Source organism: Esox lucius, chromosome 11 (assembly GCF_011004845.1).
Source record: "Esox lucius isolate fEsoLuc1 chromosome 11, fEsoLuc1.pri, whole genome shotgun sequence".
Lineage (NCBI taxonomy): Eukaryota > Metazoa > Chordata > Actinopteri > Esociformes > Esocidae > Esox > Esox lucius.
Window position 1 is genome coordinate 9,391,729 of NC_047579.1, and position 72,089 is coordinate 9,463,817.

Here is a 72,089-nt window from a genome sequence, read left to right on the forward strand (position 1 = left end):
TGTCTGGGCAACCTACATTCTATGATTTTCTGTCTCCTGGAGCTATTTGTGCAACCTTGCATTTTAAACTACAACGTAGTGGCTACTATACCTTGTATGTACATCTGCAAATGCTACTTCCGTTATCTGTACTGTTAGAGGAGGATATAAGCTTGAAACTTGAAATGCTTTTTAATCAGAACGATCTGTCATGATACTACTTTGCTAGTCTCTGTACTGTTTCTCTGTCAGTATTGTGACGGTTGTTCTCGTGATGTTGTGAAGGGGTTTTACTTTTCCATGAAAGGATCCTACAATCATCCACCACTGTTGTCTCCTGTGGACATCCAGGCCTTTTTGTCTTGCAGAGCTCACCAGTGTGTTCCATTTTTCTCATAATGTAACTGTTGATTTGGCCACTCCTAATCTTCCTGCTATCTCTCTGACGGATGTTATTGTATACAGCCTTTTACACTTGCATTGTATATGGCCTGTTACACTTGCATTGAGAGCTCCTTTGATCACATGTTGTGGGATCACAGTAACAGAAATAATGAAGGAATAGCCCACACCTGACCATTAAACAGCTTTTGAGTCAATTGTCCAATTATGTTTGGTCACTTGAAAAAGACGGGGCTACATATTAAAAAGTTGGATTTCCTAAATCCTTCCTCCAATTTGGATATGAATATCCTCAAATTAAAGCTGAAAACTGCACTTTAAACTCAAATTCATTATTTAACTGTACCTTTAATATATTTTGATAAACAACCAAATTAACAGAACCTATTAGTCAAATTATTTCCTAACCTAACTGTAAATTGTGAACACACACCAGCTGTAAATGTATAATAAATCACTTACATTTTTGGGGTCCTGATTTCAACCTCCACTCTCCACCATGATCCATACTGTGGAAGAAGCAGAGGAGCAGACTGTCATTCAGTGACACACAAATAAAAACACACAACCACACACCTTATAGACCTGCAACCCAAACACACACTTTATACCCCCCCCCCTTCCCATCACACACACCATACACCAAACACAACCCCATATCAACTCCCATCCCATCCCATTCCACATGATACATTACACACGCCACACACAAACCTCCCCCCACACACAAACACACACAACACCACTCACCCAACACACACACACACTACATTAGGGTTGGACAGTAGTTAATGTAGGGTATAATGTGTCAGAATGATGATTTATGGCCCTGGGGGGGCGGGACTTCCATATTGATGTGAAAGGTGGGCGGGACATCCGGTTTGTAGGGTGGGACTTCCGTTATTACATATGTTAGGGTGGGACTTCCTGTATGACGTATGTAAGGGTGGGACTTCCTGTATGACGTGTGTTAGGGCGGGACTTCAGGAGTGACGTATGCATGTCCGGTGACTTTGTAATTTATGATTACATTGATGTGTCCATGTTTGATGTTTTACAATGCCTGATGAGCAAAACAGACTAGTGTTATAACAGGTGGGTTATGATTGATGATTAACAAATGGGGCTTAGGGTTCTGGAATGTTAAATTCCCAGGCAATAAATAAGTGTTGTGTCTGCGGTAAGATGATTGGTGTTCAACAAATGGTGTTCGGCAAATCTAAAACCCAGGTGTTTTACCTTCTGACAAGTTGTGCAACAGCTGGCATACAACCGGTGGTTGTTAACCATTCATGTTTTATGGGGTGATTGGTGTGTTCTGTGTATTTAAATCAGGCAGACATCGGTGATGGTCATTCAGTCTTGCCTGAGCGAACGTACCTACACATTACAAAACATGGAGGATTTTGCAGCGATCAATGTTTTGGGTGAAACACCGGTGAAAGCTAACAGCTTAAACGCAGCTCAGCGATTTGGTAAGAAATTGAAAATGGACAGCAGAGATGCAATCAACATGCCAGCCCCGAAGAAACCGATGCAGAGTTTAACCCGAATACATCAACTACACCAGGATATGTTGACACAGGAGTGGAAATTGGACGATGGTCGGATCGGGGGATACATCTTCAACCCAGAACAACCGGAGGTTGCATTTTATGAATTACCCGAAGGCCAAGTGTTTAAGGCGGGTGTGACTGATCAAATGGTTTTTAATGCCAGTTTATGGGTCACCTTTCGAAAAGTGTTTTATTTGGGGCCAAAACAAGGCCCACATAATACAGTAGATGTATTGTTTAAAGTTGTAGAGGGGCTGAAAGAGTATGACTCTGTTAGATTGGAGTTATTTCTGGAAAATGTCAGCGGGTTAGATCTTGACTGCGGACGGATCGACTGACCTAAGACCCTGAAGCCCCGCCTTAAGCTAACACCGTCCTCAGCACTGCATAAAAACCGACGTAGCCAGTGTTTATATGTAAGCAGATGAGTTTATCGTTAATATATACAATTATATAACGTGATGTCACAGCTGAGACTCGAAAATTAACGAGAATGGCGGTTCTACCAGACAGGATGTATCAATATATTTGGTTGCCAAACGGCAACAATAATCAGAACTAAATAGTTATGTTTTATCCTGAATTTTTATCATTGCAGCCTGTATAGTTCTAACACAATTTGAATCTAACATGAAGAACGATGACATGTAACCAATGACAAAGTTAAGAGGCGTGACTTGCTGGAGGCGCCCCGGCTGCAATGTGAAGACAGTAATTAAACCCCGCAGCATCCACAAAAGTCAGCTGTTGTTTCAAGCATGGAGTATATCGTTTCTGTTTTAAGTACAAGTTATTTTATTTGAAGTAATTCATTTGAATTGTGATGCAAATACAAACGAGACATTTGAGCTTTTTAAGAATGTGTAAATCAATTTTACCATTCCGCAATCCATTCATTTTTAGCTGTCTTTCATATTGCCTGTTTAAATCTCCGGTTTAGGTTGAGCGGAATTAAACACAGACCGTGTTTGGTAAACACATTTTTGGACCTTCAAATCTTGGTAAGTAGACTTTTGACATTATTGTTAATCAGCTTTAATTACCTGTATACACTTGTTAATCCTATTTGGATTTAGTTCAAGTGACCAGCATCTGCGTCAGTTGGACTGGGCGGTCAGACTGATCTTACACAACCTGAGCAGATACTTTTTAGTGTAAGTTTAATTATTTACAGACATTTTTAGTCTTGCTTTAAAGTGTTATTAACAATTATGACTATGCATACTGACCCTTGGTACAACATTCTATATTCCAACAGATTGAGGACAGCCGGGTGATGATACAAAGTACATTACCACAATGGGTTCAGTTACGGACACCCTTCCTTGTGGCTGCACAGCGTGAGGGGATTTTTGTTTTGTTTTCTTTCAGGCTTGAAAGCTGAAGGTAATACAGCCAACTCTTCAAAACTGAGCTGTATGTAAATGTATGTTTGAGTTAGAATATTTAAACCTGAAAATTGGATTGTTATTTACACCTTACACCAGAGAAATGGTGAAAGATAATGCTAACAACAGACCAGACACGGAACAGCCAACAACCTCTGCACATAATCAATCGACCACACCCCAAAATACAAATGAACCAACCATTACTTTGTTACACAGCGATGCGCACAATAATCCTCAGATACAAGGCTTGTTAACCGAGCTTAGTAGCCCCCATTTTTCACACAATCTAGTTGACACTTCTTCGAGCTCTCTGATGCAAACTCAGTGCAGCGATGGCGAGTTATACAACATAATGCGTTTGACAATGTTGAATTACGACAGTTGATAAATTTACAAAATGCTGGTGAAGTTGGTGATTTTGGCACATTCTACGCAAGTATTATGGCAGGCTTGGTTACTTTGATTGTTAGAGCTTCAGACTTTGTACACGGGCCTGGTGATCGTCTGCAGATTGAGTTGATTGGTGAAACTCTGATAGACCCCGTACATGTGACCATGAGAGCGGATGAATATAATGAACGCACGTTTGGTAATTTACTTGAAAGTGTTATGCAGAGTAATGCCGAGATTATGATTGATGAATCACTAGAACTGGTGGTACGAATTGTCAAAAACCGTGAGGGTGGTGCCCCGCGACGTAAAGCTTAAACATTGTTGATAGATCAGATTATCAATAAAAAAAGAATACATTTATATGTGGCTGTGAATAATGATTCTACGTATTTTTCTGTTTGTTTGATGGGTATGTTGAACCCGCAGTACACATATCCTGAGGCCCTGGTTAGTGATCGTGAGCTACATACGGGAGCTGGTTTAGCTTTAGATGATTGTGTGGAATTCACAGATATTGTTCGGTTTGAAGAAATGACAGGGTGTAAAATTGTTGTCTTTCACCGAACACGGGATGGTCACTTTACCAAGTTTCAAAACAGCGAGGACACCCACCCTAGAACTGTCTTTATGTACTTACACGATAACCACTTCTATGGCATCATGAATCTGAAGGGTTTTCTGGGTTGGTCTTATGTCTGTGACTGGTGCTATACCGGTTTCAACACACGTGGTGATCATGGTTGTAAACATAGCTGTAGTGTCTGTCTTCATGAAGATTGTCATACCCAACCCCGTAACACAAAGCAGTGCCCTGACTGTAAACGGATATGTTATTCTGATTTTTGTTATAGCCAGCATAAACGTTTGAAGCACCACAAAAGTGTGGATCGTTGGGTTAGCAGGTGTGACCAGAAGAAATACTGTGTCGATTGCGGTTGTTATTACAATGTTAGTATTACCAACTATAAAGCGCACAGGTGCATGGCTAACATATGTCACAATTGTAACGTGGATCTGGCGGTTGAAATGAATCATCAGTGTTTTATAAAACCCTCCAGACCCGAGGACCCCAGTGAGCGCTACATATTTTATGATTTTGAGACAATTGCCAATCCGGTGAATGGTGTACACACTGCAAATTTTGTGTGTGCAATAAGCTTTGATAACAAGATGTGGTGTTCAGCCGGAGATGGTTGTGTCACTGCTTTTTTCCAAAAGTTTAGGCAACCGAAATATAATGACTACGCATTTATAGCACACAACTCTAAAGGTTTCGATGGTTACATCTTGATGCAGTACCTTGCGAACAATGGTATTGGCACGACACTTATTGCTAATGGTAGCAAGCTCATGATTTTTACAGACAGCACATTCAATCAGAGATACATTGATAGTCATTGCTTTCTACCTATGAAGCTGTCAGCTTTGCCACGTGCTATGGGTTTTAAGGATTCGAAAAAAGGCTACTTTCCTTACAAGTTTAACATCAAGGAGAATGAGAACTATGTTGGCCCCCATCCGGAACCGCATTACTATGGTGTGAATACCATGATGGCTAAAGAAAAAGATGAGTTTTTGCAATGGTATGCAACTGTTTCCGCAGACCCCTTTGTCATGCAGGATGAAATAAAGGCTTACTGCGTGAATAATGTGGTCATCTTGAGAGAGGGTTGTATGCGCTACAGACTCGAGTTCCTGGAGTGTGGTGGTGTTGACCCATTCCGGTCAATTACGATTGCTTCGGCTTGCATGAAAGTCTTTTGCAACAGATTCCTCACCAAGGACACCATTGCAATGGATCCCCTCAGACAACTACAACTGTTGTCAGAAGACATTCTCAAACAGCTCAATCCAGTAGCTTGAATATGTGGCCTCCGATGAGAATATATCAATACAGCACGCCCTGAACAGGGGTGAAGTGAAAGATCGGCGCCTACTACGTTGATGGATATGCTGAACGCGATGGGTTTAGCACGGTCTATGAATTTCTATGTTGTTTCTGGCACGGTCACCCAAAGTGTCATTGTTCAACAAGCATCAATCCAATGACAAAGATTCAGTATGGGTTGATGCACCAGCAATGGTTGACAAAGCTAGAGGCTTTAAAAGAACAACACAACATACATGTTCAATACATATGGGAGTGTGAGTGGAATCAGCTTAAAAACACATCTACAGATGTCAAAGCTTTCTTGAAGACCTTTGGTGCTCCAGAGAGCCTTGACCCTCGGGATGCTCTTTTTGGCGGTCGTACTAATGCGATTCATCTGAGGTTTACGGCTCGAGAAGGGGAGACTATTCAGTATAACGATGTCTGTAGTCTTTACCCATTCTGCAACAAGACAAAGACTTATCCGATTGGGCATCCAGACATAATCTTTCGAGATTTCAAACCACTAGACACCTACTTTGGTTGTTTTAAGGCTACAGTGTGTCCACCGAAAGGCCTTTATCACCCTGTTTTAGCACACAGGGTTGGCGGTAAGCTGTTCTTTCCATTGTGTAGATTATGTGCAGAGTCTGAAAACCAGGTAACTGATTGTTCACATTCTGATTCAGAAAGATCTTTAACCGTTACCTGGGTTTCTATTGAGCTGGTTAAGGCTGTTGAGAAAGGTTATCGCATTGTGGAAGTATTTGAAGTCTGGGATTTCACCAGGACATCAGATGATCTTTTTGCAGATTACATGAGAACATTCCTGAAGCACAAGCAGGAAGCTAGTGGCGTCCCACCATCTGTGGTTGACGATGTGGCTAAAGACCGGTATATCCGTGAATATCATGAAAAGGAGGGTATGCAGCTTGACAAGGAAAACATTGTTGTAAACAGTGCTAGGCGATCTTTAGCTAAATTGGCAATGAATAGTCTTTGGGGTAAGATGGGTGAGCGGACTAACCTTATGAACACAATGTTAATTACAGATCCGGAGGAGTTTAGCCACTACCTTTTTTCCAGTGAAATAGATGTTGGTTATTTCTCGTTCATCTCAGACACTGTTGCGATGGTACAGTGGCGTTACACAAAACAGACACCAATCAAACCACGTAACGGCAACATTTTTATTGCTGCGTTCACAACCGCTTATGCTAGACTCGAGTTGTATTCACTCTTGGAGAAGTTAGATAGACGTGTACTCTACACAGACACTGATTCCGTGATCTTTGTCACATGCCATGGGGATTGGGTGCCCCCACTGGGCCCGTTCTTGGGTGACTTGACCAATGAGTTACCGAATGGTGACAGCGTAGCTCAATTTGTTAGTGGTGGGCCAAAGACATACGGTTATAAAACCGTTTAAAGGTCTGACCTGTCTCAAAGCAAAAGGCATTACGCTCAACAGCTACAACACAACCATTGTTAATTTGGAGACGCTGACACGGCTGGTTGATAACTTTGTACGGGGTGAGGGCAGTAATGATGATCATGTCCTTGCTAATGCAGACAATTGCTAGAGATAAAAGAACATTCACGTTGAAAAAACGGTTAGTGTCTAAGCGTTTAAGAGTTGTGTACAACAAGCGGGTACTGCTCCCTGATTACAGCACAAGACCTTACGGGTACTAAACCACAGTCTAGGATGGATAGCGGTTTTGACCCGCGACTACAACACCCATTCAGCTGTGTCTCTGGTAAAACAGATTTTGTGAAGATGTTTTTGGATAATGCTGAGGTTGTTTTCTCCAAAGAAATTCTAAATATCGTCTGGGTTTATTCATGTTGTCAACCGCTGTATGACAAAATGTTGAAGGTAAGGGAGATACATTTTATCGAAGGTCTACCAACATCGCTGTGTAATGACAATCTGCTACCGATTCAGAAAAACAACCTTTTAATTATTGACGATTTAATGAAAAGTGCATCAGAGAGTTTGGAGATGGAGAGAGTTTTCACACAATATTTACACCACCGTAACCTGAGTGCAATTTACCTTGTCCAAAACATGTTTGTTAAAGGCAAATCTAGTAGAACTATTAACTTGAACACAAACTACCTCATCTTGTTTAAAAACCCCCGCGACAATCAGCAGATTAGCATTTTAGGCAAACAGATATACCCCGGTCTTTCTCGATTCTTCATGGAGAGTTTTAAAGATGCAACACATCTGCCTTTTGGTTATTTACTTATTGACTTTAAAGCTACACCAGAAGACTACCGTCTGAGAACAGGGTTATTTTAAGGGGATTGGCCTGTCGTGTACGTTCCTAAGAAAGATTGATCATGTCTAAACGCATTCGTAGAAATTTACCACTTTTGAAGATGATATTTAAGGCACCGGCAAGTCATAGAACATTTATTTTAGAATCAGCATCCACCGACCTCATTCTATCACTCTGTGAAATAGCGGAAATATACCCTTAACCGAGTCGCAGCTCCGAAAAGTAAAGAGACAAAAAGCCAAAATTATATACATGTCTAGAAAGAACACTTCAGTCGCAAGGAAAAGAAAAACCATCAACCAATCTGGAGGTTTTCTACTGCCGTTACTAAGCGTTGCAGTTCCATTCTTAACCAGTCTAATTGCATCGACATGGAGCATGCTCAGAAAAATTTTATGGTGCCACAACATCCGTTAGAAAAACTGCGAGAATCCAAAATGACTAGCACCGATGTAAGACAATCTGTTGAAAATGATTTGGACTCATCGAAAATGATTTGGACTCATCGCAATATACTGTTTAAGCCTGATATGGATTTACATGAGAAAGCTAAAAGATACTCTGCCATTTTACAGAGATTTTTGGCTGTTGTGCGACAGGGGGAGCTTAATACAAACACACTGACTTTAAGTCTACCCGGGTCTGAGACAGGGTCTGATGTAGTAAACGTGACTGAGACTAAGCAAACTGTTGACCGAAATGTTGACCTTGTTGATGAAATTTTGGATAATGTGCCTGCGAGGCGTAGAAAGAATGTTGAATATATTCTTAATAGAATGCACAGGTCTAAAGATTTGACTTCATGGAATTCAAATGGTGAATTCGTTTTCAAAGGAGAGCTAATCAAGGGCTCGCACCTGTTGGATCTTGTTAAAAGTGTGACAGCAACCAATAAAATTGCTGACGATAGAAGACCGTTGGGGTGGGGGGTGTTTTTAGAGGCCATGGCATGTCTCAACATGCCTTTTACAACTATTCCAAATGTGCATGTAAGACGTAAAATCAATTTGTATAAACAAACGTCTGGTGACACAATGGATGATTTAGCCACACCACCAGCAACTGGTTTTTAACTAACCAAAGCTTTCTTTGAACCCCCAACCACAGACCCCACAAAATGGCTTCCATTTAAATGTGTTTTTAATTCATGCTTTTTTAACCTTTTCACGCGTGAGTTTCAAATATTCCTTACCGACCCCCCAGCGTGAGTTTTTTTGCACGTGACTTCAGTACTCGGCAGCATTTGAACTCATGCCAGCATTTGAACAGTCACCTTGCTAGGTAAGGAACACTACATGCATTGCATTGCAAGCTTCTCTCGTTGACTCGAATTCTAAGAGCTGCAAAAGTTGGTTGATTTATTACTGTAGCTAGCTAGAAAACGTCAGCTAACCGCTAGCAAACGTCAGCTGCCTGCTAGCTAACAAATCGTGACCAGTTATTCAGTGCAGTGAAAATGAATAAACTATATAAAATGCATACAACGGGGAACGTAACTTCTAGAAAGTTTTTGCAATGGTTTTGATCGGTAGTAGTCGCTAATATAATTCGTTTTTGTGCATTAGTGTTGGCTGTCTGTTGGTACGTAACTAACACTTCTTGTCCCGATTTGAATGCTTTCTACCTGGTTAATATCATAGTATGGTCTTGAAACAATTACAATCAGGAAATAAAGTTATAAACACTGTTTGAGCTAAATGTGAGTAAATAATAGCGCGGTTTTACCAGCCATTGTTACGTTACTTGTAGCTAGGTATGCTAATGGTGCGTTCTAAACATAACGTTCTAATCACACCGGTGTGATCGTACGCTCCAGGGACCACTCTAGATTGATCACACCAGTGTGATCGTACGCGCCAAAGGGTTAATAATTTGTGATTCATTGTATTTTTGTTTTACCTTGAATAAATGTTGTATGAAAAATACTATGTAAACATGAATGTGGTTTTACAAATGTTTTTATTTTTGAATAATAAAGTTGATATACGTGATTGGCTTTTCTATTTCTTCAACAACCATGGCACAAATTAAACGTTGATCACAAGATTGAGCATGTTGTATGCAATTAAACATTTGCTTATCACGCTTAGCTACAAACTTTGAGACTAGGGCATCATTTTCTCGTAAATCATCAACATAAAAAGACATAAAATCTTATAACTCAGTCCTTTTGTCATTAGAAAGAGAAAGAACACACAATGCTGTCCACACATGGTTGAAAACAGGTCCTGTACTTGTTTTGAACTGTATTCCACGTTCTCACAGATTTTCAGAAAGGCACTGATTGACTTGGGAAAATATGTAAAATCTGGGGGGTTTCCAAAACTGTCATAAAACCTTCCAATGCCATCATCCGTTATGTAAATAGCCAGCCAGTGCTCCCCAGGGTGATGGCTTGGGTGTGTATTAACAATCATCATTGATGCAACATCTCGGACAGGCACCCTAGGTAGTTGGTCGCTTGCCAGCACACCACAGAAATGGGTCCTAGATGAAAATTGGTTCACCACACTGGTCAACTCTGCTGTATTCATTTCCACACAGTTTTCCTAATAATTATCAACCATGACTTGTCGCCGGTTTGACACTTCGATAATGGAGTCAAAGATTGAATAAACAACTAAATTAATTGTGTGGGGTAGTGGTTGTCTGAACCTCATCTAAAGTTGTACATTCCCTGACTTGATCAAGGATAGGTGCTGACCACATTCCTCGTCTGGCGCGCAGTTGAATGCATAAAGGGCATAGCAGTGTAAGAAGTCCGACCTGTCAATAGCCAAGGCTTGGTCCTTTAGGTGTTTTCCTGAAGCTAAAGCCAATTGGTAAAATTCACGCACTGCTGACCCTGTTGTGTAATTCGGTTGGAATGGTTTGCTAGGAAATTGCTGACGATCTACATACATAGCCATGAACTCCAAATTATAATGTTTGAAATTAAATTGATTTTTTGTGTAACTTCCAGTAAAACTGTCATTGTCCACAAATCCGATTACAATTGGCCTTATTCACCGCGCCTCCATCTTGAAGTCCAAAACGAGGCTGGGGGGTACACTCTAAACCGGAAGTTCATTGACAGAGCGCAGCAGCGGGCGTCTGTCATCATGGCGATACCTGTGTGGACATCAAATATTTCATGTCTTCCTGAAATAACAATGGACTATGTCGAAAAAATGGGCCAATAAGGACTGCATGATTCCCCGGGCTGTTTTTCTGAAAGGATACAGCAACATATCGAGGGATATGTGCACGACGTGGAAGGTAATGCACGGACGATCACTTCTTTCTGAAATCAACATCAGTTACGTTACTTTTAAAGTTTAAGGTTCAAAACCCCCTTAATGATGCGTAAGATTTTGAGTACCGTGACGTCGCCCGGTATGGCGCAGCCGGGGCCCCACCCTGGAGCCAGGCCCGGGGTTGGGGCTCGTATGCGAGCGCCTGGTGGCCGGGCCTTCCCCCATGGGGCCCGGCCGGGCTCAGCCAGAACGGGAGACGTGGGGCCGCCTTCCCGTGGGCTCACCACCCACGGGAGAGACCATAAGGGGCCGGTGCGAAGAGGATCGGGCGGCAGTCGAAGGCAGGGGCCTAGACAACCCGATCTCTGGACACGGAAACTAGCTCTAGGGATGTGGAATGTCACCTCGCTGGCGGGGAAGGAGCCTGAGATCGTGCATGAGGTTCCGATTAGAGGTAGTCGGGAACACCTCTACGCATGGCTTGGGTTCTGGAACCACACTCCTTGAGAGAGGATGGACTCTTCACCACTCTGGAGTTGCCCATGGTGAGAGGCGGCGGGCTGGTGTGGGTTTGCTTATAGCTCCCCAGCTCTGCCGCCATGTGTTGGAGTTTACCCCGGTGAACGAGAGGGTCGTTTCCCTGTGCCTACGGGTCGGGGATAGGTCTCTCACTGTTGTTTGTGCCTATGGGCCGAACGGCAGTGCAGAGTACCCAACCTTCTTGGAGTCTCTGGGAGGGGTGCTGGAAAGTGCTCCGACTGGGGACTCTATCGTTCTACTGGGGGACTTCAACGCCCACGTGGGCAACGACAGTGACACCTGGAGGGGCGTGATTGGGAGGAACGGCCCCCCTGATCTGAACCCGAGTGGTGTTCAGTTATTGGACTTCTGTGCTAGTCACAGTTTGTCCATAACGAACACCATGTTCATGCATAAGGGTGTCCATCAGTGCACGTGGCACCAGGACACCCTAGGCCGATGATCGACTTTGTTGTCGTCTCATCTGACCTGCGACCGTATGTCTTGGACACTCGGGTGAAGAGAGGGGCGGAGCTGTCAACTGATCACCACCTGGTGGTGAGTTGGATCCGATGGCAGGGGAGGAAGCTGGACAGACTCGGCATGCCCAAGCGTACTGTAAGGGTCTGCTGGGAACATCTGGCCGAGTCTCCTGTCAGAGAGATCTTTAACTCCCACCTCCGGCAAAGCTTCGACTGGATCCCGAGGGAGGCTGGAGATATTGAGTCCGAGTGGACCATGTTCTCCACCGCCATTGTCGAAGCGGCCGCTCGGAGCTGTGGCCGTAAGGTCTCCGGTGCCTGTCGAGATGGCAATCCCCGAACCCGGTGGTGGACACCGGAAGTAAGGGATGCCGTCAAGCTGAAGAAGGAGTCCTATCAGGCCTGGTTGGCTTGTGGGACTCCTGAAGCAGATGAGGGGTACCGACAGGCCAAGTGGGCTGCAGCCCGGGTGGTTGTGGAGGCAAAAACTTGGGCCTGGGAGGAGTTCAGTGAGGCCATGGAGAAGGACTATCGGCTGGCCTCGAAGAGATTCTGGCAAACCATCCGGCGCCTCAGGAGAGGGAAACAGTGCCCTACCAACGCTGTTTACAGTAGAGGTGGGCAGCTGTTGACCTCAACTGAGGATGTCGTCGGGCGGTGGAAGGAGTACTTCGAGGATCTTCTCAATCCCGCTGTCACGTCTTCCATTGAGGAAGCAGAGGATGAGGGCTCAGAGGTGGACTCGTCCATCACCCGGCTGAAGTCAAAGAGGTGGTCAAGAAACTCCTCGTGGCAAGGCACCGGGGGTGGATGAGATCCGCCCTGAGTACCTCAAGTCTCTGGATGTTGTGGGGCTGTCTTGGTTGACACGCCTGTGCAACATCGCGTGGTGGTCGGGGACAGTGCCTCTGGGATGGCAGACCGGGGTGGTGGTCCCTCTTTTTAAGAAGGGGGACCGGAGGGTGTGTTCCAACTATAGGGGGATCACACTTCTCAGCCTCCCCGGGAAAGTCTATGCCAGGGTTCTGGAGAGGAGAATACGGCCGATAGTAGAACCTTGGATTCAGGAGGAACAATGTGGTTTTTGTCCGGGCCGTGGAACACTGGACCAGCTCTATACCCTCTACGGGGTGTTGGAGGGTTCATGGGAGTTTGCCCAACCAATCCACATGTGTTTTGTGGATGTGGAGAAGGCATTCGACTGTGTCCCTCGCGGCATCTTCTGGAGGGTGCTTCGGGAATATGGGGTCCTGGGACCTTTGCTAAGGGCTGTCAGGTCCCTGTACGACCGAAGCAGGAGCTTGGTCTGCATTGCCGGCAGTCAAAGTCAGACTTGTTCCCAGTGCATGTTGGACTCCGGCAGGGCTGCCCTTTGTCGCCGGTTCTGTTCGTAATTTTTATGGACAGAATTTCTAGGCGCAGCCAGGTGCCGGAGGGTGTCAGGTTTGGGGACCACACAATTTCGTCTCTGCTCTTTGCAGATGATGTTGTCGTGTTGGCCCCTTCTAACCAGGACTTTCAGCATGCACTGGGACGGTTTGCAGCCGAGTGTGAAGCGGTGGGGATGAGAATCAGTACCTCCAAATCCGAGGCCATGGTCCTCAGTCGGAAAAGGGTGGCTTGCCCACTTCAGGTTGGTGGAGAGTGCCTGCCTCAAGTGGAGGAGTTTAAGTATCTAGGGGTCTTGTTCACGAGTGAGGGAAGGATGGAACGGGAGATTGACAGACGGATCGGTGCAGCTTCTGCAGTAATGCAGTTGATGTATCGGTCTGTCGTGGTGAAGAAAGAGCTGAGCCGCAAGGCGAAGCTCTCGATTTACCAGTCAATCTACGTTCCTACTCTCACCTATGGTCAAGAGTTTTAGGTATGACCGAAAGGACAAGATCCCGGATACAGGCGGCCGAAATGAGCTTTCTCCGCAGGGTGGCCGGGCGATTCCTTAGAGATAGGGTGAGAAGCTTGGAGGAGACCCCGGGGAAGACCTGGCTGGCCTGGGAACGCCTCGGTGCCCCCCCGGAAGCGCTGGAGTAAGTGTCTGGGGAGAGGGAAGTCTGGGCATCCCTGCTTAGACTGCTGCCCCCGCGACCCGGCCCCGGATAAGCGGAAGATGATGGATGGACACTTCAGACCAGTCAAACAATCTTTTAGAGTTTAAGATGCAGCCGCAGAAGCTCTATGATGATCCTCGAAGGTATGTTGAATACTACACAACACAGGCCGGTAACGGTTTACCGGGGTATCATGGTAGCTCAGCAATGCATGGGTCCGGTCTAGGGGGCCTTTTCCGAGGGCTTTTCCGGATGGCAATACCTTTGTTGAAGCGCGGGTTCTCCATAGCAAAACCACATCTGAAAAGTGCAGCTAGCACAGGATGTTAGAGACTTGAGGTACTCAGGGCGGATCTGTATAGCTACAGGACTGTGTAGCGTGTATGTATTCTGGGCGAGCAGCCAGTCATCGGCCTCACCATTTTTGAGGATCTCCCCGGTTTTTTCCAAGTATGCTCTTTTCAAACCCTCTCTAGCCACATAAGCACCAGGGTTTGCCGGGTCATAGTAAATACTTTTCATAACCTGTTCAGACATCGTAGAGTGTTCGAGCAATAATGAGAATTGATACATGTTTAACATTGTTTTATTTGAGTTTTCGAAATTACACAACCAAGATATTCAGAAAAGTTACACAAACATTCAGATTTCTCATAGTCTTTGTTTATATACATGTTAACATGAGAACTGAAGCTACCCAGGCCTTAGACAACAGACTCTTTGCTTTCAGGCTCCTTCCCCGCCAGCGAGGTGACATTCCACGTCCCTAGAGCTAGTTTCCGTGTCCAGGGATCGGGTTGTCTAGGCCCCCGCCTTCGACTGCCGCCAGATCCTCTCCGCACCAGCCCCTTATGGTCCCTCCTGTGGGTGGTGAGCCCACGGGAAGCCGGCCCCATGTCGCTCGTTCTGGCAATTGTTAATCATCAAACATAACCCACCTGTTATAACACTAGTCTGTTTTTCTCATCAGGCGTTGTAAAACATCAAACACTGACACATCAATGTAATCATAAATTACAAAGTCACCGGACATGCATACATCACTCCTGAAGTCCCACCCTAACACACGTCATACAGGAAGTCCCACCCTAACATACGTCAAACAGGAAGTCCCACCCTAACATACGTCAAACAGGAAGTCCCACCCTAACATACGTCATAACGGAATTCCCACCCTAACATACGTCTTACAGGAAGTCCCACCCTACAAACCAGATGTCCCGCCCACCTGTCACTTCAATATGGAAGTCCCGCCCCCCCCAGGGCCATAAATCACCATTCTGACACATTATACCCTACACTAACTACTTTGGACAATTAATCAAATTATGATCTACAGTGGAGAGAACAAGTATTTGATACACTGCCGATTTTGCAGGTTTTCCTACTTACAAAGCATGCAGAGGTCTGTAATTTTTATCATAGGTACACTTCAAATGTGAGAGACGGAATCTAAAACAAAAATCCAGAAAATCACATTGTATGATTTTTAAATTATGAATTTGCATTTTATTCCATGACATAAGTAATTGATCACCTACCAACCAGTAAGAATTCTGTCTCTCACAGACCTGTTCGTTTTTCTTTAAGAAGCCCTCCTGTTCTCCACTCATTACCAGAGAGCTGGGTAAGGACATCAGGGATACAATTGTAGACCTGCACAAGGCTGGGATGGGCTACAGGCAAGCAGCTTGGGGAGAAGGCAACAACTGTTGGCGCAATTATTAGAAAATGGAAGAAGTTCAAGATGACGGTCAATCTCCCTCCGTCTGGGGCTCCATCCAAGATCTCACCTCGTGGGGCATCAATGATGATGAGGAAGGTGAGGGATCAGCCCAGAACTACACGGCAGGACCTGGTCAATGACCTGAAGAGAGCTGGGACCACAGTCTCACAGAAAACCATTAGTTACACACTACGCCGTCATGGATTAAAATCCTGCAGCGCACGCAAGGTCCCCCAGCTCAAGCCAGCTCATGTCCAAGCCCATCTAAAGTTTGCTAATGACCATCTGGATGATCCAGAGGAGGAATGGGAGAAGGTCATGTGGTCTGATGAGACAAAAATTGAGATTTATGGTCTAAACTCCACTCGCCGTGTTTGGAGGAAGAAGAGTACAACCCCAAGAACACCATCCTAACCGTGAAGCATAATTCTTTGGGGATGCTTTTCTGCAAAGGGGACAGGACGTCTGCACCGTATTGAGGGGAGGATGGATGGGGCCATGTATCGCGAGATCTTGGCCAACAACCTCCTTCCCTCAGTAAGAGCATTGAAGATGGGTCGTGGCTGGGTCTTCCAGCATGACAAAGACCCGAAACACACAGCCAGGGCAACTAAGGAGTGGCTCCGTAAGAAGCATCTCAAGGTCCTGGAGTGGCTTAGCCAGTCTCCAGACCTGAACCCAATAGAAAATCTCAAACCCAATAGACAGCTCCGAAACCTGAAGAATCTGGAGAAGGTCTGTACGGAGGAGTGGGCCAAAATCCCTGCTGCAGTGTGTGCAAACCTGGTCAAGAACTACAGGAAACGTATGATCTCTATAATTGCAAACAAAGGTTTCTGAACCAAATATTAAGTTCTGCTTTTCTGATGTTCAAATACTTATGTCATGCAATAAAATGCAAATTAATTACTTAAAAATCATACAATGTGATTTTCTGGATTTTTGTTTCAGATTCTGTCACTCACTGTTGAGGAGTACCTATGATCAAATTACAGACTTCCACATGCTTTGTAAGTCGGAAAACCTCTGCCTCTGGGAACATTGTCACAAGAAAGAGAGTCAGCCTGACCCCTAAGTATGATAACATGCTTACCTTTTTCTCTCCTGTAATCTTGCACTGCTGTAATTGTTGGGTTACATTGAGATATTGGAGAAACCCTGTTTTGCACTGATGTTTCTTTAGTTATTATCTGTGTCAGTGATTTTAAATACCATTGAGCCTAGATAATGTTTATCGATCATTCAATCTTTTTTACAGTGTTTATTTCACCTACCTGGTGATATTTTAGCTATGAGCTTTTTGTGCAATTTAAGCACTCCTGGGTTGTGTAATTTATGCTGAGTAATGTCTGGTGTGGAATTATGATCATGAAAAGCAATGAGATTTATCTGACACAATGCGTGGTAGTGAGAGGTAACATCTGGACCCAATTCCAGATCACTATACAAATGACTACCACACTAAACTAACTAACCCACACTGAGCTAACTAACCCACACTGAACTAACTAACAATTATCCAGCTTGATAGCACATACGTGAAATTCAAACTTGAAAGTGTGTTTATGCTACGCAAAATGAGTACAGGTAGACAGGTCTGTATTTGACACAGGTCTGTATTTGCAAAAAATACCACATTACTGATTACTGACAGAGAAACAATCTACAGGACATACTTGAGTTTCTCCAGTGTGAATCCTCCAGTCCAGCAGAGAGCAGTCTGACTCCTGAGTCTCCTGGGTGATTGTAGCTCAGATCCAGTTCTTTCAGATGTGAGGGGTTTGACAACCACATTGCTGTTGGGTGACTTCATGCCACTCCTGGCACAAACATTCACTAAGCTCGGCTTTCTTTGACGGCTTGTGACCATCCATCTTCCTCTTGATCAAATTCCAGAGGTTTTCAATGGGGTTCAGGTCAGGAGATTGGGCTGGCCATGACAGGGCCTTGATCTGGTGGTCCTCCATCCACCACTTGATTGACCTGGATGTGTGGCATGGATCATTGTCCTGCTGGAAAAAACTATTCTCAGAGTTGGGGATCATTGTCAGAGCAGAAGGAAGCAGGTGTTCCTCCAGGGTGCCCTTGTACTTGGCTTGATTTATGAGTCTTTCACAAAGACAAATCTGCCTGATTCCAGCCTTGCTGAAGCCTCCCCAGATCATCACCGATCCTCAACCAAATTTCACAGTGGGTGCGAGACACTGTGGCTTGTAGGCCCCACCAGGTCTCTGTCTATCCATTAGACGACCAGGTGTTGGGCAAAGCTGAAAATTTGACTCGTCAGAGAAGATGACCACACTCCATTCCTCTACAGTCCAATCCTTATGATTTTTTGCAAACTTCAGCATGGCTCTTCTTTGCTTCTCATTGATGAAGGGCTTTTTTCTAGCTTTGCACAACTTCAGCCCTGCCCCTAGGAGCCTGGTTCAAACCATCCTCGCCGTGCACTTCACCCCAGCTGCTGTTTGCCATTCTTTTTGTAGGTCACTGGACCTATATACTGGACCTATACGGTAGTGTTTGAATTTATACCTTTTTGTAGCCTATTCACTAGGCGAAAATGTTTTTTATTTTTCCAAAACTCATCTTGGTGTTAGGCCTTGTGGATCCTTTGTTTATCAGTTCATCTGGTTGCCTTTTCACTATTTTATTTGTACAGTTATGGTGACAGACTCTCTCCACCTCCATACACTCGTATTCTCAGTGTAATTCATTTGCCAAAAAAGAGAAAAAAAAAACATTAAACTAAGGTGAAGATTAATTTGACTGACAGCACCCCCCCCCCCCCCAACTTTTTTATAGATACCGATAATATCGTTACTGTGAATCAGTGATGGAGCTTAGCTTTCTCTCCTTAGCCGCGGAGGCTCCCCCCACCCTTACTTGATTTCCCAACTAAAAGATAATAGATAATATAAATATTTTATACTATTCTCCCAAATAAGTACACACGTTTCACGTACCATGATGAACAGAAGCTTGTTATCAGGCTACAACAAAACGTACCTGCAGTTACAAAACTTCGCTGCTAGCTGCTTTCGGACCTGGATCATAACTATAATCCCCTTTTGCTATAAACTGTGATGCAGATCCTGTCATTTTAAAGTCAGATCTATCCATTTTCTCTTGCTTCTGCTGCTCAACAACTTGACTAAAGACGTTTCTCAAGAGCACATATCATTATATAACATTTTTATAATATATTGGTTTTCTTTCCTATGAGTGGCAGACATATCTACATTCCATTTTTATGTTTTGTTACTTAATTTTCAACTGTTCAGATCCTTAGCAAACGAGCTGACAAAATCTGACATTATACCTAGGGTTGCCAGATTCACTGACAATACAGGCCCAATCACTTGCGAACTCCTCATAAGAACCACACACAGTCATTAAAAATAGCAGGAAACTGTCATTCAATGCATTATGGAATCATAAAAAATAAAGATGTTTATCACTTCCATGTCAACTAAATAACATGTAGCAAATTAATCATAATATAATTGTATTATGCTTGCTATAATTTATTCAAACATAAGATGAACTTCTGTGATTTGCTGCCAGTCGTGCCACGCACACATCGCACCCATTAACCTAAGTGGTCGGCCGGATTTCGGCCGGATTACACTATTTGGACATTTTGGGTCCTAGATTCATTTCTGTAACAGATACAATCTATAATGATGTATCCTGGTAATCACAAACCCCTTGGCTACAATAAAAACACATAAAAACAGACCTCTGGGTCACCATTTTAAAAACTCATCTATTGGAATGGCAAAAAAATATGCCATTCAGCATATTTTCTTTTTTTTGAAAGCATTATAAAGTTTTGTGTCAACGGTATTCCCTCATTGTTTCATGCCTTTACTATCAAATTACACTGTATTGGGTTGAAAATAATGAAGAAATAAAATAATAGAAGATAAAAAATATAGACACCTCCAAAAAATGTGGTTCTTCTACCTAGAAATAAAACACAATATAATGAGAAATAATTTTTTTATATCACTTCTTTTGGGGTGAAATGACGCAAAACGGCCACCAAAAGGCAGCACTAGATCGCCAGTTACGTTTGGACTTATATAATTTATAAACTCAGAAAAATGACCAACTTCTTCCCAAAAACTCAAGAACACAACCATACTATGTTGACTAAATATATATTTTTATATCATATTTATAATACAAACAATGTATTATGGTTCAAAACATCATATATAGTGATGTACACCCTTGTAATCCCTATTCTTGTCTACACATTAGCCTTTCTAAGATGCATGGTCAATGTCGTTGCCTGGTGAAAAGTTCCCATAGCAACCCAAACTATACACAGACAAATTATACACGGAACGCTTCACGAAAGTGGCTACAAATAATATACCATTGAAATCGGACGATTATGGCGATTCTATTTTTATAAATATTTATGCAAATGAGTACTGTCTGCGGATCTGCGGATGTCGACCAGACATTAAAGCTCCGCCTCTGTCAAGAATTATTTTGGCCATGATAATTGTGTAGTGAAAATCTGATATTGTGACAGCCCTAATTGATGGTCATTGGGTAAAATCTCTATGGAATGAAATAATGTGAAGGAGGGATGAAAGCGAGATGAATTCTAAACACTCCAGATTACTGCTATCACACATTTTAGAACTCTAGGGACCAAATAAATCACTGAGACATTGTCACCCCAAGTGAGCCTGGCGGACCAAGTATGAGGTTCTGGACTAGTGTATCAAATACAAACTAATAGACTACTCACCTCAGATTCTCCAGTCTACATTGTGGATCCTTCAGCATAGCAGAGAGATGCTTGAATCCTGAACCCTTCAGATCGTTGTTACCCAGATCCAGTTCTTTCAGGTGTGAGGGGTTTGACTTCAGAGCTGTGACCAGAGAAGCACAGCCTTCCTCTGTGATTCTACAACCTGACAGTCTGGAGAGAGATTATAAACAGGCTGCAGTCACACCCCAGTTCTCATCAATGGCACTGAGGTGGAGCGTGTGTCCAGCTTCAAATTCCTCTGTGTCCACATCTCAGAGGAAATCTCCTGGTCCATTAACACCTCAGCCCTGGTCAAAAATGCCCAGCAGTGCCTATACATTTTGAGGAGGCTGAAGAAGGCCTGCCTGTTCTCCAATATACTTGTGAACTTTTACCGCTGAACAATCGAGAGCATTCAGACTAATGCTCGGCGGATGCTCCGTGGCTGACCGGAAGGCCCTGCAACGGTTGGTGAAAACCATCCAGCACATCACTGGTGCCCAGCTCCCAACCATCGTAGACCTCCAGCGCAAGCAGTGTCTGCTAAGGACGCATGGCATTGTCAGGGACCCTTCACATCCATGCCAAAAACTGCCCTCCTATCATCAGGCAGGCGGTACAGGTCTCTTTGTTCCTGCACCAGCAGGCTCAGGAACAGTTTCTGCTGTACTACTGTAACCCTGCTGAACTCTGTCCCCAACACTAACCACACCCACCCGCCCACCGCTTAGTACTGCCTCTCAGGGCCTTGTTGCACTACTCTCCTTGTACTACTGGACTCTGACAACGCTTTACAAAGACTGGTGAGTTACATGCAAAAATCTACCTCAGGAAACCCATTTCTGATATCACTGCTGTTAGAAATCGGCCGTTTCGTATAGTGGTTGTAATAATTATCCAATACCCGTTTGTCAAGGGAGAGAGAAATTACATTATTTATGGCAGCATTAGAAAGTCTTATGAGGTTACGGACCTGGTCTTCCTTACACAACCTCAATCTCATCTCACTGTAATGTTGGTTACAAGCTGATATATACATTGAAGGGTGTGTCTACCTAGCAAAGATCAGGTTTCCAAGACAGTAACCCCCATGCCAAATGGTCAATGAAAAAACATTCCTGGGGTTAGTAGAGCGCAACCTACAGAGAGATAATCTAAACAGAGAGGTTTCTGTTGTTCTCATTATCTAGGCATATTGACCTACAATGAAACGTACATTCATATTGTAATTGTTAATGCTCAGATTCCACACTGCATTTCAGTTGGACATGCACCTTGAATTTGCCTTTATTGAGTATTTACATACATTATACTTAATACGTAAATATTCTGTCTTCTATTTGTACTTCTGGTTAGATGCTAACTGCATTTCATTGTACTGTACTTGTACTGTTCAATGACAGCAAAGTGAATCTAATCCCATGGAAGGTTTGCCCCTCTGGCAGCCTACATGCATTTATGCATTTATTAATTGTTACAACGTGTACTCTTAAAATGTTCACCCGGCATAGCCAGAAGGAGACTGGTCACACCTGAGCCTGGTATCTCAATAGGCTTTTTCCAAAATGTCTACCTTCTTAGGGAGTATTTCCTAGCCACTGAAATTCAACACTGTTGTTTTTTGCTCCTTGGGGTTTCAGGCTGGGTGTTTTGTTACAACTGCTGATGTAAAAAGGGTATTATAAATACATTTGATTGATTTGCATCTCAAAAATGTGCAACCCTAGCAGTGAACACTTACATTGTACCAGTGAACAGTGTACCAGGGGGCTGGAGACATTGTCCTGCTGGGAGCTCAGGGCTGGTGGAGATTCAACCATTGAAAACAGCAGCAGTATTAATCCCCTGAAGTTGTGTAACACCTCAGTTGTATTGTTGTCATGTTCATTATCACTATGTTGTAATATGAATAAAAAAGAAACTACTATTTCTCACCTCAGAGTCTCCAGTCTACATTGAGGATCCTTCAGCACAGCAGAAAGGTCCTTCACTCCTGAATCCTCTGGCTGATTGTAGCCAAGATCCAATTCTTTCAGGTGTGAGGGGTTGGACTTCAGAGCTGAGACCAGAGAAGCACAGCCTTTCTTTGTGATTCCACAACCTGACAGTCTGGAGAGAGAATATCATGATGTCACAAACAGAACAATAGTTCACAATAACATTAGAATAGCAGAGGTGTCAAATTGGTTCCATGGAGGGCCGAGTGTCTGCAGGTTTTCACTCTCACTGCTTGATTGGTTCATTAGGTCACTAATTAGTTAAGATCTTTCTTCAGGTGGTTCTATTTGGTCTCAGTTGGGCACCAAAAAAATAAAAAACCGTTCTGACACCACTGCTCTATAGCTTACATCATTGTCATATCAACTTTACTTCATGGCATACTTTTAAAACTGACATTGCCAAAACATGACATTATAATGTAACTTCCTTTAATGTAACTTCCATGTAACTTCCTGTTCATAAACTGCAACTGTCTGAGGAGGAGAGTTGCAGGAATGACAATAAACAAATTGTAATACTAATAAAAAGTTAAACTAAAAGCATTTTCTAACGGGTCTGCCAAGTCAACAGCTTCTGTCATAAAACAGGTACTTGGTCAATAGAATTCCAAAACCAGGTTTCGAAAAACAGACAACTGCAATCGCGTTGCTAGAGCTTCGAAACGTTCAGGCAAAATATAGCCATTTCATTGCAATGGTCGAAAAAGAAAACGCTGCCCCATCTTGTATAAAACAACTGTCCATGGATTACATTTGCAAGCAAAGGGCAGCCATGGCATCCATGACAGAGACAGTGAAAGATGCACAGATTCTTTGAACACCTTGAGTGTGAACCAGGAGCAAGGCCATTTGACCCTCAGTGTCACAAAAATTTTTAGGGAACGAAGTCCCACATGCCAGGGCACAAAGGCCTTTGAGTCACAAATAAGAAAATAAACATGCATGACATAAAAATATACATTACTCACTTTTTTGACATCATGATTGGAATAACAACTGATATGGTTTTTCTACATAAAAAGTTAAATGATCATGTTATAATCCTTTAAATTACATATTGTCCATATTAAGACTAGCTAGCCAGAAAGTATCTAACATTATCTCAGTTACCCAAAAGTAAACCGCAAAGTATCTGTCACGGTAAAGTGAGCAGCAGCGCCACCGTCCCGTGCACCTTCAGTTTCCCATCACTTACCAACACATCCCGGACTTGTTTTATCACGTCTCAATCATGCACACCAGGTCCCTATCTGCTAATTTGTAAGTGTTTAAATGTTTCCCCTCTGCTCCCCACAGTGTGGATCATTGTATTTGTGTGTTGCCGTTTTAGGTAAGTACTGTATATCCGTTGCTTGCATTCGTTTTGCTGCTTTAGTCAGACCTTTTCTTTCGTGTTTTGTTGTACTCTGTGTTACTTTTGTTTAAATTAAAAGAATCAAGACCGACTACTCCTGCCTGCACCTGGTTCCTTGCTCCCGCAACACTGCACCAATCATTACAGTATCTTTTAACATCACAAAAACCTGCGCTAATGAGTATGACACATTAGTCATCAACAACTGCACCAACGATTTCACCACCCATGAACTAATAAAGACTTTCCCCAACCAGAAACCATGGATAAACAGAAAGGTCTGACAACTGCTAAAGGCACGTGACGCTGCGTTCAGATCCAGCGATGCGGAGGCCTACAGCTCATCCAGGGCCAACCTGAAAAGGGGCATCAAAATGACCACAAACTGCTGATTGAGGAGCACTTCAATAACAACACTGTTCCTTGACGGATGTGGCATGGGGCATCCAAGCCATCACTGACTATCGGTCAAATAACACCAGCCAGTGACGTTTCCATCACAGACGAGTTAAACAGGTTCTACGCCCACTTTGACAGGGACAACAAAGAGCCATCAAAGCTGAACTCCCAATGGTCTCCCCACTCAGTCTATCCACTGCAGATGGGCTGATTGCACTGAGCAGGGTGAATGCATGCAAGGCTGCTGGTCCTGATGGAGTCCCTGAATGTGCTGGTCAGCTGGCATTTTCATCCTGTCACTGGCCCTGGTGGTGGTCCCCACGTGCTTCACGACTGCAACCATTGTGCCAGTGCCGAAGCAGTCTTCTGCATTCGACCTGTCGCACTCACCCCCACGATCATGAAGTGCTTCGAATGACTAGTTCTGGCCCACCTCAAGTCCTGCCTCCCCCCTACCAGTTTGCCTACCGGTCAAACAGGTCTACAGAGGATACCATCTCCACAGCTTTACACTCTGCCCTGACCCACCTGGACAAAACCAACACCTATGTGAGAATGCAGCATTCAACACAGTCATCCCCTTTTGGCTGCTCAACAAACTCCATGACCTTGGGATCAGCCATTCTCTTTTTAACTGGACTTTGGACTTCCTAACCAACAGACCCCATTCTGTCAGGTTAGACAACTTCACCTCCTCCACCCTGGTCCTGAACACTGGTGTTCCACAAGCCTGCGTGCTGAGCCCCCTCCTGTACTCCCTCTTCACCCATGACTGTGTTCCTGTACACTCCAACATCATCATCAAGATGTTGACCACCTCAGGCCTGGTCAAAAAGGCACGGCAGCAGCTGTACTTCTCAGGGAAGCTGAAGAAGGCCAGTCTGCCAAGATCCTTCCAAACTTCTACTGCTGCACAATCGAGAGCATTCTGACCAACTGTGCCACAGTGTGGTTCGGTGGTTGCTCTGTGGCCGGAAGACCCTGGAACAGGTGGTAAAAACTTCCCAGCACATCACGGGTACCCAGCTCCCAGCCACTGAAGACCTACAGCACAAGCAGTGTCTGCGTAGGGCATGCAGCATCACCAGGGACCCTGAACTCTGTGACTTCTGTTGTGGAAATTTCTTTATACAATGTATTCTCACTGATTAAAGGACTGAGTCCCACTGTTTAGATAGGTAGAGGAATGTGGGGGATCTGGTATTTGCTTAGGGGGCATCATTGACTGGTATCAGCTGATGAAAGGGTTACTCTTTATCTCCTTATCTGTATAAACTCACCAGGGCATCAATTGTCTGTTGGGGTTCGGTTGGAACCCTTAGAGTTGAAGAAGGTATTTATGGCAGGAAGGAGAGCTGTCCTTTGTGTGATGTTTAGGTTATAATGGAACAAAGGGAATGTGTTTGATTGACATGAGACAGATGGCAGCATCTTACCACACCCCTTTTTCCTATGTGATATATACAGTTGAATGAGCTATATTGAGTTAGAGACTATTCACTGTTACTTTGTAACCTGCGTATTCTCTCCTTGCAAGTTTATTAAAACCGTTTATTGCGCAATTGATTTCTCCTGTCTTACCTACCATTTTCACAGAACTGTTTTGCACTTTAGAAATTGCCATCACACTTCCCATCACTAACTATGCCCACCCTCTGCACTACTGAACTAGTTTGATAAGATTTCAGTTCACGTGTCATTGCTGTTATTCCTGTATTTCATTTGCACATGCTTTCTACTCCCTCAATTTGCCTCAACTGCAAACTCAGAATGCCACATCTATTTATCTCACTTGTACATAAATTATACTTAATACCTGCACATTTTCTGTACATTTGTGAATTTTCCACTGCACATTTAGAATTGCCATATGTAATGCATTTGCATGAATTGCACACTTATTCTTTCCACTTGTACTGTTCAATGATAATAAAGTTAAATCTTAACAATCATCCCATCCTCAGCTACAGTAGTGTTTATTTTCCTTTATTGTACTGGCCCCATCAACGACATCTATATGCCACACATTTTGAGAAGTTTGTTGTAATTCTCTATTGTAGTATTCTCTATTGGAGTTTAAGTAAATGTTCTTACTACTCCAATAATGCGTGTCCTCTATACTTATATTCTGCATCTCTCAATAGATTCAATGGTTGGAGTTGGGTTAATACTCACTGACAAATTATGTCGCTACATTTAAAATGAAAATATATTGATAATTTAATAATTGTTGATAGTGCTAAAATGTTTGTTTTCAACTTCCAAATAGGTGTCCAATTGCTAAATAATTGATTGCTAAATGATTGTACCCTAATTGAAGTAGCTGTTTTGTTGGATCATGATATTGCATACCATTGCATGAATGACTGCCTGACACATAATTTATTATTATATTTGATTAATAATCAAATTATTAATTACTTAGATACTAGTTGATATGAATAAAGGTGCCATCAGTTGTCTTCTTATGAATGACTTGTTTGTCATTGAGTTGGTGTTGCTGATGCAAAGTAGGCCCTTCATTACCAAACACCAAGTAACTAAATTAGGATACAGTTATGAGTCATTAGCAAACTGGTAGTTAAACATTAAACTGTTGGTTACTTTAAAACTAACCTTAATCTGGGTGATCACAGGGATGTGAATATTTGATCCGTTATATACAAAAACACAGTAGTTCATTTTTGATACATTGTGTGGCTACTGTATTTTGTAGTTTATATTGATACCATCATTTTAAATGTATCTTATTTTAAGATACATTTCGATGTATCTTTGACGATCTCTGCCTACATATATACGGGTAATTCTAACGTTTGCTAGCTAGACATTTCAGAAATGCCAGTACATTTTTCTAAATTTGCTGCCCCATTGTTATCCATTGGAAAAAGGTTAGATGTACAGACCTGCCTGTGTAATTCAGACCATATCTCAAAATGTATATATATATAATTTCTTTCAAATCACAGACCTTTATAATCATGACAATCTCTGCTTTATAACTAAATACAGCTCTGGAAAAAATTAAGAGACCACTCATAATTTTTCTTAAATCAGCATCTCTACAGGTGCTGGTCATATAATTAGAATATCATCAAAGGTTGATTTATTTCAGTAATTTCATTCAAAAAGTGAAACTTGTATATTATATTAATTCATTACACATAGACTGATATATTTCAAATGTTTATTTCTTTTAATTGTGATGATTATAACAGACAACTAATGAAAATCCCAAATTCAGTATCTCTGAAAATTTGAATATTGTGAAAAGGTTCAATATTGAAGACACCTGGGGCCACACTCTAATCTACTTAAGACCAATACAAAAAAATTATTTTTAGAAATGTTGGCCAACTGAAAGGTATGAACATGAAAAGTATGAGCATGTACAGCACTCAGTACTTAGTTGGGGCTCCTTTTGCCTGAATTACTGCAGAGTTGATCAGTCTGTGGCACTGCTCAGGTGTTATGAGAGCCCAGGTTGCTCTGATAGTGGCCTTCAGCTCTTCTGCATTGTTGGGTCTGGCGTATCGCATCTTCCTCTTCACAATACCCCATAGATTTTCTATAGGGTTAGGGTCAGGCGAGTTTGCTGGCCAGTTAAGAACAGGGATACCATGGTCCTTAAACCAGGTACTGGTAGCTTTGGCACTGTGTGGAGGTGCCAAGTCCTGTTGGAAAATGAAATCTGCATCTCCATGAAGTTGGTCAGCAGCAGAAAGCATGAAGTGCTCTAAAACTTCCTGGTAGACAGCTGTGTTGACCTTGGACCTCAGAAAACACAGTGGACCAACACCGGAAGATGACATGGCACCATCACTGACTGTGGAAACTTCACACTGGACTTCAAGCAATGTGGATTCTGTGCCTCTCCTCTCTTCCTCCAGACTCTGGGACCTTGATTTCCAAAGGAAATGCAAAATGTACTTTCATCAGAGAACATAACTTTGGACCACTCAGCAGCAGTCCAGTCCTTTTTGTCTTTAGATCAGGCGAGACGCTTCTGACACTGTGTCTTGTTCAAGAGTGGCTTGACACAAGGAATGCGACAGCTGAAACCCATGTCTTGCGTGGTGGTTCATGAAGCACTGACTCCAGCTGCAGTCCACTCTTTGTGAATCTCCCCCACATTTTTGAGTGGGTTTTGTTTTACAATTCTCTCCAGGATGCGGTTATCCCTATTGCTTGTACAATTCTTTCTACCACATCTTTTCCTTCCCTTCGCCTCTCTATAAATTTGCTTGGATACAGAGCTCTGTGAACAGCCAGCCTCTTTAGCTATGACCTTTTGTGTCTTGCACTCCTTGTGCAAGGTGTCAATGGTCGTCTTTTGGACAGCTGTCAAGTCAGCAGTCTTCCCCATGATTGTGTAGCCTACAGAACTAGACTGAGAGACCATTTAAAGGCCTTTGCAGGTGTTTTGAGTTAATTAACTGACTAGAGTGTGGCACCAGGTGTCTTCAATATATAACCTTTTCACAATATTCAAATCTTCTGAGATACTGAATTTGGGGTTTTCATTAGTTGTCAGTTATAATCATCAAAATTAAAAGAAATAAACACTTGAAATATATGTTTCAATAAGTTTAACTTTTTGAATGGAATTACTGAAGTAAATCAACTTTTTGATGATATTCTAATTATATGACCAGCACCTGTAGGTACTGCCATTACTGTTAACGTGAGCTAGCCTGGTAATGGTAACTAACAAGCTACAGTAGATAACATTTCCTGAATTCTAGTTTGGTGGTTGGGTTGTTAGCTTTACCTGATGATTAGCTATAACGTTAGTTAATAATAATGTAACATTTCTTGTGTGACGTCTTTTTATTTTATTTGGTTTGATATAGTGTGTGTCTATTAGAGACCAACCTGACCAGTTTAGCATAAGGTCATAGTTTCACCATTTTAATACTTAAAGAGCTGGGTGAGGTTAAGGCCTAAGAAGGTGTGAACTATGCTGAATGTGGGTAAACAAAGACCAGCTCTCTGGGAAGTGTGAAAATCATTTAAGAACCAGAAAAGGAACAAGGTTAGCCTAGTTCAGCTGGCCTGCAATTTAAAGTAATAAATGATTTTGCCCTTTTACCGCATTCTAACCCCAGGTCTCCCACGTGAGAAGCTGTGTCTTTAACCACTATGCCACTGCGCTATATGATTGCCCAGTCGCTAGACACCATTAAGCATTGTGTTAAACTGACTAACGTTTCTTATTAAGTTTACCTCCACCACAAATAGCATCGATGAACTGTGTGGCTTTTGCCACTGGCAGTTTTAACAGCTTATTAGCCAGTAATAGGCTTACTAGTATCTATTAACTTAATACTTGGAATAGTCATAAGAATTGAGTAATTGCTAGCGAGACTGAAGACGAACTGTTTGACTGTTTCTGGTAGATTTTCGAAGTACGCATCCGTGCACGCTTTTTGGGTTAGGATAGACAAAAACTTAGCTGGCTACTACATTCAGTATCTACGTTATAGCCTAAACAACGGTTTACGGTTATACAGTTATACATCAATTTCATTTACGAATGAAAGAAAACAAATTATTTTGTGCTATGAAATGAAATACCTTTGGCAGGGAAAAGTTCATCTTCAGTCTCTCTAGCAATTACTCAATTCTTATGACTATTCCTAGGAAGTTAGTAGATACTAGTAAGCCTATTACTGGCTAATAAGCTGTTAAAACGGACTGTAGCAAAAGCCATAGTTTATAGGAGCTATTTGTGATGGAGGTAAACTTAATAAGAAATCTTAGTCAGTTTAACACATGCTGTCTAGCGACCAGTAAATCGTGTAGTGCCTTGGCGTAGTGGTTAAATACAGTTCCTCTCACGTGGGAGACCTGACTTTAAATCCAGTGAGGAGGGTGACATTTAATCATTTTAATTACAGGGTGCAATAAAACGGTTTACGGTTATAGTGCAACGATTTCATATGGATTTTCCAGATACGCATCCGGGCATTCTTTTTGTGTCAGGATAATCTCTGGATATGGTATGTTCAAAGAAGGCATGAGAAGAGCTTGTTGGGACCACACTGCTGCATAGTTTCCTAATGTAATTAAGTAACATGCTCACTTTTGTGAAGAGAATATAAACATGATACAATAGCTAGGCATAATCATTAAAAAAATGTGGGTGAAATTTTGTTCATTGCATTTGTCATGGATGCCAGTATATTAATTTGACATTGTATCCAAGCTACGTGTTGTAGTTTTAGAGAAATCTGGGAAAGACAGGCCTTATTTTACGTGTTTTTTCACCCTGGCTCTTCCTTTCAATTGTACTGAGCCCTGTGGCACCAACTTGTCTTCATAAAAAAAAAGACCACTACTGTACTGCTATGCATACAGCCCTACTAGTATAAGGAGGACAAAGAAGTCATACAATAAATACAATATCGTTACTGAACTTCTATTTACACTTTTCATTTAAATTAATTGTCATCTACAGTCAGTCACTGACATTTCAGAAATGCCAATATATTTTTCTAAATTTGCTGCCCCATTGTTATCCATTGGAAAAAGCCTAGATGTGCAGACCTGCCTGTGTAATTCAGACCATATCTCAAAATGTATATATATTTTCTTTCAAATCACAGACCATTTTAATCAGGACAATCTCAGCTTCATAACTAAATACAGCTCTAGAAAAAATTAAGAGATCACTCCTAATTTTTCTTAAATCAGCATCTCTACATGTATGGCAGCCATTCCATTCCAGTGTTTGTTAAATTCCAACACAGGCACACCTCATTTTACTTTATGAGGTACTGATGAAGTTGTGCAAAGCTAGAAAAAAGCCCTTCCTCAATGAGAAGCAAAGAAGAGCCAGGCTGACATTTGCAAAAGACCATAAGGATTGGACTTGTTGTGGAAATTCTTGAACTGATGTATACTTGGTCCTTTACATGTATATATGGGTTACTAGTTAAAGGACTGAGTCCCCATGTTTGGATAAGAAAATAAACGTGTTAGAGAGGGATCTGGTATTTGCCTATGGGGCATCCTTGACTGGCACCAGCTGATAAGAGGGTTACTTGTAAATCAGTAAATCTGTATAACCCTTTAGTGTCTATCTGTTGTTTGTCCAGACATTGTGACTCCTCAGGAGTTGAGAAGGTTACCCATGTGAGGGAGGACAGCCTGTCCCTTGTGTGAAGTCCAGGATATGTGATGGAACAAGGGGAATGTGTTTTATTGACAAGACAGATGGGCAGCAACTTACCACACCCCTTTTTAACTCTAATAAATACGGACTGTTCATGTATTAAGTTAGAAACTCCTCAGACGATTATGTTGGTAAGCGTTTGACGAGTCTCTCCTATTTGCAAATAATAATAAAACTGTTAAATTGTGCCAAGAGAATTTTGTCTTTGTTTCTTACTACTTTAAGAGGGTCGATCGATGGAATTACCATCACAGACTATAGGGGAATGGAATTAGGTCATCTTCTCTGATGAGTCAAATTTTCAGCTTTGCCCAACACCTGGTCATCTAATGGTTAGACAGAGACCTGGTGAGGCCTACAAGCCACAGTGTCTTACACACACTGAAATTTGGTGGAGGATCGGTGATGATATGGGGATGCTTCAGCAAGGCTGGAATCGGGAAGATTTGTCTTTGTGAAGGATGCATGAATCAAGCCAAGTACAAGTTTATCCTGGAAGAACCCCTGCTTCCTTCTGCTCTGGCAATGTTCCCCAACTCTGAGAATAGTTTTTTCCAGCAGGACAATGCTCCATGCCACACAGCCAGGTCAATCAAGGTGTGGACGGAGGACCACCAGATCAAGACCCTGTCATGGCCAGTTCAATCTCCAGACCTGAACCCCATTGAAAACCTCTGGAATTTGATCAAGAGGAAGATGGATTGTCATAAGCAATGTGACAGACTGGTAGAGAGCATGCCAAGACGCATGAAAGCTGTGATAAAAAATCAGGGTTACTCCACCAAATATAGATTTCTGAACTCTTCCTGAGTTAAAACATTAGTATTTTGTTGTTGAAAAATTAATAAGAATTTGTTTTCTTTGCATTATTTGAGGTCTGAAAACAATGCATCTTTTTTGGTTATTTTGACCAGTTGTCATTTTCTACAAATAAATACTCTAAATGACAATATTCTTATTTGGAATTTGGGAGTAATGTTGTCAGTAGTTTATAGAATAAAACAAAACCGTTCATTTGATTCCAACACATACCTATGAATAGTAAAACCAGAGAAACTGATAATTTTACAGTGGTCTCTTAATTTTTTCCAGAGCTATATGTTTGGGCTGTGCCATTCATTATAATCCAATGCTACTGCCTAAAACCCTTTTTCCCTAGGAACTCTGAGTTTCGCCTATTGATTTCCAATGGAGGGACATGCTGGTCTATTTAGGAGAAAATCTCAAGATGTATATGTTTTGAATTTCTATAAATGGGGCATTATTTTAATCTAGACAATCTCCTCTTTTTAATAAAATATGACTTGGCCACACTATTCCTTTTAATCAAACGCCAGACTAGAAATATTCGGTAGTTGTGATATTTTTAATACTTCCAGATACCCAGATGTAATCGCAATTGATACAATAGAGGGTGGAATGTTCAGGGGCAAAAAAAGTCAATTTCCGCCTAAAAGGATGTACCCAAATCAAAATGCTTGTAACTCATGACCTAAATATAGTAGAAACATATTTTGGTATAATTTGGAAGGAGACACTCTGTAGTTTACAGGAATTATAAATGAATGCAGGAAAGTATAACACAATAGATTTGGCAGAAGATAAAACAAACCAAAAACATTCCTCATCATGTTTGAGTTGCAGTGGGGAAGGCCAAACATGGATTAGGAACCTGGAGAAACTTTCCACTTGATTTACTAGATGTCAGCAGGATCTGGGTAAAGTTTCATGGCCATTTGATATAAAATTCAGTGATATACTTACTCATTTGTAAAGCAAGCCCAAAGTGTCCTTTCCAGATTGGCCACTTTGTGCCAAATTGGACACTTTGGACACATTATGAATTTTCAAGTTCATACATACACAGAACATACAACAGTGCAAAAGTGATTAATATAAGGGTTACACACTCCCAGGAATGTTACACATGATGGAAAATGTGCTTTCCTTCATAAAGGTACTAACAGGAGGCAACACAAGGATGCGGGTCCAATGATCTAACATGTGTGGGGTTTGCATCATATGTGGTGATCTAACAGCATAATTGGTGTTTGCATCATATGTGGTGATCTAACAGCATAATTGGTGTTTGCATCATATGTGGTGATCTAACATGGTTTTTGCATCATATGTGATCTTACATCATATGTGGTGTTTGCATATTATGTGGTGATCACCACATATGATGTTAGATCATATCTGGTATCTACGCCTGCATACACACATAGATAGTAAGCAAACAATTGGCAGGAGTAGAAAGGAAAAGAGTAGAAGGGAATAGGAGAAAGAAGGGGGAGACTTTTCGACTTCTGGGAAATCTCTTAAATCGCCAGTCAGATGATGGTGTCACAGTGGGGGTCAAGAGCCAGAGGGACCTCCTGAATCACTGTTGGTTATTCAGGGAGAAATATGGGGATGAATAAGCCATAAGAAACAGACACAAAATGTCATAGCCAAATCACAGACAATTGGTTACATATAAGGACATTATGAACTGAAATCTACTATAATGACGTGACCCAATTGGGAGTAAATGCTCAGAAACTATATGACATAGCCTAACATAACATAGCCTAATATGCTAATGGTAATACACTGTATGTCTTGGGTAATCTATCTTATTGTACTCACCAAGTTGCTTGACTCACAGTCCATGATATCCTCCAGAAATCTAGTCCAAATTGGTCTCCTATGTTGCATTTCCACTTAGGTGTAGCCATTTAAACTTTAAATGCTGAGTATAGTTTCGTAAGCAGCGACAGCTATGCGTCTTGCGCAATAGTCAAGTTTGGTTGAAGATTTGTGGGGGTGGTGCGCACTGTTGGTGTGTCCTGTGTGTGCATCTGACGGTGATCGTTCAACAATTGCCGTAAAGTGTGGCTCGTGTGCTCTCAACCTAGCGAGTTTCAAATCCCTTGGTCGTCATTTGAGGGAGCTACATGCTACCAAAGACATGCGCTCGCGCGTAACTGGTGCCATACTGCATGTCTTTGCTTATGTGGTGCGAAGCATATAGGCAACGCAGAAGGATAAACTATGTCTGGTTAAATGCTAGAGACTCTGTTCTTTTCAGGAAAGCAATTCTTGCTGTGTTAAAACCTAGTAAGGTTTGAATATCATTAATAGTTTTGCTCCGAGTTGAATTTTGTTGTACAACACTGTGGAGAACATGAATCGTTTTCGATTATAAAAACAGAATTTATCAAACAAAACGATGCTTGGGACCATCAAGATAAGAAATCAGAAGAAGACGGCTCATTGTAAGTACACAATTTACCATCAGACACCAAACTAGCAACCCTGGTGCAATTTTTGTGGATGTTGACTATACTCAAACACTTGCATAGTCGCCGTAATAGCTACTTTAAATTGTGTACTGCAGTTAGATTAATGGGATTATAAGCTTTCTGCACATTGTTGTGGAAATTCTTGAACTGATGTATACTTGGTCCTATACATGTATGAATGAGTTACTAGTTAAAGGACTGAGTACCCATGTTTGGATAAGAAAAGGAATGTAGGAGAGGGGGATCTGGTGTTTAGGGTCATTGTTGACTGATATCAGCAGATTATAGGGTTACTCGTTAATCGGTAAATCTGTATAACCCATCAATCTCTATCTGGTGTTTGTCCAGATGCTGTGAGTCTTCTCCTAGAGTTGAAGAAGTTACCCATGTGGGGGAGGATACCCTGCCCCTTGTGTGAAGCCTAGGTAGTAATAGAACAAAGGGAATATGTTTTATTGACATAGGACAGCTGGGCAGCATCTTACCACAACCCTTTTAACTGTAATAAATACGGATTGTTCATGTATTGAGTCAGAGACTCCTCTGACAATTATGTTTGTAAGCGTTTGACGCGTCTCTCTTATTTGCAAATAATTAATAAAACTGTTAAATTGTGCCAAGATAATTTTGTCTCTATTCTAACTTCTTTAAGAGTGTCGATCGATGGAATTGCCATCACAACATATATAATATGCCTATTACAAAAAATATACACTCACCTAAAGGATTATTAGGAACACCATACTAATACTGTGTTTGACCCCCTTTAGCCTTCAGAACTGCCTTAATTCTACATGTGGCATTGATTCAGCAAGGTGCTGAAAGCATTCTTTAGAAATGTTGGCCCATATTGATAGGATAGCATCTTGCAGTTGATGGAGATTTGTGGGATGCACATCCAGGGCACAAAGCTCCCGTTCCACCACATCCCAAATATGCTCTATTGGGTTGAGATCTGGTGACTGTGGGGGCCATTTTAGTACAGTGAACTCAATGTCAAGTTCAAGAAACCAATTTGAAATTATTCAAGCTTTGTGACATGGTGCATTATCCTGCTGGAAGTAGCCATCAGAGGATGGGTACATGGTGTTCATAAAGGGATGGACACGGTCAGAAACAATGCTAGGCCGTGGCATATAAACGATGCCCAATTGGCAGTAAGGGGCCTAAAATGTGCCAAGAAATCATCCCCCACACCATTACACCACCACCACCAGCCTGCACAGTGGTAACAAGGCATGATGGATCCATGTTCTCATTCTGTTTACGCCAAATTCTGACTCTACCATCTGAATGTTTCAACAGAAATCGAGACTCATCAGACCAGGCAACATTTTTCCAGTCTTCAACTGTCCAATTTTGGTGAGCTCGTGCAAATTGTAGCCTCTTTTTCCTATTTGTAGTGGAGATGAGTGGTACCCGGTGGGGTCTTCTGCTGTTGTAGCCCATCCGCCTCAAGGTTGTGCGTGTTGTAGCTTCACAAATGCTTTGCTTTCTTTCCCATTCTGACATTCAGTTTGGAGTTCAGGAGATTGTCTTGACCAGGACCACACCCCTAAATGCATTGAAGCTACTGCCATGTGATTGGTTGATTAGATAATTGCATTAATGAGAGATTGAACAGGTGTTCCTAATAATCCTTTAGGTGAGTGTATATTTACAACACTTTACACACTTTGTGGCATAAACGTTTGGTGTCCTGGTGCCAGGACGGTTGCAGCTTAGTGGTGGCAACTGGTTTTTAACTTTCTACGTCAGAATTATTTTTTTCAGTTTCATCTTAAGGAGGCAGGAGTACAATAAAAATTGACACATTTGTTGGTGTTGGTGGAATGTAAATATTAGCACTAATCATGCCACGAGAGGCTTAGTGAAGGTTTCATATTAATTAATTTGCTATGGCCTCGCACTAGTGTTCCAACTTAGCCAGCGTTCTTTAGCGGTTTTACAGGTGTGGGTGAATTTTGAAGCCATCTATTGTCCAGTCTAATCACACACACACGAATGAATGATCGGTGAATCAGGTCGCTTATTATCAAACTTGCTCACTTTTGTGAAGAAAAGCTAGCTACCCAATGAACAAGCTAGAAACCAGGAAATGTCATCTAGCTGGTAAGTTAAAGTTGTTACCTAGCTAGCTAACGTTAACAGTAACATCAGTAGCTATCCTAGATAACTAGCAATGCAAACTTAACACAAATGACTTTGATAACTTTCTGAAAAGGAATTCTGTAGTTAGTTAGCAAACGCTAGACTTTCACGGCAGACAGAATACAAGGTCCTTTGTCGTTTGCGTTTGGTCTGTTGACTTTGTTTACTAAGCTCCATGTCAGGGATTTCCTCATTTTCATCAGATTCATCTTCTGAGTCATGGCATCATTGTTCTCCAGAAAGCAGTATCTAATAACTTGTTCCCACTGAGATTTGTTGATAACGCCAGCTAAATTCAGGCATTGTGGTTCACAGCTGTAGCAACATGATTGCAGGTGTCCACCTTTGAAAAACCCTGGGTTGCAATTTTACTGAACAACTATGGGTGTCGTGACAGCAACCGGTGATTTGGCAGACCAATCAGAACTCAGTATATCAGCATGTCCAGCCCCTTCATTATCTCAGCCAATCATGTCTAGCAGGTAAACTCCTGTATTTTCCTGGGTAAACAAGGGATTGCTTTTTACATTTTATTTGCATTTACACTTCGCATACACGTTTGTTATTACACAAAAAAACGCAACACTTTTGTTTTTGCCCCCATTTATCATAAGCTGAACTCAAAGATCTAAGACTTTCTCTATGTAAACAAAAGGCCTATTTACCTCAAATATTGTTCACTAATCTGTTTAAATCTGTGTTAGTGAGCACTTCTCCTTTGCAGAGATCATCCATCCACCTCACAGGTGTGGCATATCTAGATACTGATTAGACAGAATGATTATTGCACAGGTGTGCTTTGGACTGGCCACAATAAAAGGCCACTCAAATATGCAGTTCCATCACACAACACAATGCCACAGATGTTGCAAGTTTTGAGGGAGCGTGCGATTGGCATACTGACTGCAGGAATGTCCACCAGAGCTGTTGCCCGTGAATTAAATGTTCATTTCACTACCATAAGCCATCGCCAAAGACGTTTCATAGAAAAAGTGGTTAGGTCTTTATATAGATTACTGAATACTTTCTAAAGAAATGTAAAATGGTCCTTATTTTCAGTCTGGTTTAATTAGAGAAGAGCACTGAACATTTTTTATACCAGTGAACAGTGTACTGTACCAGGGGGTTAGGGACTTTTTCTTTCTGGGAGCTCAGGACTGGTGGAGGATCACTCATTAAAAACAGCTGTTTTTAGTCCCCTGTAGTTGTGTTGAACCTCTGCTGTATTGTTGTCATGTTAGTTGTCACTATGTTGTATTCAAAATTAAAATAAACTACTATTTCTCACCTCAGAATCTCCAGTCTACATTGTGGATCCTTCAACAAAGCAGAGAGTTCCTTCATTCCTGAATTGTCTGGCTGATTGTAGCTCAGCTCCAGTTCTTTCAGAGTTGAGGGGTTTGACTTCAGAGCTGAGACCAGAGAAGCACAGCCTTCCTCTGTGATTCCACAACCTGCCAGTCTGGGGAGAGATTATCATGATGTCACAAACAGAATAGTTCTGAATAACTTTAGAATAGCCTCTATAGGCTATAAATATACAAATCATCATTGTTTTGTAAACTTTACTTAAGGGCATACCACCTTTAAGACTGACATGACCTATATATCACATTAGAATGTAATTTGATGTATACAAAATCATCAATGTTCTCCGTTCCTGCATTCCGCACACACACAAACATAAACACACATTTTCTCTTCTTCCATCTACAGTATACAGCTCCAGAAAAAATTAAGAGACCACTGCACTATTTCTTTCCTTAACAAATAATTTGAAAAGGAAACTTTGGAGTGAGGAACTGTAAGCATTGACAAGAGTAGTCTGTAATTGTCCATAAAGATAAAGGTTTCACTGTAGCAAATGTTTTTAGTTAGCCGATAAAATACAGACGCGAGGTGTTGAACATAGGGAGTTGGGCCAGGTCGTGCAGGCTGTCAAGTCGCGTCCTTCAATTGAAATTGACCAGTATTTCATATCCTGTCATCCAATGTTATTGTCCCTGAACATGTTGTCTAAAACATCAATATCTATGTCTGTTAACCTGGCAATCTCGCCAATACTAGTCAGATATTCCTCTGGGTTATTACAAGTTTGTCAACTAGTGTAGATCAAGTTCAAAGTTTATTTATCAAATGCACCGAATAACACAGCGTCCTCCTGCAAAATGAAATTCTTGGGACATGGAATATGAAGAAAATGGGTATTGAATATTATAGATACAATATGTGTAGTATGCATATTAATGTAACAGACAAAGGAATATTCTAATGTACATTGAATGTACATGAAAAGACATCATCTGGAATATTCATGTGTGACATCATCTGGAATATTCATGTGTGACATCATCTGGAATATTCATGTGTGACATCATCTGGAATATTCCTCAGTATGATATCATAGATGAGTATTGCTGGTTGCAGAGTAGTGTAGTGTGTCAACTGCCTAGTGTTTTCAGTGTGCACAGACATAATGGAATGGGAACACCTCGATCTTACTGAAAGTCCCACCCCTACATTGCATTTGAATTGCGCAGACAAGCAAACAATAATTACATTATTAAATGGAAAATTACATTATTAAAAATATAAATAAGTATATAAACATTGCATTTGAATTGTGTACACATGTGCATCGTCCAAATGCAATAGACAATGTATTATTTTAATCTATTTACTTTTTACACAACTTCTCTACACCAGGAATCTATTTGGACAAAATAAACGGAGCTACTCGCCCCTGAAGAACTATCATCTCCTCCATGTTGAAACTAAGATAGCAGAATTAGAGGCTCGGCTTTAGATGCAAATATCAGGCAAGTGTTGTTAGTGTAGAAATGGAAAAAACTGCATCTGTGCCACCTGGAAGAAACAACAGTGTTGTTAGCCCCCTGGCACAGCTCCTGCAGCCAGGCAAGAACACTCTCATTGTCACTGGGAAGAAATGACGCCGACCAGTTAAAACTGGGTCGCTACTAGAGCTGATTGAGATTTTCAACAGGCTTTCCCCACTGGACTATGAGTCAAGGCCCGAGCCGTCTTCAGAGGGGAAAAATCAGCATGGATTTTCTACCGGTGGTCCAGAAAAACTGAACACTTTAGTCATCAGCAATTCCTTTACCCCCAGTATTAGACTAAAGAATCAGTATGCGATCGTACACTGTTTACCGGTGGGCAGAGCCACCAACGTAGCCACAAATCTGGGGTTGGTGCTAGCGAAGTCTAAAACTGGCAAGTATAGAGAGTACAGAGATATTGTTATTCACGTTGGCACCAACGACGTTAGGATGAAACAGTCAGAGGTCACGAAGCAGAAGATAGCATCAGCGTATAAACTAGCTAGAAAGATGTTTCGACATCGATAATTGTCTCTGGCCCCCTCCCAGCTAGGGGTAGTGATGAGCCCCATATGGAAAATAAATATATTTTTTGCAATGCAAAACAAATAGAATGTATTGATGAATATATGTCGAATACATTTAACTTAATTCAAAATACATTTCAGGTATCAAAATATATTTCATCTTTTATTCTGAAATGTATTTAAAAATGTATACATACATTTATCTTTATTCAAAATACATTTCAGGTATCAAAATGTATTTCACCTTTTATTCTGAAATGTATTTAAAAATGTATAAATACATTGAACTTTATTAAAAATACATTTCAGCTTTTATTCTGAAATGTATTTGAAAATGTATAAATACATTACATTTCACATCATAGAAAATACATTACAAAATGTATTTTGAGGCCCATATTAAAATGCATTTTTCAGATCCTGTGTAACTAAAAAGATGAAATGTAATTACAAGACGTATTGATTATATCACATTTAGGTTTTGAAACACATTTTATAGATACATTTCTTGCCTGAGACAAAGGTTCTGCATACATCCAGCTCTTTCTTGATCTTAGTGCTGCCTTTGACCCTATTGATCAATCCCTTCTCTTAGAGAGACTGGAAACCCACATTGGGCTAAGTGGACTTGTTCTAGCAAGGTTTAAATCTTAGTTATCTGAAAGATATCAGTTCATATGTGTAGATGGCATATCGTCTGACAAATCAAAGGTATGTTTTGGTGTTCCTCAAGGCTCGGTTTTGGGCTCATTATTGTTCTCACTAAATACGATGCCTCTAGGTGATGTCATATGGAATCACAATGTAAATTTCCACTGCTATGTTGAAGACACAGCTGTATATTTAGATGAAGCATGAAGAAGCCCCAAAATTAGCTACTTTGGAAGCATGCCTCTCAGATATTGGGAAGTGAATGACAAAGAACTTCTTGCTTTTAAACTCAAGAAAAACAGAAATTCTCGTTTTAGAACCCAAGAAACAAAGAGCTTTGTTGGCAGATCTCATTGTGAACCTTGAGCGGCTACATGGTCGTATCCCAAAAAACTGTAAGAAACCTCTGTGTTACCCTCGACCCTGACCTCTCCTTTGATGAACATATTTATTTCAAGAGTTGCTTATTTCTGTCTTCGGGGTTCTCATTTCAGGGTGGCTCCGGAGTACCAGGCTTGAAAGACTAGTTGCTGTCCCTGTCAAACTGGTTGAGAGGAAATGGCATGAGAAACTGCTAGGAGTTGCCCATGTGACTGTCATAGGCCCTATGGACAGGTCCATTGACCATAAGTTGGAACATATCATACAAGGCTCTGTTGTAGGATAAACCTTTCTTATTGGAGGGTACTGGACTGTGTAATGGTTGGTTATGACCACAGGCCATCTCCTATGTATCCTGGCATTAAAGAATGTTGCCTCTGGAAGAAATTTTATTTTGTTCATGGATCAAACTTGGACAGAATCTAACATGTTCATGCTTCTAACGTGGACTACGTTAAATAGACTCTGGACTCCACATGCATTTATTAATTATTGCAACATGCACTCTTAAAATGTTCAGCCGGCACAGCCAGAAGAGGACTAGTCATCCCTCTGAGCCTGGTTCCTCTCTAGGTTTCTTCCTCAATTTCAGCCTTCTTAGGGAGCTTTTCCTGGCCACTGAGATTCAACACTGGTTGTTTGCTCCTTGGAGTTTCAGGCTGGGTGTTGTGTAAAAGCACTTTGTGACAAATGCTGATGTAAAAAGGCCTTTATAATTACATTTGATTGATTGACTGATTGATTGTGAATCATTTACAGCACCCAATGCATTATTTACACCGTTAAAAACACCAACATTGCTGCCGTAGCTGAGCTTTGGGGATGGGTACATATACCTTGTGGAGAATCCATCCCCTTACACTGCTACTAAAATGAAAGCGTACAAATGTACAGACAGCTATCTGTACATTCGATCAGGGTGGATCAATAATGCAATTGTGTGGGAGGGGAAGGAGGATAAATTCTTCATTGGCAAAGCGAAGTTTAGTGCTAATTAACCTAAATGACTGTTGTTGGTTCTATGGGTGGTCGGTGTAGCGTAGTACAGCCAGTATAACACAGAATCTTCAATTACATTTTTATCAATAAAATTTATTCATAAAGCCCTTTTTACATCAGCAGTTGTCACAAAGTGCTTTTACAAAACACCCAGCCTTAAGAATCTTGTGACAAATGTGGCGGTAATAATCTAAGCATTTTCCCAATGTCAGGTAAACCATTCCTACTGTTTAAATGACCCACCAATGACACCCTGGGTTGCTGTGTAGAAGGTTGTATTGGTGCGATTTTCTCCTGTATTAACTTTGTTATTAACTTAGCTAACGCTATATGTTTAACAAGATGTTTAGCTAGCCTCACTAACCCTAGCTAGGCCATTGGAGTTGGTTGCATTGGTGCAGACTAAAACAGATCATGTTGTTCATTATAATGGTTACATGTAGATATGATTGAAAATACAGTATACGGCTCAACATTAACTTTTTGAGGAACATGTATCATTCACTCAAAAACATGCATTTTACAACAATTTACTTTTTTGTTTTGTTTGCGAATGCAGAATTCAGATGGAATAACAGTTGAGAACATCTACACAGTATCAATATATAAATTATTCTACTCATTAATAAATAAATGATGCACTGCTGTTGAAACATTAAACTTTATACAGTACTTTATACTATAAAGTACTGTAATACTATAAAGTACTGGATTACTTTGCACTGCAGTGGGAAGTCTGTCATAATGGAGGCTCCAGGTCTACAAATGTAAGTGTCTGACCTTGATGCTGCTTCATGTCTGAAGGCACTTGTCCCTTTGAAGGCAGATGAGCTGGAATATTATAGGAATAATATAGGGAACAATTGAGGTTTTTAAAAGGATATTTGTGACATAAATCTTTATGAAGTATAACTAGTAAAAGTTGTGGAGTTGTTGATGGAGGGCAATGGAAGGAGAGTATGTTTTGCCTGCCAAATAGAGAAAATAGTTACTAATGATAATGTTTCCAGAGAATCAGACAAAATGACTGTAAATAGGACAATGATTAATAGCATGTATAAATAGACGAGTGAATTGAGGAAGGATAGGTCATACATGTTTTAACCCGGTGTTCATTTGATCCAACATCATGAACATACACATTGCAATATTCGAAAACCCAAGCCTTACATCGACCACGTTTCAGAAAATGACATGCATTGTCTCCGATCGATTTGGCTAGATATTATGCTATAACTCAAGATGTCAGAATCTTCACACCTACCAAGTTAGTTTTTAAGAATATCTTTGGAATACAGAACTCCAATATTCCAATCATTATTTAATAGAATTGACGTGTCATGATGTTGCTGAAGTGGCTAATACTATGTTCATGGGTTTCCAAGCCCTTGGTACTGAAATGACACTCATTAGACAAACTGCCATTGATTATCAGACAGCATTGGACGCCATTACAGCAGCTCAAGGGGGAGTGTGTGCGATTGTTGGTGGAGATGCTTGCTGCCCATATTTACCATCAGAATCTGACGGTCTTGGGAATTTAACTAACGCAATTGGAAATACAAAAGAAATACAGGATGGGATTAGGAAAACTAACAGAGATGCCTGGAAATTAGGATGGTATCATGGTTCGAATGCTCTGGAAGCCTTTTCAAGGTATCTCAGTGGCAATCCAATTGGTGCCTGGATGGCAAGCATGTTAGATCCTCTAGTGGCCATAGTATGCATTGCTGCCATAGTAATGGGACGTTGTTTTCCTATTTTTCTAACACTACTTTTGAGATATGTACAAACGATCACTAACATGCCCATGATTACTGCTAGGGATGTCTTGGTTAACATTAATTCAGGGAGGGAAAGAACAAATTCTTCATCTAGCTCATCTTATCATGTTATGTTATTATTCAATGTTGATTGAAGGATGAATGAATGTGACACCATGAATTGTATAAGCTTGATCATCAGGATCACAGGATTTGACACACAAGAACGTCACTTCCTCTTGTATTATGGGAAATCTTGTTTAATGTGAACTATTTAATTAAGGTAGTGTTAAATCCAGAGAAATATGCTTACCCCCCAAAAAAGGGTGCACAAATCTGAGGTAACTCTACAGAGCCCGTTCTGGAATGTGTTTTTCAGGTATCCTTTACTTGGTACCTCCGATATCCGAAAGCAAGGAAGATTAAGGAAAGGAAAAGGTCACCTCTCGTGAAGTGACAAGTGAAGATACGCATCACTTCCGGAAGCGAGCTCTCCAACACTTATAGTTAAGACGGTGTTACACCCGTGATTTATGTTACAGTTAAAAGTTACTCCCCTCTTTTATGTATCCCTGACAAGTAGAAGTTTTATGTTATGATTTTTAGAACCTCCTTGGCTGTGTGTGCTTGTTTCAGAAGTAAAAAAAAAACGTAATAGAGAATTTGTTAAACCTGCTCCTGACTCATTATTTTCACATTCCTGCTTAAGAGCAAAGAACAAAAAGACATGAAGCGCTCACAGAAGTCACGTAGATAGTAGATAAGCTTATTAACCGTTTGGGACCCCAATCAAGGTAGTTTCCTTAGCTATATATTATGTCATTTAGTGCCATAGAAAAAGTGGCCAGATGATCATACAGATTACTGAATCATTTCTAATGAATTGTAAAATTGTCCTGATATCCAGGCTGGTCTTATTAGAGAAGAGCATTGAACATTTATATTGTACCAGTGAAAAGTGGATGGTACCAGGGAGTTAGGGACTTTGTCCTGCTGGGAGCTCAGGGCTGGTGGAGATTCACCCATTGAAAAAAGCAGCTGTTTTAGACCCCTGTAGTTGTGCAGCACCACTGTTGTATTGCTGTCCCGTTAATTATCACTATGGCATATTAAAAATAGAAATAAACTACTATTTCTCACCTCAAAGTCTCTAGTCTACATTGTGGATCCATCAACAAAGCAGAGAGCTCTTTCACTCCTGAATCTTCTGGCAGATTGCAGTTTAGATCCAGTTCTTTTAGGTGTGAGGGGTTTGACTTCAGAGCTGAGAGCAGAGATGCACAGCCTTCCTCTGTGATTCCACAACTTGACAGTCTGGAGAGAGATTATCATCATGTCATGAACTCAGCAATTGTTCAGAATAACTTTAGAATACTTTCTACATACACCGATCAGCCATAACATTATGACCACTGACAGGTGAAGTGAATAACACTGAAAATATATATAAATATATACACCCATCAGCCATCAAATTATGACTACTGACAGGTGAAGTGAATAACACTGATAATCTTAATAAATAGATACACCTATCAGCCATAACATTATGACCAATGACAGGTGAAGTGAATAACACTGATAATCTATATAAATATATACACCCATCAGCCATCACAATATGACCACTGACAGGTGAGGTGAATAACACTGATAATCTATATAAATATATACACCCATCAGCCATCACATTATGACCACTGACAGGTGAAGTGAATAACACCGATAATCTATATAAATACATACACCCATCAGCCTTTACATTATGACCACTGACACTGATAATCTATATAAATATATACACCCATCAGCCATCACATTATGACCACTGACAGGTGAAGTGAATAACACTGATAATCTATATAAATATATACACCCATCAGCCATCACATTATGATCACTGACACGTGAAGTGAATAACACTGATAATCAATATAAATCTATACACCAATCAGCCATCACATTATGACCACTGACAGGTGAAGTGAATAACACTGATAATCTATATAAATATATACACCCATCAGCCATCACATTATGACCACTGACAGGTGAAGTGAATAACACTGATAATCTATATAAATATATACACCCATCAGCCATCACATAATGACCACTGACAGGTGAAGTGAATAACACTGATAATCTATGTAAATATATACACCCATCAGCCATCACATTATGACCACTGACAGGTGAAGTGAATAACACTGATAATCTATATAAAAATATACACCAATAAGCCATCACATTATGACCACTGACAGGTGAAGTGAATAACACTAATAATCTATATAAATATATACACCCATCAGCCATAACATTATGACCACTGACAGGTGAAGTAAATAACACTGATAATATATATAAATATATACACCCATCAGCCATAACATTATGACCACTGACAGGTGAAGTGAATAACACTGATAATCTATTTAAATATATACACCCATCAGCCATCACATTATGACCACTGACACTGATAATATATATAAATATATACACCCATCAGCCATCACATTATGACCACTGACACTGATAATATATATAAATATATACACCCATCAGCAATCACATTATGACCACTGACAGGTGAAGTGAATAACACTGATAATCTATATAAATATATACACCCATCAGCCATCACATTATGACCACTGACACTGATAATATATATAAATATATACACCTATCAGCCATCACATTATGACCACTGACAGGTGAAGTGAATAACACTGATAATCTATATAAATATATACACCCATCAGCCATTACATTATGACCACTGACAGGTGAAGTGAATAACACTGATAATCTATATAAATATATACACTGATCAGCCATAACATTATGACCACTGACAGGTGAAGTGAATAACACTGATAATCTATATAAATATATACACCCATCAGCCATCACATTATGACCACTGACAGGTGAAGTGAATAACACTGATAATCTATATAAATATATACACCCATCAGCCATCACATTATGACCACTGACAGGTGAAGTGAATAACGCTGATAATCTATATAAATATATACACCCATCAGCCATTACATTATGACCACTGACAGGTGAAGTGAATAACACTGATTATCTATATAAATACATACACCCATCAGCCATCACATTATGACCACTGACAGGTGAAGTGAATAACACAGATAATCTATATAAATACATACACCCATCAGCCATTACATTATGACCACTGACACTGATAATATATATAAATATATACACCCATCAGCCATCACATTATGACCACTGACACTGATAATCTATATAAATATATAAACTGATCAGCCATCACATTATGACCACTGACAGGTGAAGTGAATAACACTGATAATCTATATAAATATATACACCGATCAGCCATAACATTATGACCACTGACAGGTGAAGTGAATAACACTGATAATCTAAATAAATATATACACCCATCAGCCATCACATTATGACCACTGACAGGTGAGGTGAATAACACTGATAATCTATATAAATATATACACCCATCAGCCATAACATTATGACCACTGACAGGTGAAGTGAATAATCTCATTATCATGGCTCCTCTCAGTGGTATATAATAGGCAGCAAGTGAACATTCTGCCTTAAATGTTGTGGGGTGTTCCTGGTCTAAAGTGGTCCAAGGAAGGAAAAGCAGTGAACTCGTGACAGGGTCATGGACGGCCAAAGCTCATTGATGCACGTGGGGAGTGAAGGCTGGCCCGTGTGGTCTGATCAAAGAGAAGAGCTAAATAGTTAATGCTGGTACTGATAGAAAGGTGTCAGAACAATAGACTGTATAAATAATGGACGACGCCCTTTCGCTCTTTTCCATTGGTGAAAAAAGAAGCCACCAGTGTCCTGATACGGCGCTGACATCTTGGACTTGCGTCTGCGCAGATAGCGATCTTGGGACCAGTTCTGCGCAGGAGTTATGCGCAGTAGCGAGAAGGAAGTAAAGCCGTAAAGCCGCGAAACGATCACCTGCTAGCTATTAACAAGGCTATTAACGAGGCTTGTTGTCTTTTAGCTAACGTTAGCTAGCCCATTACATTTATTTACTAATTAAATAGCTCATAAATTTAACTTACCGAAAAAAATTCAAAGATCGATTGGAAATGCCAGATCGGTTAGCACAATGTACTGCAGAACAACCCATTATGTCCGTGTGACATTATATCAATTATAGAAATTTAGAGATTAAATGTAAAGTTCCAATCTCCTCAGTCCTCCGAAGATTCAGTGGCTCCTCGGCTCAGATAGCTGTCAATCACAGCTGTGAATCACGACGTCACACCACCGTTTTTAGAGCATTAAATAACTAACTAAAAACAAACTTATTTTAAAAACAAACTCTTGAATTTACATTAGCGTGATACAAACTACAGTAAATGACAGAAACCAGCTTCGGAAAAAATATATTTGAAGGGTAATTTAATTGTTTAGTTGGTCTCGCGTCCCATTGAATAACATGGGGAGGGCGGGGTTTATGACCTATACTGGGACCACTCACCAGGGGGCGATCGAGACGTTTTGGCTTCACTTTTCAGGGCTTGTGCGGCACGCTTGGTCAGAACACACAGTGCATCACACTTTTTGCGTATGGGTCGGTGTAGCCACAGACCAGTCTGGGTTTCCATGCTGACACCTGAAGTGCCTACAATGGGCACATGAGCATCAGAACTGGACCATGGAGCAATGGAAGAAGTTTGCCTGGTCTGATGAATCACGTTTCTTTTACATCACATGGATGGCCAGGGACATGTGCGTTGCTTACCTGGAGAACCTATGGCACCAGGATGCACCATGGGAAGAAGGCAAGCTGGCAGATGCAGTGTGATGCTTTGGGCAATGTTCTGCTGGGAAACCTTGGGTCCTGCCATTCATGTGGATGTTACTTTGACACGTACCACCTACCTGAGCATTTTTGCAGACCATGTGTATCCTTTGATGGCAACGGTATTCCCTGATGGCATTGGCCTCTTTCAGAAGGATAATGTGCCCTGCCACAAAGCAAAACTGGTTTGAGGAACACAACGAGTTCAAGGTGTTGACTTGCCTCCAAATTCCACAGATCTCAATCCAATTGAACATCTGTGGGATGTGCAACTTACAGGACTTAAAGGTGCCAGATACCACAGCACACCTTCAGAGGTTTAGTGGAGTCCATGCCTCAACGGGTCAGGGCTGTTTTGGCGGCAAAAGGGGGACCTACACAATATTAGGCAGGTGGTCATAATGTTATGGCTGATCAGTGTATTATATTGTTTTTTAAACTTTACTTAATAGCATACTTTTAAAACTGACATTGCCAATACATGACACTAGAATGTAAGTAATTACATAGAAATACATTACTGCTCTCTGTCAAAAGGTTAACTGTAGAGGTACTGTAGAAGAGTGTGTGTATTTGTGTGTGTGTGTGTGTGTGTGTGTATGTGTGTTTGTATGTGAGGAGGGGATTAGCAGGAATGACAATAAACTGAATAACAGGGGTGGATCTGTGGACCTCAGAGGGTTGAAATTAAGATTAGTTTGAATGGTTTATAAAGCTGGAAAGTAGGACTGCAAAAAATTATTAGACTAAGTCAACCTACCTAGTAAAATCTGTTTGGTTTTGGCCACTGATAAGTAATTATATTGCCTATTAGCCTACGTACACCCTACATACAATACAGTATGTTCAGATACTTAATTATAGAAGAGCAGTGAACATTTATATTGTACCAGTGAACAGTGTATTGTACCAGGGAGTTGAGGACTTTGTCCTGCTGGGAGCTCAGGGCTGGTGGAGATTCACCCATTGACAACAGCAGCTGTTTTTAGTCCTCTTTTGTTGTGTAACACCTCTGTTGTATTATTAAAATGTTAATGATCACTATATCATATTAAATATAAACTACTATTACTCACTTGAGAGTCTCCAGTCTACATTGTGGATCCTTCAGCAAAGCAGAGATTTCCTTCACTCCTGAATTGTCTGGCTGATTGTAGCTCAGATCCAGTTCTTTCAGGTGTGAGGGGTTTGACTTCAGAGCTGAGACCAGAGAAGCACAGCCTTTCTTCGTGATTCTACAACCTGACAGTCTGGAGAGAAATTAGCATGATGTCACAAACAGAACAATAGTTCAGAATAACATTAGAATATCCTCTATATATTACATCATTGTCATGTGAACTTCACTTTATGGCATACTTTTAAAACTGAAATTGCCAATACATGATACCACAATGTAACTTTCTGTATAACAAATCATTACTGTTGTTAGTCAGTAGATTTACACTATATATCCAAAAGTATGTGGACACCCGACCATCACCTACATTACTGTGCAAAAGTCTCAGAGAAAATGGTGTAAAGCTATTGATTTGGTGTAAAGCTTTCAAACACTATATAATAATTATACCAAACACAAATAAGAATAAATCCTATAAAAAGTAGGAAGAAGTCCATATGTTGTCCAAAATATCATTGATATCTTATAAGGTATCTAGCCATCTCAAAAGATATCAATGTTTGCCCACTGACAAAGAAATTATCAGTCTATAATTGTATTGGTAGTTTTGTTTGAACAGTTAGAGACAGAATGACGCTGGTTAAAAAGATTATTAATTGATTTGCATTTTAATGTGTGAAATGAGTATTCAACCCATCATTAAAACATGACTTAGTAGTTGGGTTTCTATTGAGCTGGTTAAGGCTGTTGAGAAAGGTTATCGCATTGTAGAAGTATTTGAAGTCTGGGATTTCACCAGGACATCAGATGATCTTTTTGCAGATTACATGAGAACATTCCTGAAGCACAAGCAGGAAGCTAGTGGCTTCCCACCATCTGTGGTTGACGATGAGGCTAAAGACCGGTATATCCGTGAATATCATGAAAAGGAGAGTGTGCAGCTTGACAAGGAAAACATTGTTGTAAACAGTGCTAGGCGATCTTTAGCTAAATTGGCAATGAATAGTCTTTGGGGTAAGATGGGTGAGCGGACTAACCTTATGAACACAATGTTAATTGCAGATCCGGAGGAGTTTAGCCACTACCTTTTTTCCAGTGAAATAGATGTTGGTTATTTCTCGTTCATCTCAGACACTGTTGCGATGGTACAGTGGCGTTACACAAAACAGACACCAATCAAACCACGTAACGGCAGCATTTTTATTGCTGTGTTCACAACCGCTTATGCGGAGAAGTTACTCTTGGAGAAGTTAGATAGACGTGTACTCTACACAGACACTGATTCAGTGATCTTTGTCACATGCCATGGGGATTGGGTGCCCCCACTGGGCCCGTTCTTGGGTGACTTGACCAATGAGTTACCGGATGGTGACAGCGTAGCTCAATTTGTTAGTGGTGGGCCAAAGACATACGGTTATAAAACCGTTAAAGGTCTGACCTGTCTCAAAGCAAAAGGCATTACGCTCAACAGCTACAACACAACCATTGTTAATTTGGAGACGCTGGCACGACTGGTTGATATCTTTGTACGGGGTGAGGGCAGTGATGATGATCATGTCCTTGCTAATGCAGACACAATTGCCTAACATACATCATAACGGAAGTCCCACCCTACAAACCGGATGTCCCGCCCACCTGTCACATCAATATGGAAGTCCCGCCCCCAGGGCTATAAATCACCATTCTGACACATTATACCCTACACTAACTACTCATTTCGTTATTCGTGTAGGCTACGGTAAATCATCATTTGATCATCCTTTTACTCTGCTAATCAAATTTACAAATGAAAGTAATTGAAGAATACACTGCAATGTTTTTAGTTGGAGAGAAGGCTGTGTTGCCATGTACCCGAGCCTATGCCTTTGTAGAACAATGCAAGAGGCTACATTTCCTTGGATCTATCGATGATATTTCTATTTGTTTTTGTAATTCATCCTTTGCAATTGTTTATCTGTGCTTCATGCCTAAAAATGGCTAATCATGTGTAAATCCTTTGATCTGCGCAAACTGTTTCATAATGTAATTTATTTTACCTTCTACATCATCAAAATAAGATCAAAATGAAAACTAAATTCTAATGGACATATCTGTTGATAATATGGGTGTGGTGAAACTATTCATCTTTAGAGCCTAATAAACGAATGAAATAACTTGGAAATAATAGCTTTTTTTTTTTCTTTTGTAATAATTGTATTCGTATGATAACACCTTCAATACAAACACATTCTTCAAATTCATCAGACATTTAATACAAACTAATTCTGTAATTCATTATTTTTTTGACTATTCTATTTAGTTTGATAACTGTGCAATTATATGAATGTGTGTTTCATTGGAATTTAAATGTGCCTAGATAATGAGAACAACAGAAACATCTCTGTTTAGATTCTCTCTCTGTAGGTCACCCTCTGCCAACCTCAGGAATGTGGAATGTTTACAGTGCCCATTTGGCATTGGGTTCTTGTGGAAATATGATCTGTGATAGGAAGACACAAAACTACATCATAAATGCAACACTTGTTTTTGCCCCCATTTATCAAAGATCTAAGACTTTTTCTATGTACACAAAAGGCCTATTTCTCTCAAATATTGTTCACAAATCTGTGTTAGTGAGCACTTCTCCTTTGCTGAGATTATCCATCCACCTCACAGGTGTGGCATATCAAGATGCTGATTAGACGGCATGATTATTGCACAGGTGTGCCTTAGTGCACTTTTATCACACAGCACAATGCCAGCTCATGAGTTCAGCTCATGATAAATGGGGGAAAAAACAAAAGTGTTTATAATTGTATTCAGTATATATAACCGCTAGCAACTATCTTTACAGTGAGATTGATTGAACATGCAACATCGGACAACTCTGCTGTGGTGCTTTTAATAGAGCTTCTCTTTCACCCTTGATTTTGGACTGAGTACATTCTTGCTAAAGTAACCACTATATGAACGATATATTCCATCACAACACAGTAGATTAACTGATATAATGTGTACATATTTATATAAGACAGTCGTTAAACTACCACTTTAAATAATGTAACAGGGATTCACTATGATAAAGATATATCTCTAACACTCACAGTTGAATGGAAAGGCAGACCTCACCTGATTTCCTCAGACTCTGGGACAGATGGTCCAAAAAAGACTATGATGGTGCATTTCTACACTGCCATCATAGAGTCCATTCTGACTTCCACCATCACAGTCTGGTACGCTGCAGTTACTGCCATGGACGGGCAGGCTGCAGAGCATCATCTGCTGTGCAGAGAAGGTGATTGGCTGCAATCTGCCGTCTCTACACGACCTACATAACTCAAGGACGTGGAGGTGAGCAGCAAAGATTGGGGCTGGAAATGGACTATTCAGAACTCTCAGAAGGTTGAGGTCTATCAGGACCAAGAACAGTTTCTTTCCTATAGCAGTAGGCCTCACGAACCTGCCCCCGGAACCAAACTGACTATAGCAAAATCCCCACACACACGCACAACCCTCAACTGCACAATTTATAAGCCCTCTCCTCATACACAACCTTCAATAAACTTTCTGATCACAGTTGTCAGTCAGTAAATATACTGTAGATGTGGTAGGATGGTTTATGTCTGTGTGTGTGTGTGTGTGTGGGGGGGGGGGGGGGGGTAATTTGTATGACTGTACTTACAGAGCAGATCTGCAGGTTTTGATCACTGGCAACAACCCCAGAAGACCTTCCTCTGATGTAGAGTATTTCTTCAGGTCCAACACATCAATCTCCTCTTCTGAAGTCAGTATCACAAAGGCCAGAGCTGACCACTGTGCAGGTGACAGTTCTTCTCTGGAGAGACATCCTGAACTCAGGTATCTTTGGATCTCCTCCACTAGAGAATGGTCATTCAGTTCATTCAGACAGTGGAACAGATTGATGCACCTGTGATCCAAATTTGAAATTGTGAAGCAATATATGAAGTTATTATTTTATATTACACTGACAGTTATGAGTTTATATACATTTCTATGGTGGTTTCATTTAGTATGCTGTGACCTAGGTACATGAGTAATTAACAGACCATAGGGTCCTCTTTGTCTGTTGAAGAGATCTTAGTTTGACCAGAGAATGACCTGTCATCTGTTCTTTGTTTAATGTGTGAGTAACATGAGTAGGGGGCCTGTCGTACCTAGATTCTTTGGTTACTCGGAGTGAGGTCATACTAGGTGGGCGTATATCGATTATCCCATGCGCATGTAAAAATTTAAACATCTTTATAGAACTTTGGACTCAAGACCGATTACATTTTCTTTTACACACCTCTCTGAAGAGGGATTCTCCCTGATCTTCTTCTTGATGTACTCGATAGTTTCTTCATGGCTCTGTAAGCTGCTTCTGGTCTTTGTCAGTAGACCCCTTAAATGCTTCTGATTTGACTCCAGTGAGAGACCCAGAAGGAAGCGGAGGAAAAGATCCAGGTGTCCAGTCTTACTCTGGAAGGCTTTATCCACAGCAGTCTTATGAAAATCTATTTCAGGTATTTTCCTGAACTTAGTTTTAAAGGAGGTTGATTTTATTTGATCCAATCGATTTTTATTTTTGTTGTTGAATGAGAGAAACACATACACAGCAGCGAGAAACTCCTGAATGCTCAGATGGACAAAGCAGAACACCTTGTCTTGGTTCAGCCCACATTCCTCTTTAAAGATCTGTGTACAGATTCCTGAGTACACTGATGCTTCATTGATATCAATGTCACACTCTTTCAGGTCTTCTTCATAGAAAATCAGATTGCCTTTCTGTAGCTGTTGAAAAGCCAGTTTTCCCAGTGTCAGAATGCTCTCTGTATTCCAGTGTGGATCTGTCTCTTTTTTCCCATCATACTTTACATTCCTGTGCGTAGACTGAAACACAAGGAAGTGTGAGTACATGTCTGTTAGGGTCTTGGGCAGCTCTACTTTATCATCTGTAATCATCATGTGCTCAAGGATTGTAGCAACGATCCAACAGAAGACTGGTATGTGACACATGATGTGGAGGCTCCTTGATGTCTTTATGTGTGAGATGATTCTGCTGGCCAGGTCCTCATCACTGTATCTCTTCCTGAAGTACTCCTCTTTCTGTAGGTCATTGAACCCTCTCACCTCTGTGATCTGGTCAACACACCCTGAAGGGATCTGATTGGCTGCTGCAGGTCTGGTAGTTATCCAGAGGAGAGCAGAGGGAAGCAGATTCCCCTTGATGAGGTTTGTCAGCAGCACATCCACTGAGGTTGACTCTGTCACATTACAACAGCTATTGTTGTTCTGGAAGTCAAGGGGCAGTCGACACTCATCCAGACCATCAAAGATGAACAATACTTTGTATTTGTTGTAGTCAGAGTTTCCTGCTTTTTTGGTTTCTACTGAGAAATGATTGATGAGTTGAATCAAACTGAGTTCTTCCCCCTTCATCATATTAAGCTCCCGGAAAGGGAGGGAAAATACAAATTGGACATCCTGATTGGCTTTTCCTTCAGCCCAGTCCAGAATGAACTTTTGCACAGAGACTGTTTTTCCAATTCCAGCAACACCCTTTGTCAGCACAGTTCTGATAGGTTTGTCTTGTCCAGGTATGGGTTTGAAGATGTCATTACATTTGATTGCTGTCTCTGGTCTTGCTTGTTTCCTGGTGGTTGTCTCAATCTGTCTCACCTCATGTTCATGATTGTCCTCTCCCTTTCCACCCTCTGTGATGTAGAGCTCTGTGTAGATCTTATTGAGAAGTGTTGGGTTCCCTTGTTTAGCAATACCCTCAAATAAACACTGAAACTTCTTCTTCAGATTAGATTTGTGTGCAGGACAAATCAAAGCAAGCTGACCTGAAGGAAGAAATAATACAGAAAATTGTTTCTTTAAACAATGACAATACAGTATTGTATTATAACCTAAGTCTCTTAAATCTTTCTTCTTTGTTAAATGATTAAACACATCACTATTAGAAGACTGTGATGGCAATTTCTAAATTCCAAATAGTTCTATGAAAATGGTAGGTAAGACAGGAGAAATCAATTGCGCAATAAACGGTTTTAATCTTGCTTGCAAGGAGAAAGTATACAGGTTACAAAGTAACGGTGGATAGTTTCTAAATAAAAACATCATTTCGACAGTATTTATTCCATAGGAAGAAGGGGTGTGGTAAGATGCTGCCATCTGTTTCATGTCAATCAAACACCTTTCCCTTTGTTCTATCACACACGTCTAATGCTATCTTCCCCCACCTTATCCTTCCTGTCATAATGTTTACCCAAAGGGGCCAACTGACCTTACTGCCCCCTTGCTGTATCTTCTCCTATCCTGTCCTAAAACCCATTGATCTGCATCTGGACAGACAATAGATGCCCCCTATGCAAATACCAGGTCCCACACATTCCTGTACCTATCTTAACAGTGGGACTCACTCCTTTATACAGTCAGAATACATTGTATAAGAAATTTCCACAACAATCCATCCTCTTGATACCATGTCAAACCTTGGTATCAAACCTTAAACAGTACACTCATTAGGATGTAGACTGCAACAAAACAGTACTCTTTAACAACATGACCCAGTCAATATTATTACCCTTAATGATTAGAGAACTGAGCAAACTGAAATGTCGGGATCCTCCTTTACATTCTTCTAGATCATTACCTTTCGTATAAACACCAAGATCACACATTGTCATCATACAGAATCATAACATAGTACAGCAAAACTTTTATGTCATAATCATCATAAACACCTATCACTGAATGCATCCTTCAATTTATCACTGTTACAAAGTTCTCTCATGCCAATTGCTCAATTCGCTGAAAAGTCCTCTCCATGGTTCCATTTGGATGTTCTTCCAAAGTCATCACAACTGTTCTGCTCCTTCAAACGTCAGACAGTCAGTTATGAACCATTTCTTTGACAGGTCGGTGTAACAGAACGAAAAAGTCAGATGTATATTCCAAGGTGTTGTCCTTCATAGCTCAGATGCAGACACAGCTCTTGTTGTCTCCATTCTAGCTGCTTTCTCAGCCAGGCCAGGAGAATCTGTGTGTTCTCCTTTGTGAACTCCAAGATGACCAGTTTTAGCTAAAGGTTCTAGAGCTAAAGGCCATGTAGAAAGTGACTGGTTACTAGCACCAGAAAATTCACTTTCCCTCAGTGACTTCAATTCACTGTGTCTAACCTTCAAACACTGCAATCCTCGTGTAGCGTGTCGTCGACCCCAGGTTCCTCTCTCAGCTACCTGGACAGCAGATGAGATGTACCTGGTATGGACCCAATCAGCGTAGCATGATGTTGTGCAGTAGATCTTTCCTACGCCTCCATCCTCTCGGTTGGAGGTTGCCTTCTCCATCACATTGCAGAATCATCAGGACTCAAATCAGTCCAGCTCACAGGAACTCAGCATCCTGTAGACGTGCGGCACCTAGACGTGCAGCGCTCCAGAGTCGACTCCTCTCTCAGCTGTAGGACAGTCTGTCTGTGTGTCTGTGAGATCCATCTCACCTCAGCCACCTCACAGTTGTCCTTTTAAGCCAAGCTCAGTCTCTCTCTGGGCTCCAGCAAGTCCTCTGTTGTTGAATCGCTTTCAAGTGTTCTGTATCTGAATGTGTGAATTATCCTTGAGAAGATTAGTTCCAACTGCACAGTACATCATCACATATGTCCATCACGTTAGCTTGTTGCATCTCGCTGATACATTAGAACCACACACTACCAAACACTCAAACCCTATATTTCCAATATTTCTCTACTTCTTTTCTCCAAATAGATTAGAACAGTTGAAATCAATAACAGTATCGTTAAAACATTAACATCTCTGGTGCTTCTGTTCTGCTAGTGTAGCAAAATAACAATTCCACTCCTTTCTATAGTTGGTGTAACAACCAACACAAAGAACAGAAGAACACAATTTCACATATCTCATTACTGTTCCAAAAACTCATCCGTTAAGATAGTTTACTTACATTGAAGTACCATTCTCTAATAGTAGTTCATGAACAATTCTCAGTCCACCTATATGATTTACATCTGATTGTGTTGTATCGGAACTACAATCAAATTCACCCATTGTTTCACATAAAGGACCAAATACCTTATTTCAAATCAAACATTTCACACCATCTTGAAGGTCAGCTAACATAACTGTTATTTAGCCTAATTTCTCTACAAGATTAAACTTAGTGTGAACTTCTCAATCTCTTCTTATTATCCTAGCACATCAAACACACTCTGAAATCCTGTCATAAATCATGACCCCCCCTTTTTACTCCTTTACCACCACAGGGCTCTCCCTGGAGTGGGGGATGGTTTACTAACCTAAGGATAACAGACCCTGGTCTTGGAGGATTGTCACCTTATCACTAAGGGACACTGTTGTTATCTTGAAACACCCCAGGCATTGACAATAGTAAAACAACCTTTTTTCTCTTCATTCACCTCAAAGAAACCTCTGTTAACCATTAACTTTCCAAAGATTGCCTACTAGAACAGAACTTAAATTAGTATTAGAATACCCAATTTTGATAATGTCTGGTTCTCTTCTAAAGAGTCCAAACAAGTTAAATCCATCTCAAACTGTCAGTGAGTGGAGTGCTCCAGTGGGTCTGTACCTCTCTTTATGCAATTTAGACTATGTAAGACTTCTCAACTTGGTTTTCCAGAAATATAACTCGATGCAGAATTATTTTCTCAATATCAATTAAACCATGGCAAAATTTTGTAAACATGTAAGAAATAACTAAATGTGCTCCCTGCACGTTTTTACCCACTTGTTCCATAGTGCATAAGAATAATATGATTACTTCTAATCAAATATTAAACTAACTGAAAAGTAACACACCCATCAAATTAGGTATTGCTTAGCTACACCATTTCAAAATGGCAAGATGTATTCTACTCAACCATAACCATGTTAGATTTCAAATAAAACATACATTTCAAAAACCCAATTTGACAAACTAGATTATTCACGTAACTTCTTTAAGTACCTATTTAATTTGCTTTGAACTCTAAGTTCAACTCTTTTTCATTTGAACTCTAAGTTCAACTCTTTTCCACTATAGATAATCATTTCATACAATTTTTCCCACTATAGATAATCATTTCATACAATCCCCCCCTGCTTTCACGACAGAGACAACGAAAATGACTCAAAGTGAAAGCAGAACCATTACAGAACCAAAATTTAAAAGAAAATTCTAACATGCATTCAGTAAACGTCGCAAACTGAATATTTAACCAAAACAACTGAAAATAAGAAAAACATCCTTAAAGGAAATTAAAAAACTGTACCACACACACGGTCGCTCGTGTGAAGGAACTTCCAAAGTAGCATATAAAAATTTGCATTTCCCCAAGCAACGGCCAAACTAAGTTGAGACCAACAACATCATGACTCAATTTACCTCCTAAACTCTAGGTAATTTTCTCAATTTTAGATGTAAGTCTACGTCATTCAAAATAGTGCCAGTCAGCCAAAATCTCTACTTTCACGCATATTTCATGCAAATACATCAAATTTGTACTAGCAATTAACAATGTTGGATGACTTAAGGTCTTCACCCATACTACAATTTGATTTGAAATCATAAATGTAAACATCAAAGCAACCAAAAGGAAAACTTATTCTGCTTTCACTTAATGTTTTATCATCCCAAAACTGAACATGTGTTGGTAAAATTACCACGTGTGAGAACAGGCTGAACACTCGAATTTAACCCTTAGTAATATGCTACCTTGATATAATGTTAAGGGTGGCGGAAGCCATCCCAGTGGACCTGCCCACCCTTCCTGAAGCTCTGAGCTCCACACATATATGGTGAGCCATTAACAAGGCCAAATGTTCGTTTATGGTCCCCAGACCATCCTCTCAATTTAGCCTACATCGTTCGTTAACTGAAGATTTTAGATTTAGTGTCCAACCTATCTAATATTTTCGCAGTTTGTAAAAATGTGCTTATCAGTATCTATACAACAACTCAACATTATGGTGGAAATTAAGAAACTCTTAAGAATGGCAATCCAGGCAGAAAACAGATTTATGACGTCACTATAATCAAGGTACAATGAGAAATCCAAAGGAAACTCAATGTAGCCTTAAACACCTTTACATCAATACCCTATTTGTTCACAAACGTACCATTCCAGAATTTAAATTCCATGAACAAGTATCAGGCGCTGGTTTTAAAAACACAAGTATTATCCCAGTTATCGTTGGAAAACACATAGAAGAGAAACTATATTATTTAACCAAACTCAATTTAGCATTTAAAATAGGACGTCTAATTTTAGGTTAATTTAAACGGGGAATAAACTGGCTTTGACTATTAGGGGAATAAACGGGCCGTAGTCATTTTACCCTCTTTTGCAGGCTATGACTATATTGGCTGAATCCAGTCTTCATGGAAAACAGCATGTTATCTTAATACTAAAACTTTCGCTATCGTCTGCATCCCACTCCATACAAGGAGAGAGAAAACACTATTTTAACCCCTCATTACGAAACCACGAGACCATATTTTTTTCCTCATCATTATACCAATTTCTAAGCTATCCCTCTAATTATATTTATGCCATTATTTTCTTAGACTCCTAAGTTAGCAGGCTAACACTCCCACGTGTGCCAGCCATCAGGCAAATTCAATTTCAACACAAAGGCAAAAGCCAAAAGAGTAGGCCTCGCATAATAACCATGTTAACAACGCAATGTAAGCGTTCGCCCAAACGCACACCAAACAAGAAGAAACATTGCGATTACAAATACTTCCAAGTTAACACCAACCTCGGTAAACGAGATCCAATATTCTATCAAGGAATATACAATGCAGCCAATCGGATCCCTCGTGCACAGGGAATACCAAAATGGACAAATGCATTTACTAGACCGACCACAACCAGACAATGACAAATGCCCTTGACTCGGGCCATAACCACATTCAGAACAAACACAAGTGGCGCATGCATATACAACTTCTGTAGCATACTGATCCAAACCATAAGCTGACCAACAATTGCGGCAATTTACAGGAAAGTATGAGATCCAATCTCAATTGCATATTTAAGTCCAACCTAAATTGCAGACGTTCAAGCAGTCCAACCGCTTATAATCCAGCACTAATCGCAACGCAATAGGTTAGCAGCATAGGAATGGTTGTCAGGCCTAACTACAGTCGCTATTAACAATATTCAAAAAACTTCTAGTCACCATACTTACTCAAATCCATCTATCAATTTCTACAAAACCATCAAATCTGACTTACAAAAACAACCACATTGTTTACTAAAGCATATGAAAACTGTATTAAGGAACAATCTCACCGGTTGATGCTCCCTCTGGTCCCCTGTCTGACCGTCCGCACCCCTCCCTCAGGCGGTTCAGCGTTCCTGCGTGTTCCCGTTGAATCACTCGCGGCAAGGCCAAAGAGATTACGGGTGTGTACACCTGGTGTGTACAACTCCCCACTTTTGGAACTTTTCTTGAAACTCGTAGACATGCTCAACACTTCCAAAGCGGAGCAGAAAACGGCCTCCAGTTGCCCACAGCATTTCCACGTTCACAACGAAAAGGTCCACAGAGCTAGGTCACGTGAACTGTATGACTCCAACGATGCAGTGTCCCGAGCGGGCCTCCAAGGAGACCCACCTATCGGTCCAGCTGAACTCCGCGGGGTGGGGTGACGGGCGATCAGAGGAGAACGAGCCATCTAACCTGATCAAAAAAAAAAAACTACAACACAGATCAATATACTCCACACTGTCTACACACCGTAGCCTACGCTTTCCAAACACCTTTTCATACGTTACCACGGCCATCTACCTCCAATCAGCCCGACAGGCCGCGCATCCATCACCGAATGAAAACGCCAGTCGCCGGAAAACCTTAATAACACTCCAAGAAACATTGTTCACATGTCCAAACACCATATACGTCAGTGATAATTTTTGCCGGTCCAGCGTAAACACGAGAGACCGGCAAAGATTTACTGTCGCACGTCCCCATGTTTCAGATTTACCCAGTAAATCTACTTTATACTCAACCAACCAGAAAGCGAAGTCAAGCTCGTCAGCCCACAAATGATATTTTAAAAAGGTCCAACCTTTTACTGCAGATTTTAAACTATAAAGTCCAACTTTAAGTTTTTAGACCGAATTGCGTTCTTACCCCCAAATTCAATTTCCGCAGGAAACCTGTACTGATCAAGCATGAGTCACAGCTCCCGTCAGGCACTCTTTCTCAGCCCGTCAAAGGATAAGCCTTTTCTGGACGGTACTAGAATTCCAGAGCTTTCTCTGGCCGTGCACGGTTAACCTGTTAGGAAAGGGACTCAAACCGATCAGGATTAGGATCCCGGACGTGCCCCCAAATTGTGATGGCAATTTCTAAATTCCAAATAGTTCTATGAAAATGGTAGGTAAGACAGGAGAAATCAATTGCGCAATAAACGGTTTTAATCTTGCTTGCAAGGAGAAAGTATACAGGTTACAAAGTAACGGTGGATAGTTTCTAAATAAAAACATCATTTCGACAGTATTTATTACATAGGAAGAAGGGGTGTGGTAAGATGCTGCCATCTGTTTCATGTCAATCAAACACCTTTCCCTTTGTTCTATCACACACGTCTAATGCTATCTTCCCCCACCTTATCCTTCCTGTCATAATGTTTACCCAAAGGGGCCAACTGACCTTACTGCCCCCTTGCTGTATCTTCTCCTATCCTGTCCTAAAACCCATTGATCTGCATCTGGACAGACAATAGATGCCCCCTATGCAAATACCAGGTCCCACACATTCCTGTACCTATCTTAACAGTGGGACTCACTCCTTTATACAGTCAGAATACATTGTATAAGAAATTTCCACAACAAGACAATGTGTTCTCTTAAGGTTGTTACATTATGACTGAGTTATACAGCTACATACAGCTTTTAAATATTCCTCATAATGGAACATTCAAAACTCTTACTTTTCTCCAGTGTGTCAGCAAGTTCCTTCTGGTTCATGTTCCTCAGGACATGCAGTGTGATCTTCAGAGCCCCCTCTTTGGCACTGCTCTCCTGCTTCTCATCTTCAGGGTCTACACCTTCCTCATCCTCCCTCTGACTCTCAAAACCTTCTGGGAGATCTGAACTCAGCATTGTCTCGAACCTCTTCAACTCTTTCTTAACAAATGTCATGATATTCTGTTCAAGTAACTGAAAGAAGCAGATATAAAAATTTTCACAACAGACAGAATTAAAGTTAATTAAATATCAAAACAATATTAACAAATGCATGGATGACTGACAGATTAACTTCACTTGAGAAAAAAAGAAAGAAATGTACATACACTGAATATGGAGGACAGAGGTGTTTGATGACTCTGTACAGATTGACCCTTGAGAATCCCTGACTCTGATCTCTCCAGTTGGTCTCTGTGGACAAAACATGACATTACATATATACTTCCTGAGTGTGAACAGACTCGTGCACATTTTTGTGTTTTTACTTTCAGGAATAACAACTTATTTTTTTGTAATTCTAAATGTTTTCCTAATATTGAATCTAAAACTTAACCCTAAAGAAAAAAAGGGTTCAAGTAAAAATGGGAGATAAAGAAACAAATGAGAAAGTAGAAGTAGAGATGTGAAAATGTGTCAAAAAAGGAGGAAACTGTAAGTAATGAACGGTACTACTCATTAATGCAACATTGACTATTGTAGCTCTGCAACAGAAACATGCAGGCTCTTATACCCCTTAATCTCAAAGTTAAACACCACAACACAAAGTGCATCATAAACCTTGACCTGGATATTGTATTGTGAGAACCAACAAGTGATTCTGACCTTGAAGACTATTTATTACAATGAATTTAACTGGTTCTCCTCTTTCAATATAATTTGCATTTGTCAAGGCTACTATACGATTTTAACCATTTGTAAAAAAGGTGTCAGTAGTCATCTCCTAATGTCAATATATATATTTGTATTTCTTGTGTCTAATAAAAGCAGATTACATGTAAAATGTAGCTCTGTGTGTATGATAGCTATAGCTGACAATAGCTTCAATGCTAATATACATTCAAAGTATAAAACCAGAAAAGCAACCAGGCAAGCCCAGGTCAGCTGGACTGCAATTAGAAGTGATGAATGTAGTTTCCCTCACTGGATTCAAACCAGGGTCTCCCACATGACAGGAAATGTCTTTAACCACTATGCCACAGAGGTAAACATTTGCCAACTGTCCGTATAGCGTCTCGACACACATTACCATCAGGCCTTGTTTGAATATTTCGCTAGACACCATTAAGCATTCTGTTAAACTGACTAACGTTTATTATTAACTTTACCTTCACCAAAAAAAAGCTTCTATGAACTGTATGACATTTGCCACTTGCCATTTTAACAGCTTATTAGCCAGTAATATGCTTACTATTTAATAACTTAGTACTTGGAATAGCCATAAGTATTGAGACATTTCTGGCGAGACTGAAGATGAACACTGCCAAAGCTATTTCATTTCATGGCATAACAACATTTGTTTATCTTTCATTCAGGAATGACATTGATACAATAACTATCAAAACAGGTGACAATAACTGTGAAAAGTGAAAAGATGAGAGAATCGTGGAAACCCCTACTGTTTTACTGCCGAAGGGGATGTGATCTAACCTATAATACCCTGCACCGAGGCATACTTAAAAAATCCACCAGAAATAACTATTATAACCGTTTACAGTTTTATTTTAGGGTTACTATAACGTAGCTACTGAAGGTTGTAGCAAGCAAAGTTTCTATCTATTCCTTAACAAATCCTAATGCATAATTTGTATTGACAGTGACAAGACTTGAATGCAGGACCTCTTGCTTCTAATTCCATGTCTCTAACCACTATGCTATTTAACAAGGGTCAGTCACTCACTCACTCAGTAAGAGACATTTGCTCTTCTTGGCCGGCTCACCTGGTTTATAAAACAGCCCCACCATAGCAAAAAGATGCTCCATTTCCCTGTGTACACCTTAGAAGTAAACATTGCCCATGCGCCCTGAATCGTGCTGATCCCAGCACCCGATAACCAACAATGGGTTCCTTTCAGGAACCAGGTCCACAATGGGTGACCTAACACAAGTATATCACTGATAGCCTCTCCGACGTCACTCTCCCCAACAAGGGGAGAATGTGTAAAGCTGTTTACAGTAGTTGCAGCTTACAAAGAAGCGCAGCTTGACGGGTGTGGCAACAGTAACTAGGATATGTGGGGCTTTTGCGAAAGGTCAATTATGACTCGTACATACAGTGTACATTAATATTAAACATCTGTCATAAGGCACTACCAAAATTAATTTGTTGAAGAATAAAATAGTTTTCTTAAGCCCTGTAAGGCCAACTGTTTTATATTTGCTTCATGAGTTTTTCTGAGACATTTACGTCGTCAAGCAATCATCTGTGAAAAAGATTTCTGGTGGAAGTGGTTTTAAAAAAAGTAAACGTGTGTATTAGCTGCACCCATGTATTTTCTAAATACATGTATAAGCCTAGGTTTATAAACGGTAAATTACGGTAATGGGCCTCAGTACGCCTATGTAGATATTCCATAAAAAAATCTGCAATGTTATAAATAAGGTAACATGCTTTTTATTATTTATCTTAATTGTTTATTACCATGGTACAATGTATTATGCAGGTTAGCCATAGTATGCCCATGATCCAAATCTATACAATTGTATATATGCAATAGCATGGTGTCATTAATGGTAGGAACATCATATTTTAAGTCTAAAAACATTGTACATTTCATTGATACTATGTAGCTTAGTTGTACCATGATACATTTTTGTAAAAGTAGACCTTCATTGCAACTGTTTTATAAAACAGAAAAGGGGAATATAAATAATTAAAACAACCATATGAGAGATGGAATAGCGTGAAAGACTTATCTTTACTCACAGTATTTGTGAAATGTATGTACATTGTAAAGATTTGTTTTGCCTGTAATGTATTTTTTGTTAAATGTTGAACCCAAGAAGACAAGCTTTTGTTGTAGCATCAGATAATAGGGACAAAAGAAACTAATAAGAGACAATGTTGACAATCACTGACCTTGACCCATGAGTTTTTATTACCTTTGATGTGGAGAAAAGTCACCCTCTCTGAAATGTAGAGGTTGTGTCATTGAACGGTCACTTTTCATGGACAGACAGCTGGGTACTGGAGAGTCTGGTTTCTTTTCATGGTCCCTGGAAATAATACAGTTAAATGCAATTCAACAGGGTTTGTGTTCATAGTGGACTATTTTGACACAGTGAGCCTCTCTTGCTGGACTCTATAATTAATACTGAAGGGACCCAGAGTGTTGTCTATATAGTGGACTCATGATTGGTATTTGGACGAATAAAGAATCTCTGACACTTAACTGTCTTGTTTAAATATTTTGTACAACTGAGGATGGAATTATTATATAACATGTACCAATAATTAATACACACATGGAAGCCAATCTATTTATTATTTATTACTAAAACACATATAGGATCTGTGACAAAGGACAACCCTAACAGGCAGGTAAATTGGCTGTTTGAGAATCGGCCAATTAAGAGCGCCACTGCGCTCGGCTGATCTCTGAGTAAGATAGTTCTATATCGTGAAGCTTTGCCCATAGGGGCTTCGCTCCTATTGGTTTACCCTCTCTGCCAATAGGCAGTCACTGAACATTTTAATATGCAAATCGCACCTCTCATGGCCATCTGCCCCGTGGCTAAGAAAGAGGTTGTCACACCCCAATCTGCCTCCCTTCTTTCTTCATGAGAAAGTTTAGATTTATGCAATTTGGTGATTCTACGATAGCTAAGGATGGCTTCACCTTCTTCAGCCGCTGGACCGGCTTCATCGGCAGAAGCACACCGACCTCTGGCTTCTCTGTCAGTCTGCCTCTGGACCCGGCTGAGGACCCACATACATTGTGTTATGTGTGTCTTGGGCCGCTGCACGCTCGTGAGGGTGCTACTGAGGAGCCCGTGTGCACCGCCTGCGCCGTCCTCCCTTTGCCTGTGAGGATGGAGTGGCTTGCATTTTTCACTGAGGAGGTCCCTCTCGCCAACGTCCTCTCTCTCCTCTCTGAAGAGGACTCCTTTCAGGAGTTGGAGGCGCCGGCTGAGAAGAACGGCCCAGTGAAGGCTCCGCCCGCCTCGGGAATTGCTCCCCCCCCGCTTGGCTGAGCGGGTGCGGCGGCATTCCAGCTTTTCCTCTTCGGAAGAGGAGGCTGTTGTCACCCCCAGGGACAGGGGTGTCGACCCCCCGGCAGTGAAGGACGGGTACTTTGCTGCCATCTCTGCTGCTGCGCGACGCCTGCGCATCCCCATGCCGGTGCCTGCGCCAGAGGACGGGGATGACTTTTTCGAGGCTGCCCGCTGGACACGGACCCAGAGGTCCCCTCTCTGCGTAAATATGCAGAGGAGGCGTGGGGCGCACCGTTCACGACCAGGGGGACCGTGAAGTTGCACCTCGCCTTCACTACTGTGGAGGGGAGGTTGGAGGCGCTGGAAACAACTCTGGCGTCTTCCCTGGTTCCGGGCCTGAGTACCTGGTCCGACAAGCGCCCTGCCCTGCCTTTGGTGAGGGACCGTCTCTCTGCCAGACTGGCAGAGAAACAATACGCCCTGTCGGTGCAGTCCCTCGTGGCCTGCAATAATGTGGGCCTTCTGGCTGCTGCTGTGGCCGGAATGACGGAGGGCCGCACCTCTCTGACCCTGGCTGAGGTGAGCGAGGTGGCGCGTGCGTCGGCTGCCATTTTGAAATTGACGCAGGCCAATTCCCTCTCGGCGGGTCGGGTGATGGCGACGTCGGTGGTGCAGGTTTGGCACCTCTGACTGGCTTTGACCTCCCTGAAAGAGACGGAAATGTCCCGAACGCTCCGCTTCAGGAGGACGCGCTGTTCGATGCGGTGGTCACCGAGGGTCTGTTACGCGAGAAAAAGGACAGAGAGGAACATCTCCGTTTGGGTCCCCTCCTACCCGTCCCTTCTTCGTTGGCGGCGTCTTCTGCTCCTCCCGAGACCTTGCGGAGGCCGGGGGGTCGTTTGCGTTGCCGGGCGCAACATCACTGCGTTAAGTCAGTGTGAGATGAGGGAACCTCGCCCCCAGAGGTGGTCCCCTCCTCCTCCTCCTCGCCGACAGAACGACGGGGGCCATATTGCCCCGCCTTTTATGAAACGGCGTACCTGACTGTTTGGGGGGAGTGTCCCTCGGACGCTGTCTGTGTTTAGCCAGCCCTTGGTTAAACGGTTTCTGGCTGGGCTGTGGCCCAGCGGACGTTGCCTCAGTGGGATTTGGCTTTGGTTCTGGAGGTGCTGCGTGACGCGCCGTTCAAACCTGTTGATCAGATACCATTGAGGATGCTGTCCCTTAACACTGCGCTTTTGTTGGCTCTGACCTCTGCTAAGAGGTCATGAAGATGGTGTTGTGGGCGTTTTCTCCCCATGCAGGTGCGAGGGAGGAGAGGTTGCATCGTCTGTGTCCGGTCCGCGCTGTGGCACAGTATGTGCAGCGCACGGCCGCGGTACGGACCGCGCCCCAGCTCTTTGTGTGTCACGTGGCCCCAAGGTGGGCCAGCCGTTGTCGAAACAGCATCTGTCTCACTGGTTGCGTGAGGCGATTGATCTTGCCTACAAGTCACGTGGTGTTCCTAAGCCTAGTTGGTTTGGGGCCCACTCCACGCGTGGGGTGGCGGCCTCAGCTGCACTGTTTAGGGGCGTGGGGGTGGAGGACATTTGTGCTGCCGCGTCTTGGGGGACGCCGTCACCGTTTGTTCGATTTTACTTGCGTGACATGGCCACAGGCACATTGGCTCACTCTGTGCTCAGTGTGGCTGAGTCTGGGGTGTGAGTTGGGTCCGTCCGCTGCTCCGGAGTGCCTGTGCGCTTTTGTGTGTGATGCTCCCATTGTGTGTGCTGGAGCGTCTCCTTGTGCGCCGAGTCCGGGTGTGTTCTATGGGCTGGCCTCGGATGCTCCAATTCAGTCGAGACTGATTGAGGAGCTACTTGTTGGGTTGGTGCTGTGTGTACATTAATTTGGGGGCTGTGATTCGCGTGCAACCGTATGTGCTTAGTGTGAGTGGGATGGAAGCGGTTCTGTGTCATGTTTTCAGTGACTGCCTATTGGCAGAGAGGGTAAACCAATAGGAGCGAAGTCCCTATGGGTGATGCTCCACTCATAGAACTGGTGTTACGAAAGAAACCATCGTTTTATGTTCAGTTTCGAGAAAGTTTGGAAGAGGGAGCTGACGTTGAAAGACTGTGCAGTTGATTTATAGATATTATTATATAGTGTTAATGTAATTATATCTAAGTTCTTACAATTGTGTGCGTGCAACTACCAGTAAGTAGTATGGATATTGTGGTTTGTTTACCTTATAATGTTACGCTTTGTTTATTGTGCTGTAATGAGGTTGTGGCACGTTGCTGCTCATTATCAATCAATCAATCAAATTTATTTATAAAGCCCTTTTTACAACAGCAGTTGTCACAAAGTGCTTTACAGAGACACCCGGCCTTAAACCCCAAGGAGCAAACAACAGTAGTGTTGAATTTCAGTGGCTAGGAAAAACTCCCTAAGGTCGAATTTTAGGAAGAAACCTAGAGAGGACCCAGGCTCAGAGGGGTTACCAGTCCTCTTCTGGCTGTGCCGGGTGAGATATTAAGAGTCCAATTGGAATAATAAATAAATTTCTCTGGGCTAAATCCAGAGTCTATTTGAATTTAGACTAGGTCAGAAGTATGACCAGGTGGACAGGGACAGCAACGGGCCCCCCAAACCAGGTAATCCGCAGGTGTGGACCAGGACCTCATCTCCTTCTAAAATTTAAAACTGGAGGAAACTGAGAAAAGTTAGTAGTACATGCCTCATATCCCCCAGCACAATAATATAGCAGCGTAACACCTTGGAACTGAGACGGGGGGGTCCGGTGACACTGTGGCCCTACCCGGGGGAGGCCCCGGACAGGGCCCAACAGGCAGGAAATCAATCCAACCACATTGCCAGGCATCAACCAAAGGGATACCCACCAACCGCAACCCCCCTGAATGAGGGCCGAGTATTGCTAGCGGCGTACAGCCCAATTGCACAAGTGCGCAACAGAGAGTCAACAACAAGCCAGTGACTCTTCCCCCGAAAGGCATTGGAGGGAGGGCATCCCAGTGGCGACGAGAGCCCACCTGGCAAGACAGCAAGGGTGGACAGTATCAAGCCTACTGGTCACCTTCACGCCCCCGGGCCAGGCTACACCTAATTATAAACCGTGCTGTAGAGATGAGTTTTTAGTAGACACTTGAAAGTTTGCACTGAGTTTGCATTTCTAACCTTAATTGGCAGATCATTCCACAGGAGTGGAGCTCTATGAGAAAAGGCCCTGCTGCCAACTGTTTGTTTAGAAATTCTAGGTACAATTAAAAGGCCTGCATCTTGCGATCTAAGGTTACGTGTAGGTATGTATGGCTGGATCATTTCAGCCAGGTAAGTAGGAGCAAGTCCATGTATTGATTTATAGGTTAAGAGTAAAACCTTAAAATCAGCCCTAACCCTAACAGGCAGCCAATGTAAGGACGCCAGGACAGGAGTAATGTGTTCAAATTTTTTTGTTCTAGTTAGGATTCTAGCAGCCGTGTGCAGCACTAATTGAAGTGTATTTATTAATTTGTCTGGATAACCAGAGAGAAGAGCATTGCAGTAATCTAATCTAGAAGTAACGAAAGCGTGGATTAATTTTTCTGCATCAGTTTTTGATAGAAAGTTTCTAATTTTTGTGATGTTTCGAAGATGAAAATATGCAACTCTAGAGACATATTTTATATGTTCCTCAAAGGAGAGGTCAGGGTCAAGGGTAACGCCAAGGTTTTTAACAGTTTTTTGGGATACGACCATGCAGCCGTCGAGGTTCACAGTGAGATCTGCTAACAACGCTCTTTGTTTTTTGGGTCCTAAAAGGAGCATTTCTGTTTTATTTGAGTTTAAGAGCAAGAAATTCTCTGTCATCCACTTCCTAATATCTGAAACGCATGCTTCCAAAATAGCTAATTTTGGGGCTTCTCCATGCTTCATTGAAATATATAACTGTGTGTCATCAGCATAACAGTGAAAGTTAATATTGTGATTTCGGATTACATCGCCCAGAGGGAGCATGTATAGTGAGAACAATAATGGGCCCAGAACCGAGCCTTGAGGAACTCCAAAACATACCTTTGACTTGTCAGAGGATATGCCATCCACACTAACAAACTGATATCTTTCAGATAAATAAGATTTAAACCAGGTTAGAACATGTCCACGTAGCCCAATATTGGTTTCCAGTCTCTCTAAGAGAAGGGAGTGATCAATAGTGTCAAAAGCAGCACTAAGATCAAGAAGCAACAGGACGGATGCGGAACCTTTGTCTGAGGCCATTAGAAGGTCATTTGTTACCTTCACGAGTGCAGTCTCAGTACTATGATGGGATCTAAAACCGGACTGGAATATTTCATAAATGTTTTTTGTCTTTATGAAGGCATTCAGTTGTTGGGAAACACATTTTTCTAAGATTTTTGAGAGGAACGGGAGGTTCGATATTGGCCTATAATTGTTTAATATGTCGGGATCTAGATTAGATTTTTTTAAAAGAGGCTTAATTTCCGCAATTTTTAGTGAGTTTGGTACGCATCCGGAGGAAAGGGAGCAATTTATTATGTTCAGCATTGGCTGACCTAGCACAGGAAATAACTCCTTAAGTAATTTTGTAGGAATCGGGTCTAGCTGAGAGTTTATGGGTTTAGAACTCATTACAAATTTTGTAAATGTGTCGAGCGATATGGTGTCAAAAAATTCAAGTGTTCCCATTGAAACCTGGTCAGGGAGGTTCAGGAAATGTTTTGGACAACTGAGATTTTGAGGACCATAAATATTTAAGGAGTCAGTTATTTATTTTCTAATGGTGA

General features: G+C 41.4%; 1 protein-coding gene across 1 annotated transcript; it reads right to left on the bottom strand.

The window, feature by feature from the left end:
- Positions 1–785: 785 nt before the first annotated feature.
- On the bottom strand, positions 786–54,038 carry LOC117595292 (ribonuclease inhibitor-like). Its single transcript, XM_034295538.1, has 7 exons — positions 53,833–54,038; positions 50,128–50,301; positions 45,334–45,507; positions 38,321–38,494; positions 22,600–22,773; positions 20,662–20,835; positions 786–890 (listed from the first exon to the last, which is right to left on the bottom strand). Exons 3-7 carry the CDS (start codon positions 45,363–45,365, stop codon positions 836–838), a joined length of 609 nt encoding a protein of 202 aa, XP_034151429.1. The 5' UTR covers positions 45,366–45,507; positions 50,128–50,301; positions 53,833–54,038; the 3' UTR covers positions 786–835.
- Positions 54,039–72,089: the final 18,051 nt, after the last annotated feature.

What these genes read in the sequence shown, in the direction of transcription:
- LOC117595292 (XM_034295538.1), bottom strand. Translation starts at nt 45,365, where the DNA reads ATGGATCCACAATGTAGACTAGAGACTTTGAG. An exon ending in TGTAGACTGGAGATTCTGAG is followed by an intron (nt 22,774 to 38,320) that starts GTGAGAAATAGT and finishes TTCTCTCTCCAG; the next exon opens with ACTGTCAGGTTGTGGAATCA. An exon ending in TGTAGACTGGAGAATCTGAG is followed by an intron (nt 891 to 20,661) that starts GTGAGTAGTCTA and finishes CTTCTTCCACAG; the next exon opens with TATGGATCATGGTGGAGAGT.